The 72,089-nt window shown below is 37.0% G+C and overlaps 1 protein-coding gene across 1 annotated transcript; it reads right to left on the bottom strand.

Annotated features, from left to right (window-relative positions):
- Positions 1-20,588: 20,588 nt before the first annotated feature.
- Positions 20,589-62,527, bottom strand: LOC149783363 (uncharacterized). Its single transcript, XM_089931577.1, has 2 exons — positions 61,088-62,527; positions 20,589-22,674 (listed from the first exon to the last, which is right to left on the bottom strand). Exons 1-2 carry the CDS (start codon positions 61,869-61,871, stop codon positions 22,115-22,117), a joined length of 1,344 nt encoding a protein of 447 aa, XP_089787703.1. The 5' UTR covers positions 61,872-62,527; the 3' UTR covers positions 20,589-22,114.
- Positions 62,528-72,089: the final 9,562 nt, after the last annotated feature.

The following is a 72,089-nucleotide window of genomic DNA, read 5'->3' as shown; positions in this document are numbered from 1 at the left end:
GTCTAGGCCTTGTCAGTAGAACGTCATGGACCAGTTTGGTCTAGGGCCTTGTCAGAAACGAATTTACCACATATTAAAGCATTAAAGCTATACCTTACTTTGGAGCCGTTTGAATTGATTGAACAAAAAGCTAAGTCAAAAGGGTGCATTAAAAAAGCGCCTGATACAAAATAGAGTTCGAACATTGGATGGAAACAGGGATACATTCGACTAAATATCCAAGATGGAAGGCGATGAGGTGTATTGTATCCTTTGTGGTGTTGTAAGGTCTACAGTTCTGTGCTATTCACAAACAATAATCCGGTGTTTGAATTATTGAATTAATGAAATGTCTTTGTCCGAAAATTCTGTATGAGCACTCAAATTATTCCAGAAAAAATTATCCTTTAGAATCCAAACAATTCGAATGAACATTACAATATAATTCCCAAAATGGTCATAAACAAATGAGTACCTTGTAGTAACGTGTTTTAAGCCTAAAATGAGAAAAATCACTATAAACAAGGATTATACAGTTACTCGAGACGAAAAACAGATTCCCGGATGAGAGTCACGTGACCACATTCTAGAAAAATTTGGAAAATATCTACAAGTCTAATGGCAAGTAGCACAGTAAAGCCTCGATTTCACCAGCACCATTCACACACCAAAAATGAATAAAAAATGTTGTCTACTTGACCCTCAATCAAGGCCAGGAACTATGTCAAAATAGAAACAGTGTTTCTATTATTACGCGTCCTCGAAAAAGTCAGGTCAGGTCAAACTGAATTTTCTGGAAAATATAAAATTCCTAGTAAACAAAATTACATTACATTAACATGTAAATAAAATATAAAAATTAAAAACTTACAAACAATTATTTTAAATTAAATATTAGTTAAATCCAATATACGTAAGTAGTAAGGTGGGCCACCCTAGCCTCAATGGGAATTATCATTACAGAGACCCCTGGGCCACTCTAGCCTCAATGGAAAATTAACATGGAGAAAAATCGTGGGCCACTCTAGCCTCAAGGGGAATTTAACATGGGAAATAGTCTTGGGCTACTCTAGCCTCAAGGGGAATTGAACATGGAGAAAAAACCCTGGGCCACTCTAGCCTCAAGGGGAATTGAACATGGGATTTTTTTAATAATTTTTTTAAAATTTAAATTTAAATTTAAATTTAAAAAAGGGGTAGGCAATTGAATAAAGTCATTCTCTTTTCGAGAAATATGGCTGGCCCTGAAAAGGGCCTTTGGGTTTATGTTAATGTATTCATTAACATAAAGGGCACCGCATTGGTCTTCTTCTTGTCCTTAGGCTGCGTCTCACTGTTGGCCCGTAAATTAGCACTCTTTTCAGGCATCCTTGTCTTTCAACGTAGATCCTACGTATCCACAGGCTGGTGTTTGTCCTGTGGACAACGGTCCACTTGGACCGGACATACATGAGCATGTCCGTCCTAAACATCATGGAAGACACAAGGGTGGATGATTCAACTGTGGTCCACATCTTGAAGCGACGAGAAGAGGTGAATCAATGCAGTGAACTGCGCTTATTTATAGGTAGAGAAAGGATTGAAACGGATTGAGTTCATTTACCAATCGGAACACGCGTTACAAAATTCAGTCAGCCCACATCCAATCCGAAGAGAGCAGTCTGTGACGTCACGTGGTCTATATAGATTCGCTAGTGCTTGTGTACAGTCAATCTATGCGACAGTGATTCAACATGACGGAAATTCAGAAAACGATCCATTGGGGTCCACCAGCAGGGGAGACTGTCCAAGGGAACCCGGACTTACTTTCAGAAGAGGTGAATTGGGATTTTGTGGATTTTCTCTCCTCGCAAGAGTTTGTTCCGGAACCTTCGTTACCTTCTTCATTACCGCAAGTGGAGAATTTTAGACAGAGACAGAAAGAAGAATTGGAGAAATTTATACAACGACAAAAGGAAGCGGAACAAGCTTTTCTCCTACAGCAACAGCAGCAAGAAGAAGAGGTAAGAAAAAAAACAACAGCAACAACAGCAAGAAGAAGTAGCAGCAAAGAAACAAGAGGGTGAAAATCAAACGGTCACGGTACTGTTGGACATTTTAGCGGAGTTAAGAAGTCTGAAACAAATGTATCAGACTTCTTTATTACGACCGAAGAGAATACGACCTTCCCGAGCTAAACACGTTAACCTTGTGACTAAGCCTACCGTACCACCCTTAGTGATTTCAACCCAATCATCATCAACATTACGCAGTCCAGAAGTAGGCCTTGGCCGTGGCAAAGGCTTAAGGCAGTTAAGGTTGATTGCTTAAACTCACCCCTACATCAAAATAAAAAGGCCCTTTTCAGGGCCACCCACGTCTCTCGAAAAGAGATAGCCTTTCAATTTGCCAATAACTCAAAAAAAAAAAACCAAATAAAAAACCCATTTTACCCCTATAGTACGTTTCTTTGTATGAGTGCGTGAGTGTAGCTTCTTATTTTAAAATCAAAACTCAAAGACACTTACCTTATTTCATTAATTTATTCTTTTATCCATTGTTACAATCCAATTCACAATTCACAACACAACACTTTAATAAAAATTTCATTGACTTCTTCTTTCTCCTTGTTTAGTCTCTCTGTTTTTTGAATTTCTTCACCGTCACAGGCTTTTCCTCTTCTTCCTCCTCACTTTCTTCCCTTCTTCTTTTCTTCTCCTGTTTCTTTTTCTTCACCTGTCTGCTTTCTTCCTCTGAAGAATCCCTTTCTTATTCCGAAGAATCCCTCTCTTCTTCTGAAGAATCCTTCTTTTCTTCTGACTCCTCTTGTTTCTTTTTTGGGCAATCTGGAGACCAATGTCCTTTTTCTTTACAATAATAACAGGTATCTTGACTTTTGTCTTTTTTAGCCCCTGTTTTTGTTCTTTTTTGACGGTCTGGACACTCTGAAAACCAATGCCCTTTCTTCTGACAGATATAGCAAGTATCTTAAGTTTTATCTCGAAAGGAAGGAGAGTAGTCCGTCGGCTGGTCTGAAGAGAATTTTCTAATGACCCCTCGCAAAGCTCTGACGAAACGTTCGATTTGGTTAGTCTCTTCCATCGTTGTGCTCGGCTTGAGAGTGAAATGAATAGTGAAAGGACAAGACTCACACCCTTTTTATATACGCTGGTTTGCCATGACTATAAATTAGTCTAAGGTGTTTAAACTTGAGTCATTTGACGTTTTGCACTCAAGATGAAACAATCCTATTCATTCAAGAAGAAAGAAGAAGAAAGTAAGAGGCAGAAACGTGATCTATCGCCTCGTACCAGGGCTGAAATCTTGGCACAAATTCATGCCAGTGATTTTGAAGAGGACATGAGTGAACCAGAATCCGAACCCTCTAAACCAAGTTCACCACCCTTAGTCAACCCTGAAAAGTACTATTCCATTCGAGATACGGAAAAGCGCTCCTCTAGAAAATTTAGAACCACGGTTTACACCTACACAGTGAAGTTTAAAGATTTCAAGGCCGACGTACCATTGAAGAAAGCAGAAGGGTTTATCACCGAGATGTGGGATTCTTTGCTCACCGCACTCAAGCGACAATGTCAACCCAAAGAAGACGATCGCTTGACACTATCCATAGATCACGACGGTTTGAAATCCCCTGTTTGGATCGAGTTTAGCAGACCCGCATAACTAACCCCTTCCAAAGTCATGGACAAGATTCAACACGTACAACAATCTAATGACCAGTTTGACATCACCGATGGCAAAGTCACACTGAAAATGGCCCACGTCTCTCCTCCTCAAGGGACTGGACGCAAAAAGATGTTATTGGTGGACGACCTTCGCAACACCAAAACAAGTCTCGTCCGAATTAACAACCCTCAAGACCAGATGTGTTTAGCTCGAGCCATCGTGGTGGGACGAACCTATGCCAAGAAGAACGACACGACAGAATGGAAAAGAGCCTGGAAAACTATTCGACAATCGGACCGAGCCAAACAACGAAACGAAGCAGAACTCCTGTTGCAACAAGCTGGTCTGTCCAAAGACACACCCTGTGGCATTCCTGAGATGCAAAAATTGCAAGATGTCCTAGCTCCACGCTACACCTTGAAAGTGCACCCTCAAGAAATGCGCGGACCTCTGTTGTTTCGAGGCCAAGACTTTAAGGACGGAAAATACATTCATGTTTATTATCACGATGACCATTTCGATACCATTACCACTATCACCGGATTCCTGGGATACAGATATTACTGTGAGAAATGTGATTATGGTTATAACAATCGAGAGCAACACAAGCACTGTGGACGGAAATGCCCAGGATGTTTGGCCACTCCACCCTGTCTGAGCGAAGAACCAGTGCCTTGTTCGACTTCTCTGCGCACGTTTGTCTGCCTTACCTGTTACCAACAACATTTGAAAACACAAGGTTCACAGAAGAAATGTGCTTGTCAACTCCTGAGATTGTGCCCTACCTGTGGACAAGGCATACTTACCAATAATGCCAAGGCACACGTATGTCGAGGAAAGAAAAAATGTCACATTTGTCACCACATCGTGGACTTGGAACACCAATGCTACGTGCAAAAATACCAACCCCCACCAGAGAAAGAGGACGGTCACAAGAAGAAAGGCAATTTCATCTTTTTCGATTTCGAATGCATGCAAGAGACCGGCATTCACATTCCTAATTTCTGCGTGGCTCATCGAGCGTGCGAGAAGTGCATTCAAGAACCTATCTTCAGTCATTGCCCTCACTGCAGCAAAATTCCCGGAGGGCGTGAAAAAATCTTTCGAGGACCGAACACGTTAGCCGATTTTGCCCAATGGGTCCTAGATCCCATCGACAAGACGTGGAGCCAAGAGGACATCGAACGTTACGGAGATTGTCATCGTCATGCCACAGTGATGGCTCACAATTTCTCCGGATACGATGGACAGTTTCTTTTGAGATGCTATACGGAACAAGGCACCGAACGTCCTAAAGTCACTTTGAACGGAGCCAAAATCATTTTCATGCAAGTGGGACAAGTACAGTTTAAAGATTCGATGAGCTATTTGGCCATGCCTTTGAGCCGAATGCCTAAAACGTTTGGAATGACAGAAATGGCTAAAGGGTACTTTCCTCACTTTTTCAATACGGAAGCCAATCAACACGCCGTTCTACCCCATTTGCCTGAGGCTCACTATTACGACCCCGACAACATGCGTACCGAACAACGAGAAGCTTTCTACGCTTGGTACCAGGCTCACGCCTCGGACACTTTCGACTTTCAGGAAGAAATGCTAAAGTATTGTCGTTCCGACGTGGACATTTTAGGGCGTTGCTGTGGAAAATTTCGAGAACTGTTCATGGAACACGGAGGGGTCGATCCTTTGAAAAAGCTTGCACCATTGCCAAAGCGTGTTCCTTAGTGTATCGACAACGATTCATGCCTGAAAAGACCGTGGCTGTCATCAGTCCTCAAACGACCCACTATGTCAAACGTCAATACTCGGTCAAAGCCCTACGTTGGTTACATTACTTGTGCAACAAGGAAGACAAATGGATTCAGCATGTCCGCAACGGAGGAGGCGAAAAGACCATCGGAACGTATTCGGTCGATGGCTGGGACTTAGAAAACCCCAAGATCGTGTACGAGTTTAACGGTTGCTTATTTCACGGATGTCCCGTCTGTTACCCTGATCGTAGCACTAAAAATCAGTTTTTACAACGAACCATGGAAGACTTGTACCAGGACACTTGTCAGCGACGCCTAAAGTTAGAACAGCAAGGATACCAAGTGGTGGAAATGTGGGAACACGAGTACGATCACCGAATGAAAACCGATCCCGAGTTTAAACGCCTCGTGGAAAGTTACCAGTTCATGGACCCGTTGAACCCGAGGGATAGTTTGTACGGAGGAAGGACCAATGCCACCTGTTTGCTGTACCAAGCCGACGAAGAGAAAGGAGAAGAAATCAAATACTTGGACGTGTGTTCGCTGTATCCCTACGTGTGCAAATATTGTCGCTTTCCTGTATGGCACCCGCAATTGTTCACGGAACACATCGACCTGAAAAACATTCGACAATACGAAGGCTTGATCAAGTGTAAAGTTTTGCCTCCCACGAACCTATACCATCCCGTCTTACCTCACCATTGTCAAGGCAAATTGATGTTTCCCTTGTGTCGTACTTGTGCCGAAACGTGCAACCAAGACCAGCCTTGTCAGCACACCCAGGAAGAACGTGCCTTGACGGGAACCTGGGTCAGCGTAGAATTGTTCAAAGCTCTGGACATGGGATACGAACTGTTAGAAGTGTACGAAATTTGCCACTTTCCCAAGACACAACAGTACCACAAGGGTGACCCTACTCAGAAAGGCATTTTTGCCGACTACGTGGATGCCTTTTTGAAACTGAAACAAGAAGCCAGCGGCTATCCGTCCTGGTGTCACACTCCCGAAGACCAAATACAATTCAAAGAGAAATACTATGAACAAGAAGGCATCTCTTTAGACCACATCGAGAAAAACGAAGGCAGGCGATCGTTTGCCAAAGTGATGTTAAATTGCTTGTGGGGTAAAATGGCACAACGCCCGTGTTTACCCAAGACGGAATATTTGACAGAACCTTCCCGCTACTTCCAGATGATTCACGACAAAACCAAATACATGAAACACGTGGACGTCGTTCGAGAGGATTTGATCTTGGTCAGTTACGAAGAAGATCTGGACTTTGTACAAGACGACCCTTTTGGAAATGTCATCATTGCGGCTTACGTGACAGCCCATGCTCGCTTAAAATTGTACGAAGCTTTAGAACTGTTAGGGGAACGCGTCCTGTACTTTGACACGGACAGTTGCATTTACATCCATCACTCGATTCAACATCACCCTGACATCGAAGGAGACCGTTTAGGGGCCTGGACAGACGAGCATCCCGACGACAAGATTCTAAGTTTCGTCAGTGGTGGTCCCAAAAATTACGGCTACGAATACCGTGACAAACAAGGAGAAGTGCACACGACGTGCAAAGTGAAAGGACTGACTCTGAATCATCGTACCAGTCGAGTGGTCAACTTTGGGGTATTGAAAGAAGCCTTGCAATCGGGAGAGGATGGAAACTTTAAAGTGACCACCTATCAACCGAACAAGATTGTACGTTTACCCACTCACCACATCGTCAGTCGACCCTTGGAAAAAGTCTATCAAATCGTGTACCAGAAGCGAGTGAGACTTCCCAATCACTTTACGTTGCCGTACGGTCACGTCGGTATTGGTCTGTATATAAAAAGGAACCCTAAGGCAAGATCGATAGTTTATTGTGACTACCAAGACCGAGCGAACAAGATGAATACTTTCAGAGAAACACAGATCAAGTTGTTTAGAAAGGCACAATTCAGGTGTGAGGTTTCGGAAGTGGAATGCGATTGTGAGCCTTGCGATGGGTACGATGCTGTACGCTGTGACCTGAGCGATGCCGTAAAGCATCATGGGAACTTTAGTGTCACTACCCCTATCATGGAAAGGGATGCTGTGCGTGTCAAACCTGAGGGATGCGAAAGTGATGCCGCTTGTCCTCTTGGACATTTTACTGGGCTTCGTTTTAAAGGGGAATGTTCACCTTCACGTCTACCCCTCTACGGATGTCATCCAGCCCTGAGCAAACTCCTGCCCATGTCACTCAACCCTCATCGAAACGAATCTGTGAAAGACGAATATTCGTTTCCTGTGCGTTTGTCGGAATACTGCGATTTTGAAAATCGTCTTCAATCGTTCAAAGGAAAATGGCCTAAGTATCTGGGAGGACCGACCCCCGAAGAATTAGCCAGAGCCGGATTTTTCTACTTGGGCGATGGAGATAAAGTCAAGTGCTTCAGTTGCGGTGTGTCACTTCACCACTGGGAACCGCAAGATTCGGCCTACGTAGAACATGCTCGATGGTCACCGAATTGTAAATTACTTACCCTTAGTTTGACCGAGACATTGAAGTAACTTACCATGTCGTTGACGAAAAAGAAACCAGATTGGTTAGGAGTCAAATGTTGGACATCACCGAGACCAGTATTTAAACTTCATTTCAAAAACGATATTGAATCATTACCTAAAGAACTGCAAGAGAAGATTTACAAAGAAGTTTGGCAGGGGTTTGCCAGAGTGAAATCTCAATGGGTCACTGTAGAACTTTTGTGTCGAGAAATTCATAAGAGGAAAGTGAAAAAGGTCAACCAGTGTGTTAGATTTCTTTGGGTCAAGGGTGCATTCATCCTATTATATCGCTTTAGACCGTTTACATCAAAAGAGTTCAGCGACATTCTTGGACGTTACCCTGAATGGCAGTGGTCAGAAATTACTCACTCTGTGGATTACTTTTGCTCTCTATGAGAAGATTGTGAATTGTACGGACTGACTTATTCATGGATACTTTACAAGAGAACATTTTGGGCTTGCCTGAGGAGTTGAGAGAAAGGATTTACCGAGAGATGGTCAAAATACAAGTGAAACGTAAAGAACAATTGCATCCGTTACGTCACCAGATCTTTAACCACTGGTACCTGAATGGTATAAGAGGACTGATTCGTCAGAAATTTTTTCACTGGTCAGACCTTGTTGAACACTTTCAGTTTGGGGATGATGATGGACTAGACGTTCGTAATTTTGGTTACTTCGAGATTCACTTACTGCAACGTATTGAGGAAGACGAGTTAAAGGATTACCAACATTTGTTACATGGAATCTGCTTAGAAAAAGACGAAACATCTAGACAAACTCTGACGTTTCAGTTACAGTATGTAACATTTAAATTCCCTACTGGAGAACGAACATGTTTGGTTAGAAATTACCTTTATTGCTTCCGAAACAAAGACACTATAAAATCAAGTTGCCATGCCACGGATTATGTCACATATTATTGAACAGATTCCGTGGAAGGAACTCAATGACCATATTCAAACCGTGGATCATTACCATCGATTATTACAAGAGCTGTATCCATTCAATTTGGGACGACAAGTGGTGTGTGTCTTAGTGACTTGTTTTCTGGGATTTCGTTTACCAGCCGATTCTTTGTGGACTCTTTACGATCAGTACTTACCACCTCAATGGCCTTAAATGGTCACGAAAAACTCCTTTTGCTCAAAGCCTTGCGTTTTCATCTGGATACTTCTCGACCTCAACAGGAGAAAAAGATTCGTCAACTTTTAGCTACCCAAGACGTGTATGACGATGTGTGTGTAGCTTGTGACTTACATCCCCATTGGACAGATGTCCGTGCCTGGAAAGAATGGGGTTTTGAGGCTTGGACCCAAGAAGTGGCCCAGTATGCACGAGAGTTGTTCAAGGAAAAAAGTTACTTTTCAACCCGTGTTAGTGACGGTGCCAGAAGAACCCGTCACCCAGGACAGGACTGTCGTGGACAGGCCTGAAAGACCCTTTCGGGAGGACACTTGTGTGACCTTACCCCCTACTATAGAACTGGTTAGAACATTACCCAAAACATGTTGTTGTTGTACAGACACTTGTTTTTATTCCACGTTAATGGTTATCATGTGCCTTTTATCCTTGTACTTAAGCCTTTGGCTTTTATGTATTTTTGTCTTTCGTATTCATGTTTGAAAAAAAACATTTAATAAACGTGTTCTGAAAAAAGTATATAAACTCTTGTCTTGTTTGTTTTCGTGTCACAAGTGACATTTCTCACACAATGGCTACCTCTGCTGTCTCTGCTCCCTCTTCCTCTACTGTCAAAGTCATCGACGAACACTTAGATCGTGCCAGTTGGGAGGCTTTGTATCTTCGCCATCCCTTTAACATGCTCATTGCTGGACCTAGCGGTTCAGGCAAAACCGAATTCGTCAAACGTTTGATCGAACATAAACATCATTTGATCGATCGGCCACCTCAACGGATCGTGTGGTGTTACAAAGAGTGGCAATCGGCGTACAGCCTCTTGCGAGAAAGTCAAGGCGATTCCATCGTGTTTGTGGAAGGCATTCCTAAAGAAGACGACGGCATCGTCTCTGACTCCCGTCAAACCCATTTGGTCATTTTCGACGACATGTTAGGAGAAGACGAAGAAGAAATTAAATTGTGGTTCACGCGCAAAGGGCATCACCGTAATGCCAGTGTCGTTTACATCACCCAAAATTTGTTTCAACAAAGTAAAGCCCATCGCACCATCAGTCTCAATGCGCATTACGTGGTCTTGTTTAAAAGCCCTCGATATAAATCGCAAGTGTAAGTCTTAGCCAAACAGTTAGGAACGCCTTGGCTGACTCAGGCGTACGACGATGCCACTCAAACACCACACGCCTATTTACTCGTCGATTTGAAACCTACGACTCCCGAGGATTTGAGATTTCGTACCCACTTGTTTCACCACTGGTGCCAAGACGGAGGGCCTGTCCTGTACACGTCTCCGTCCTCGACTTCATTTCACTCCCCATGAAAAAAAATCTATAAAAACCTCAGACCCTTTTTCGTCTGTCTCACACAGTGTGAACATGACGTCCCTTCAGTCGCATCTTCCCGTCAAATTGATTCGTGCCTTGTATGGCATCAGTCGAGAAAAAGATCCACAAACACGAGCTCGTGTCTTAGAAGCTAGTCTCAAAGAAGTCTTACGATGGTTCACGGTGACGGCACGTCAAATACTCCAAGGAATCATTCAGATTCCTCATCAAACCAAACGCTGTTTGGATCGAAACAAAGTCGCTTTGGTCCAACTGGCCGATCCCCGCATCGACACTCAAACCAAAAAACAAAGCATTTTGAATCCTGGAGGGAGTGGTACTCCAGGAGGGGTCATCATTCGCTCTCTCTTAAGATGGGATCCTAATGCTCCCAAAGTTATACCCAAGACAAAAGTCCAACGAAGCCCCAAGAAGAAAAAGAAAAAGACCAGGTCCCCACGAAGAACTTCTCCCGTGGCGGGACCCTCCTCTGACCAGACACCACGCCGTAAAAAGAAAAGAAGCCCCCAGAAAAAGAAACAGAGAAAAAGTCCCCAGAAAAAGAAAAGCCCACAGAAGAAAACTAGTCGCAAGAGAGGCACTTCGGCCAGGACGCAACCTTACACTCGCAAACCACGACCTGCCACGGCAGTGAATGCGTCTCCGGCATCCTCACGTTCATCCACTTCTCCGTTGATGACACCAAGAACTGAAGAGTACTTGGAGACGTTGATCACACCAAGAACTTCTCCGGTGATGACCTCAAAAAGAACTTCCCCAGTGGCAGGACCCTCCAATTTAGTGGCAGTGGCTGCTGCTCACAAAGTACCTTCTCCCAAAATCAAAGTCCAAGAAAGATCGGGCATGTTACAAAGTTTACTGGATTTGTCCAAGCAAGAACTGGCTCGATTTAGTCCGTTACGTACCCCTGCACTACGTGTCATGCCTGTCCTCAAACTAATACGACGTAAAGACAATCAGTGGCGACGCGTTCCAGTATAAAAAAGGCCTGTGACCAAGTCGGGGGTATCAGTGTTTTTTGGTGCTCCTGAAGACTCAAAGATGTCACCCTCCAGAAAACCCCAAGGAAAGAAAAAGAAAGGACTGCCTCCTCGTTTAGTCAAACATGGGGACATGTTATCTGTCCTGTCCAAAGCTTCTCCACCTCTACGAAAAAAACTCATTCAATCGGCCTCCAAAGAGGTCATCGATACCGTGTGCGAATGTTGTTTGAACGCCTTGAAAGGCACGATCCCTTTGTCCAAACACCAGAAACAATGCTTAGGCAAACATCGTCACGTTCTTCGCCAAATGGTTCAAAAGAAAATTCCCATTCGTCAAAAGAAGAAGATGTTGGTCCAACGTGGAGGCATTTTGCCTCTCTTGTTAGGCCCCATACTGAAAGGAGTCTTGGGAACCATGTTGGGAGGACTGGTGGGAGCAAGATAAAAAGGCCCTCGGAAGTCCCAAGATCTCAGAATCGACCCCTGACAACCCCATGGAAGGACGAAAACTAGCTTTAGTGCCTTACAAACGATGGATGGAATACCATCGGTGGCAAGAACAACGTACCCCGCATTTACCTCCCAATCCCAATTTGAGCGAGATGTCCCAGTTACAACACGAATTGCAGTCCTTAATGGATCGCCAAGATTTGTCCGAAACAGAAAAATCGCAAAAGTACGGTCAACTCTTGCAACGACTGCAACTCTTTCACCAGAAAGCTTTAGACGAAACAGCACTACCCACTCTGAAAGATTTTAAGACCTTGATGAAAAGTCCAGCACCATCACCAGTACCAGTACCAGTACCAGTACCACCACTACCAGTGACCAAGACAGAAAAAGGAGAAGAAGAAGAAGGGTTTCAAACTCCACCAGAAAAAGTACGCAAGTTAACAACACCACCTACCTCCAGAATTGGATGGATTAAAAAGATGATGGCCACCCCTTCTTCATCACAAGAGAAAAAGAAAGTGAAGACAGAAGTGAAGACAGAAGTGAAACAAGAACCGATATCCCCCGCTCAGACATCCTCCTCTTCAACACCTATTGCCGGTCGCACACGCAAAGCATTGCAATCCAAGAAAATACCCCAAGAGAAAAAGAGTAGCATCCTCCAAGAGTGGGTGTCTTATTAACACACCAACCAACACAAAAAATGGAAAAAGTCTTAGCCAGCATTTACTACGATCCCTCGCATCCTGCAGGTTACGCAGGAGTTCAAAAATTGTATCGTGCTGCCAAAACTCGACTGAAAAGTCTCCGTTTACCTCAAGTGCAACGATGGTTACAAGAACAAGCTACCTACACTTTACACAAACCCATTCGACGCAAGTTTGCCAGAAGTCGCACCCGAGTGGAAGGTATCGATCATCAATGGCAAGCCGATTTAGCCGATGTCTCTCATTTGGCCAGCTACAATCGTGGCTACAAATATTTGTTTTGTGTCATCGACGTCTTTTCCAAATTTGCCTGGGTCGTGCCCTTGACTTCCAAATCGATCAGCGAGTTAGTGCGAGCCCTGCAACGGTTGTTGAAACAAAGCGGTCGTCACCCTCTTCGATGGCAAACGGACAAAGGCACCGAATTTCTGAACCAAGCTTTCCAAAAAGAATTAAAGAAACGTGACATTCATTTTTTTACCACCGAGAATCCCGAAACCAAAGCCAGCATCGTGGAACGTTTTCAACGCACATTGAAAGAACGCATGTGGAAATATTTTACGCATCACCACACTCTGAAGTACATCGACATCTTACCGCACCTGGTGCAAGCGTACAACCAATCTTACCATCGAAGCATCGGACGTGCCCCGCAAGACGTGACTCCCGACAACGAAGTGCTGGTGTTTGAGCGTCTGTTTGGTACGTCCCCGACGAGGGCTGTCCCCAAGAAAAGTGGAGAGTTGGCCGTAGGAGATTGGGTGCGCATTGGCAAAACCAAACGCACTTTTGACAAAGGTTACTTACCTAACTGGACGACCGAACTGTTTCGTGTCACTGGACGAGTGCATGGCCGTCATCCTGCCGTCTATAAATTGGAAGACATGAACGGAGAAGTGCTCAAAGGAACGTTTTATTTGCCCGAGTTACAACGTGTCACCAAAAAAGAAGACGACGTGTACGACATCGAAAGCATTCTCGAACGCAGAACCCGTAAAGTGGGCAAACGACGTGTCAAAGAAGTCAAAGTACGTTGGAAAGGATATCCACCCAGTTTTGATTCTTGGATCGACGCTTCGCAAGTCATCGACTATAAAAAGAAGTGACCATCATGCCCTTTCACACAGACGCAGCTACGTCGACCACTCCTCCTTCACCCAGTTCTTCTGTGCAAGATTTACAAAAAAAAAACCCTTGTGGGTGTGGTGTGGAGAACGTGTGCCTAAAACGCAAATCGTCTTTTTCTGCCAAATCTTCGTGGTGTATTGTGTCATCGGGGCAGCCATTGCCAATTTGAGTTTGCAACAAGGAGACAAACAATTGTGGACCATTTTATTGAGCAGTTGCATCGGTTACCTGCTTCCCAATCCCTCCCTGAAATTCTCCTCGAACGGGAACCACGGGAACCTTGTGTCCAGTGCCAGTGTCAGTCACCACTCCAACAACAACAACCAGAACCCCATTTTGGGTGGAGACACGCCTCTGACGTCCAGTAACCCCTCGGACAGCCACAGAACTCTGGAATTATGAGTCACCAAAACCAATTTTACTTAACCTTACCCAGTGACAGTTCCATGGAGGTGTTTCCCCACAACACGTTGTGCTGTTTCACGACCAAATTACCTCAGGCCATCCCCTTAGATCACGAAGCCCATTGGGAAGTGGCTTTAGTAGAAATCATTCACCCGACCCAAGTCCTCAATATCCTTCCCAATCAAAATTTTTTTGATGTGGAAGTTCATGAGGAACAATTGCAACAGTGGATGGATAGCAATGTCAAATATGACAAGAAAACCCGTACACAAAATCAAAAGTACACCACCTATCACTTGTTCATTCCCCCAGGCTATTATTTTAGTGGTCAACATTTGGTCAGTACCATAGCCTCCAGGTTTAATGTCGTGTTTCTGAAAGCTTTGGAGCATGTCAACAAAAGTGTCACCATGGAGTACCACAAAGCAGCTCGTCGCTTCTCGATGAAATTTGAACGGAGTAAATCATGCCCATTTTATTTTGTCCTGAATTGTTTGACATGTTGGGCGGAGACATGGACATGGGAATGGCCATGATGAAGAAAAACGAATTACCCATCGTTTACGACAACGAGTCTTTTAGCAAGTTATTTCGTATCCCGGTAGAACTGAACCAAGGACTGAATTTGATGTTTGTGTACTCCGATGTGGTGGAGTACAACGTGGTGGGACACACCTCCGTGCCGTTACTGCGTGTCATTCCTTTCAAAGTGGATTCTGCCACGAACGCTGACGAGGAAGGTGGAAACACTTACCACGTTCACCGCGAATTTGTCGATCCTCACTATTTGCCTGTCAGTAAGTCGTATTTGGACACGGTCAACATTGCTATAAAAGGAGATCTGGGACAAAATATTCCATTCACCAAAGGAAAAGTCACGGTGAAACTCCATTTTCGAAAACGGTTCTCGCACGACTCGTAAGTCATGTATCCAGTGTACCAAGGGGTTGCTCGACAGCGAGGACACGGTTTAGGAGATATGCTGAAATCGGCCTTTCGTTCGGTGGCCCCGGTGTTGAAACCGATGGTGACACGCGGATTGCACGCCTTGAAAGATGCGGCACTGACGCAAGGCAAAGAATTTCTCCAAAATGTCATCATCGACAAACAAAACCCTAAAGAAGCCTTCATGAGGGCAGGCAAAAATGTCTTGCTGCAAACGGGCAAAGACATTTTGGGTCGCCGAGACACACCTATAAATGCCCTGCACGCTACCGAGTCAGGCATTCAGCAAGGACAAGGCAGAAAGAGACGACGAAGAAAACACCCTTTCACCAGACTTCAAGCTAGAAAGGCCAAGAAAAGAAGAACCGTTCGAGACTTAGACGTTTTCGATTATTGAGAAAGAACAAAAAAAAAATGATGCACCGAGAGTCTTGCGCTTGTTCCAAGTCGGAACTGGATCTATTTGCCATGCCCCCCACCATGATGACCATGCAAGAATCACAGTGGGTGGAATTTCACCCCGTCTCCTCTTTGACGGATTCCGCTCCCATCGAGTTTGAAATCAAAGGACAGCCCGAAGATTACATCGATCTGAATAGCAGTTACTTGTACCTGAAAGTCAAAATTCTAGATAAGACTGGAGGTGCTATAGACGATGAAGCAGTAGCTCCCGTCAACAATTTCATGCATTCCTTGTTCAGTGGAGTGGACTTGTACTTGAATAACAAACTGGTCAGTAGCAGCATGGATACTTACCCTTATCGTGCCTACCTGGAAAATCTCTTGACGTACGGAATAGATGCCAAGAACACTCATCTCAATGCCTGTGTGGTATGGGAAGCTGACGAACCTACCAAGTTTGAAATATTGGAAACTGATGAAAAGAAGGACAACAATGGTGGATTTGTAGAACAAAGAAAGAGAATCACGGGAGTCGACACAAGTTTAGAACTGATGGATCGTTTGCATTTGGACATGTGGTTGCAAGAAAAGTATTTGCTGAACGGGGTGGATGTCCGCCTGAGACTGAATCGTAGCAGTACCGCTTTCCATTTATTGGCTGATAGTTACGATTACAAAACCAAAATCCAAGAAGCCAGACTCTACGTACGCCGTGTGGAAGTGTTACCTAAAGTGGGAAACGACATCAGTCAGACGTTGAGCAGAACGACCGCCAAGTATCCCATACGACGCGTGGAAGTGAAAACCTTCACCATTCCCAAGGGACAGCGATCCATGATCGAAGATCATCTGTTCCAAGGACAGTTACCCAAACGTTTGATCGTTGGTATCGTCGAGAATACAGCCTTCAACGGAGCTGCCGAAAAAATCCTTTCTACTTTCAACACTTTGGCGTGTCAAAAATCGAAGTCAGTCGCGATGGCAAAACCTTGTGTACCCGACCGTTTGAACCTGACTTTACCAAGAAGAATTACTTGAGATCGTACTTGTCCCTGTACGAAGCCACCGGACAGTTAGGAACCAATACCAGTCACGGTATTACGTACGAGGATTATGCAGGAGGCTACGCTTTGTGGGCTTTTGATTTCACTCCAGACCAAGGCAGCGACGAGAGACATTTCCACCCTATAAAATCCGGCCAGATTCGTGTGGAAATTCAGTTTAAAGACCGAGACCCTGATGAAACGGTGAACGTCATCCTGTATGCAGAATTCGATAATACCATAGAAATCAACAGTTTGAGAGAAGTCATCCTAGATTACTAGAAACCATGGAAGACTGTTGTCCCTCTTTACCTAGTGGAGAAACTTTGGACATGAAATGTGAGGAGACTGTGGAAGAAGAAGTGATCATGATGAAGTCAAGATGGCCAGAACAAGAAGCCCATTTAGTCTGCTATTTTGCCAAACACTTGGTCGAAAAAATGACGGAATTGATCAAGAAAAATTGCTATGGATGTCAAAACGATCATCCCAGTCAAATTCAACACGATAAATGCCTGATGTTGAGTCAAGAAGAAAAATTGGACGAGTATCTGGACGAAGCTTGGAGTCTCATCTCGGACAAAGACGTGTTGCACCAGTGGTATAAAGACTTGCGTAAACATTCTTGTCCACCATTAACCACTCAAGAGATCCATCGTATCGAAGCTCTCCTGAATCAGAGTGAGGAGACGAAACGAAGAAACGGTTACTTGTCAGACATTTTCAAGCAAGAAGTCAGGATCGAATTGACGACTTATTATTACCTGTGAAGAAGAAAAAAAACACACAAATGGATACCTGGGAACTTTATTACCTTTTGAACCACAGTTCGTATACGTCTTCTTGGAATCCTGTCGTCTGTGCTAAAGATGAACTCCCTCATCGCAAACCTAAAGACCATCAAGCTTACGTGATCAACACGGACGACAGTCATCTCCCAGGAACCCACTGGGTAGTCGTTTACTTTCCTCAAGAAGGATGTGTGGAATATTTCGATTCGTACGGATTGCCCCCTTTGGAAGACGATATCATCGACTTTATGAGAAGAAATGCTCAGACCACCCGATTCAATAACGTGAAATTACAAGGCACAGATTCCTTGGTGTGTGGACAATATTGTGTGTATTTTCTGCATCATCGCAGCCTGGGCTATTCCTTAGAACATTTAGTGACTCATTTTGATCCTCGTTCTTCTTCTAGAAACGATGTGAAAGTAGATCGATGGTTTTGTGACCATTATGCTTATCTTTTGTCTCAAGCTAGGAAACGTAGTGTCCATCAATGGCCTAATGATTTCCAACATTGGAAATCACAATTTCATTCACAACGTTGTCAGCCCTGTTTAAAGTAGATTGTCAATTGAGAAAAAAATGTTTGTGATTTGAAACAATTGTTTGATGTTATATTGTTGGATTATTGTTAAAAATGTTAGAGTTGTTGTTTAGTGTTAAGTGATTTTTGAATAAAAAATGTTGTGTTTTGAAAAAAATGCCTTTGTGGTTTGTTTAGCTATAAGACTGTTGGATTGATGCTCTTTCATTTCTTACTATCCCTCTCATGACACTCACTGAACGTTGCGACTCGAAAACCGTGTGGGATGTTTTCCTTCACGTCTGCGCTTTGACTTTAAGAACCGGGGTTGTTTCCAGTCTAACCATCCATTGTCGACTCATCCTCCTACGAAGATGTGCTCCAAACTAGCTAAGCTCAACGAAGCCTACGTGAATTTGCATAGGGTCAGACACAGTCTGATACCGAAGCCAGAAGAAGTAGAGAATGTGAGAATGCTAAAAATCACTGAAGACCTGATAGAAGAGCTCTTCAGAGAAGAAGTGAACAGGGAAAAAGAAGAATGGACAGAGAAGTACAGACTTCAGAGACAGCAGCAACAACAGCAGCAACAGCAGCAACAACAACAACAGCAGCAGCAGCAACCTGAAGCTGACAGAGGCTTTGTCGATTGTCGTATCGACACCAAAGAGTTCTTCTTCTCTTTCCGAAGAAGCAGACCTATCGCCAGAAAGTCTATCCTCAGAGGACATCGCATTCTTAGAAACTAAAAAAGATTGCCATAGCAAACAAAAAAAACCAGCCCTTTTCAGGGCTACCCCAATACTCTAGAAAAGAAATAACCATCAATTTGCCAATGTGTATAGGTAGAGTAGTGTGAAAATAAACACTAACTCTTTTTTAAAAAAATGTGAAGGTATGTGTTGGTGTATAAGATTGTGTGTTTGTAAGTGCTCGCGTACGTAGGTGTGGATAGTAGATTAAAATGATGTCTTTTTTTTTGGTGTTTGAGGTGTGGGGAGAGTAGATTTGGGGATTGGATTGGATTGCTTTGCGTATGTGGATAGTCTATTGAAGTGATTAATGAAAAAAATTTTAGAATAGGAATGGGTAGCATAAAAAAAGTGAGTGAGTGTTTCTTTTAGGTCCGCGCGTTGTTTCTTTGGTCATGATCTAGGTAAGATCAATTTTATGTTTTTAGGGGATGTTTTCCTTCACGTCCGCGCTTTCACTATAAATTGAAACTCGCTGGGCAGTCTAGCTACCCTTGTTGATATATCAACACAAGAATGAATAGCAGAATAAGAAAACTTCTTGAACTCCAGATACATCTGGAATATGTCAGGCGCCTGTTAAATGAACTGGCCGCGGAGGCTATAGTAGAAGAGGAAAGAATAAAGAAGGAAGAGGAGGAGAGAAGACAGAGGGAAGAGGAGGAAAAGAAAATAGGAGAGAGGATGTCGTACAATATTCCCGAGACAAAGGATTGGGGTGCTGAAGCGAATCATCCTCCCTCTGCGCTCCCCAGAAGAAAGGTGAAAGGAGACTGGGGAAGAAGATGCGTGTGTGGCGCCAGGCCAGGAAGGTGCCATCATTAGATAGGTGCATCTGGAGTTAAAAAAAACCCAGCCCTTTTAAGGGCTACCCAATACTCAAGAAAAGAAATAACCATCAATTTGCCAATGTGTGTAGGTAGAGTAGTGTGAATATAAACACTAACTCTTTTTTCATAGTGTGAGTGTATGTGTGTTTGTGTTTGTGTTTGTGTTTGTAACTGCTCACGTAAGTTTGTGTGAATAGTAGATTATGGGTTAGTTTATTGTTTCTTAGCGTATGTGAAGAGTATAGTTTGGGTTTTATTATATGAAATGAGAAAGTAGGGGATGTTTTCCTTCACGTCCGCGCGTTGTTTGGTCATGATCTGGGTAAGATCAATTTTATGTTTTTAGGGGGATGTTTTCCTTCACGTCCGCGCTTTTCGTATAAGAACCCACAGTATTCGTCGTTCAAACCATTCTACAAAGAAGATGGCTTCGAACCAACTGGACAAAATGGAAAAATTACAAGAGGTTTTAGACAATTTAGGAATGATGGAGCAGATGTTAGTAAGACTGAATGAAGACCACTATTCCTATAGTCCCCATCGTGTAAAGATGGAAATTAATAACGTAAGAAAAGTAAAGGACATAATAAGTGGTGTCATGAAAGAGATAAAGGAGGAGAAGGAGGATGAAGAGGAAAGGATAAGAATAAGAAAATGGAATGAAAAAATTGAAAAAGAAGAAGAAAATGAGAAGAGGAAGAAAGAAGAGGAGCAAGAGAAGAAGAAAGAAGAGGAGGAGAAAAAAAAGAAGGAAAAGAAGAGAAAGAGTGTAGGAGAGAAAATAAGAAGTTGGTTGAGAAAAAGAAGAAATTAGAAGCAGAAGAAGAAGAAGAAAAACCAAAGGCCCTTTTCAGGGCCAGCCATATTTCTCGAAAAGAGAATGACTTTATTCAATTGCCTACCCCTTTTTTAAATTTAAATTTAAATTTAAATTTTAAAAAAATTAAAAAAAAAATCCCATGTTCAATTCCCCTTGAGGCTAGAGTGGCCCAGGGTTTTTTCTCCATGTTCAATTCCCCTTGAGGCTAGAGTAGCCCAAGACTATTTCCCATGTTAAATTCCCCTTGAGGCTAGAGTGGCCCACGATTTTTCTCCATGTTAATTTTCCATTGAGGCTAGAGTGGCCCAGGGGTCTCTGTAATGATAATTCCCATTGAGGCTAGGGTGGCCCACCTTACTACTTACGTAACAACCCCCACAAATCAAAAGAAACGAGTATTCACAAATTATACGAAGACATTTGTCACATTTGTATTTTAATACAGACTGCATTATTACACCAGGTCAATATTATAACTTAATATTGTATTTAATATTGTGTTAGGACTCTTTGATCTTAAACTGAGTAACAGAAAAGAGCGGTAGTTAACACGCTATGCTAATTCAATAAATAATGTATTTCTCTTGAGTACAAGGGGAAAATTTCAAAAAAAATTCTGTATAGAGAATTAAGTCCTAAATAGTCCTTAAATGTTTATCACAAGTCCAAATCTATGAAGTTCCGATTGTATTCCGGTGATATTTCTAATAAATTCCGGTACTGAATGCTTTGATGTGCCAGTAGTCTCGAATGTGCTAATGTGCAAATGGCCTGGATTGTGGTGATGTATTAATAGTATTTTGATGTCTCACAATACTATTATAATCCATGTCTGAATTTACTATAATTCCAGAGTAATGGTTTACTTCAAGAATAGTTTTATGCCCTTTGTAGTTCCATTAATAATAATTTGAAATAAATAAATTAACCCAGTTTAAAAACTGAACACAACAATAAGATTTTAAGGCAACAAATGAGTAATGTTTCAAGTAAAGAACAACATTGTAAAAAGCTATGACACAACAATAGAGTCAGGATGTGGGACAGTCTCCTCTCAAAATCATTAAAAGGTTTCAACACGTTCAAGATCCTCCAAATGGAAAACTGATGTCCTAGTCTCACGGTCAAATAAACATGTTTACCTCCATTATTAGTGAATGAATATTTAATCTACAATCTTAAGATATATTTTCTATGTATTATGTTCATAAAAAAATAAATGTCACCAACTTAATTTTGGACAAAGGTCAATTACAAAATATAGATATACATATTATATAATCATTATTGAACGCCAACAAACATTATAAGTTTAATATACATAACAATTGTTTGTTCCTACCATTTCAACTCTTGCCTTAAATTAATGATCACTATATCCGAACAATGTTTCATTATCTATTGACACAATAACTTACACCGTCGTTATGTACAACATCAATGAATGCTTCTAAGTATAAGCATTTTATGACGTTTCGCCTATAAGAAGTTGTACAGCAATAGCTCCACTTCTGCAAGATTTCCTGTTTTTGCTGCACAATCCCCAGTGTCTAATCGGTTTTCGTAACGATCATAGGTCAAGGCTTTAAAGCCTGTCAAGATAAGTCAAGTTTAGCTATTGTGAGATATCTTTATTCTGCCTTTCTTGTTCTAAAGTGCCATTAAACACCAAACGAACAAACAATTTCATTTATGCATCGTCACTGCCAGGTTTTTAATCACAGTTTTCCTACGAAGTCTATGCTTGAAAGACCAGATGCCTTTTGAAAGAACACAGCATTGCTCTGATCTTCATTGCTGTTTATTACAATGGAGTTATCTTCTTGAACGTTTGTCACGTTCACTTTCAAACTCCAAATAGATTTTCATCTCTAGAACTGTACGATTCTGAAAGATCAACGGAATCTGTGTGATAGTTGAAGTGTTATCCAGCAGATGTTGACTGACTGATGTTTAATTTTAGTCGACTCCTACAATATATATACTTTATTTCTTCTCTGAATTTCTTGTCATAAAAGCCGTATATAAATGAATTGGCAACGCTGTTGACGAAGAAGGACCAAACAAACGTATTATAAGCGACTGACTCAGAGAAATTTAGATTTAACAAGAAGTCCTCTTTCATAAAAGCGACAAGTTTTAATGCCAGATGTGGAAGGAAGCTGATAAAATATACCAACGTTACTATAAACAGAATAAATGTTATCCTTCTGGTGTTTTCTTTTTCTGCCTTCAAGGGGTCATTGCTAGATTTACGCTTATCTGCTGCGATTGTGTTCAAGTCGATGGTAATTGCTTCGATGGTAACGGTTCTTGAGTCGGATTCTTCCGTTGTGGGTGTGACACAGTTGTGGTTGTACGCTGCCGCTCTGAGGCAGGAGGTCTCATTTTTGTCGGTATTTCCAGGGGAAGCATGATGTGCATTGCGTAATACACTTCGTTTTTCCAGTATCGAGCAAGCTCCTTCCCGCAAAGAATACATGTCTGCAAAATTGAAATAAAATTTTAAATAGCAAGCAAATGAATAACCAGAAATACATCTCAGGAATCCTAGGTACATTGTGTTTATTAACGAGCAATTTCAAAAGAGAAAAAAGCAAAAATGTTATCTAATTGAAAAGCGGTCCTCAAATAAGAATAATTTACGGAGAACAATGAGAAACGAGCGCATGTATTATTTAATTATTTTATGTATTTCCCATTTCCACGCTGAATTTAAACAGTGTGCGACTTGTAAACGATTAAGTCTGAATTCATCTTCCCTTAGGGTTGGTAACTATGGAGTGGGAAAAGGAAAGTTACTGTTGGATCATGAATGTTCGTTTATGAAATGTTAAAATATTTCATACTGTCATAAAATGATATTTTGGAATAGCAAAGCTTCCATACAATCAGAAACAAATATATATTTTCTTCTGCTACTTATACGTAAATATCTATTCCGAATCCGGTAATTGCGTAGAAAGGTAGGACAAAAAGTAGTCTGCTCCCAAAGGCAATTATGACAAGAGCTGAATAAGTTTATGTTTTATTAAAAAAGTAATCCGATTAGCTTAAACCGATTCTACTACCATACATTTTGACTAAAGAGTTCTGGCTAAAAGTTCTCATAACTTAGAATAAACCCTTTCCACACAATGAATTAGAAATTTAAATGGCTACTGGCACTTGAATATAAGATAAGGATAGAAAGAAAAAGATTATATAAATAAATGAAATGAATTAACAACATCATATGTTGGCCAAGAGAACATACAATAAAATATAATACACAAAACAACAATTACCAAAAAGTGAAGAATGTTTGTAAGTGTGGCATCAGTTAATTGAACAGAGAAATTAATTTGAATAGTGCTGAATTATATAAAGTATTTCGTATCTTTAGTATTGGTTTGGAATAAGTTTGAAAACTTAATATTAAGATTCGTAGTAAATTCAGGTGATCCATTTAACAAACAATTAGTAGTTACTATTATATAAAGATGATTTAGAATCTGAACCAATTTCCTATCCAGTTTAATATGGCATCATTGGTCCAAATCGCGGGCGAAAATTCGGCTATGCTATCGTTTGGCGTTTTGCTGATTTTCTCACGTGGCTTACGACGATGATAGAACAGTTGCAAATGAATGGCATGCATTTTTCATATCTTCATCACATGTACATCATAGGCATGGATAGTATATAAATCATAATGGAAATCAATAGTTTTGTTTCTAGCATTATGGTCATAACCTCAGTTTCACTTCTGAATATAGTTATTTTCACCTTTCGTTCAGTCAGGTGGTATATATGTGATTCGAAGAGAATAAATACGATTTTATATTTATCTTAAGTTTAACTTATTTAGAGGAAAGTAAAGGGTGTTTTTTCACATTGTTATCAATATTTCCCCAGTTCATGTTCCTACGACTGGAGTTGGGGGTCATTGTCATTGATGCAGAATTAATCAAAAGAATAAAACAATGGTCTGTGGTTGGAAAGCATATTGCTGTGTCGTCATCAATAACTGTTGTATGGTATTGCTGTATCTAGTTTACATCTGCTAATAACAATATTGTTTAGCAACAAAATATACAATGTGATTGCCTTTGATATAAAGCGGCGTAACATCTATATTATACGTATCATTCCATGGAATAGTGATACCCACGCACCATCAATACCACATTGTAATCTCATTGGTAACAGTTGGGTGTCTTCATCAGCTATAGCAGGCAATGCAAAATTAGGATATTATTATTTATAAATGTCATGTTTACCCCGACCCAGAGTAGCCCAGTTTGAAACATGTATAATCAAGGTAATTCTGACGGGTCATTGTTTGATGTCGAACATTGCCGAAGGCTAGCACTAATCCGTTACGTAAGACTGTTGTGGCTAGAATCGAAAAACCGGACATCGGAGTTGCGAGGCGCCCGATAGCCAGTTATCACCTAGGTGTCGAAATGTTCCCAGATCAAAAGAAATTGCATGAAGAAGTGGGAGTGTCCTAACTTCTTTCCCCTGCAAACAGACAGACAGGTTGAACTGGCCGCTAAGACGATTGGACAGGGGCACAGCGCCACCCAATCAGAATCGAAATAGGGGGAGACCTTGATTTGGGTAGAATGATATCCCTGCGTTTTCCGGCAAAAGTTAGTTCGCTGAGAGAAATTACCCAGAGAAGAGGTTAGCGTAACTCCAAATAGCCATTCGTTATTGGCGGGAAAATCTTAGAGCGGAAAGGTCTAAGTACAGAAAGCTTCAAACGGTCAGTAGATATTTGTTCGGTCTTTGTGGAATGCGACTGCATTTTAATTGTAGGTCGTATGTATACTTTATTATTACTAGAATCGTAGTACGAAGAATTACTTTGTTTTGTTAATATGTTTGCATATTTTGAAGAAATGAGTTGATATTTGTAAAGAATTATATAGCTTGCCAGCCGTCGTAAGAGTTAATATTGTAATTTACTATGTGGGTATTTTATAGTAGACTAACACATATGTTCATATGATTATAGATTCTGCCATTGTTGAATATTTGTAATGTACAGACATGCGTCTGATTTTGTCAGATTGTAGTACGATGAGATTAAATATATATGTTTATATACTGACGTGACGCAATCTATTGATGTCTGTATAACAATTCGCTGATACTGTGTTATTACGCCATTGTTTACCCTGCAAGAAGTGTGTGGGAATTTCGATGTGTATGCATGCGTGGCCGAAACAGTGACAGCTATCTGATGGTTAATTGTCGTTATAGTGTGAGGTGAGGTTCGATAAAACATTTGTTAACGCCTTGTGGTTTTTCACAGGAAGCTTTGAGGGACAGACCAGTTAAAGTTTGGTCCCGTAGTCTCGGATAGAGAGACGGAGGAAAGGAGAAGAAATGAGAGAAGAAAGGTGAAGTGAAGTCTGGAGCGAAGTTGGAGGAGGAGATAGTAGAGAGGGAAACAGACAAAGGAGGAGTTAGAGGAACGGAAAGAAGGAAGGAATCAGCGGGAAGAAATAGATGAGTAGATGCAAGGTCAGGGGGAAAATCGAACTCACACTGTAAATCACGGGATGAATTAGGCTGTCACTTGGTCGAGGGAAAGACGAGTGATTGGAAGTTATCGTTTTAAATTATCACATTTATTAAATTGTTATTGATTGAATTTCATCTTCGTGTTCTCTATAATTTAACCGTCGGCATTGCTGACTGGGGGCTCAGAGCTGTAAATCTACATCATCACTAATTTAACTTTCTAACCTAACGAGCCAGGGTGGAACTTTCAATTTAATTTAATTAAATTATATTGGGAGAACCCCACCCCAATACGACAGAACGCCACAATAAACCAGACTTAGAGAAAGAGCCAGTGCTCAGAGATTCCACATATATCAGTTTTGCTGTTTTTATTCAGCATTTCACTGTGGAAAAATGGGTTCGAGAATATACTTTTAACATTCCACCACACAACGTTAAGCTCATACTTACGCCTGTGGTTTTGACAAGATGGCATAATACCACAATATAAATAATAGTCAACATCGTCGTTTCTATCCGAGTGGTTGAACTGATTATTGTTTCTTCATGACCTGCTTGATACCCACAATCGGTAAAAATTAATACTATGCTAGAAAGCTTTTTCGGATAATTTCCACGAATCAGAGGAGTGTATAACAGTCACTCGTATTGAAATTCTAAAAAAATTCCTGCAGAACCTTTATGCGCCAAAATCCAAACAAGTATTAACGTAGGACTACTGTTGGCCTCGGTATCCTCGTGGCAGCTGTAGGAATCCGATGAATCCGATACATATATTGGACGTACGTGTCTCCAGCTGTAGCACTAAAATGAATCTGATACAGATACTGGAGCTGTATGAATCAAGATTAAATCGGATACAGATATCCGAGCTGTAGGAATCAAGATGAAATCGGATACAGATATCGGAGCTGTAGGAATCAAGATTAAATCGGATACAGATATCGGAGCTGTATGAATCAAGATTAAATCGGATACAGATATCGGAGCTGTATGAATCAAGATTAAATCGGATACAGATATCCGAGCTGTAGGAATCAAGATTAAATCGGATACAGATATCGGAGCTCAATATCTCCAGATAATATAAGAACACATATCAACAATACACAAAACTGAGCTTGAAACCATTACATTTACAACACTTCACTCCTTAGATTCGCCGTATCATGTCTATTATTACCACTAGCCTGTAACACAAACTCTGATATTTTAACATTTCAACATGGGAACGGTACAATTATACATTATATTTTGCAACATAGGAACAGTTCAATCAGACATTATTCTCAGTGTTTCTTTACCTACAGCAATGCGGAGAATGATAAATACAATAGAGTCAATATTTTGTTACTATGCAGACTACAAGCCATCTTGAGGAAAGGTCCAATCTGCCGGGTGAAACTCATAAATTCCCATTATCAAGTATACTAAGAAATGGGTATATTGGTGAGTAATTCATTTCAATATGAAACAATTATTACATAGGCTATCGGAAGTGAAAAGAAGCACCAAATAACAAAGCAAACGAAAAAAGAACCCCAAACAAGACAAACAAAACAAAACAACAAACAAACAAATAGATAAACAAACCAAAAACCAGCATAAGACACGCACAGCTGATTAATGGCACGCCCTAAATCTGTAAAATTTCCAAAGGCCATGCATACGTTTACTTGACTTGATTATTTTTTTCCACATGACAGTTATTATGATTATTAAAATTTGCATATGCATTTTCCAAGTCATTATTTGAAACTATCCAAATGTGGCAAATGTCTCATTTCACGTGCAGTATACTCCAGTGATCATATTCCTACATATTTAGTTATGTCACATCACTGACGACATAATGTAATGTAATGGTGAAGCCACTCATGACAATATAAAATATTTTCATGTCATAAGCCAAACATGTTCTTATATCTACTCAAAGAAGCGTAGATTTTTTTTTTCAATAAATAAATGAAAAGACAAAACCTTAGATTTGCATCGATTTGTTTCTTCATTCCATGTCAATGTGCTACATCGATAAAGTGTAATTATAAAGCACATTTATTGTTAGGAGAGCGACATTTTGGAAAATTTAGATTGTAAATAAAATGCTTCAATTGTGTGTTTAGTCAAATTAACGAATGTTTTCATTTGAAAATGAAGAGATTGTCATAGTTATTAAGACATTTTTTTTTGCGCAGATTGATTCAGTGAACATTGTTGGGTTTGAGGTACAATAACAACATAACAGAACGCCCCCAAAAGACTTCAGAGGGTGCGTTACGTAAATAAACAGCAGATTTGAATTACTGCAAGTTTATTTGCATGGATTTTGACCGGTATTTATTGTTTATATTTGCATTCAAACGTGAATTTTGAGCTTTGGCATGCTTGGAGTCTATTTTGGTAACTGGCGTTGTACCAAGCCTCCATCATCACTTAGTTTTGGTCAACACTAATCAAGGCGTGATTTCTCTGCCATTATCAGCATTTTTATTGCAGCATGTACTTAAGAGTTTTGTTATTAAATCGCGTAATATTTGTGTGTTAGTGTATCAGTCAATGTCAATTTGCATGATTGATATGGGGAAAAAATACAAAAGGTTATTACTTGAAGTCTGCTTTTGGGTTTTTGGGTTAATTTTTATGAATGTTTGTCTTAGCCATTTCATATACATTGTAACATCTATTCGTCCTGAGAGAGAGAGAGAGAGAGAGAGAGAGAGAGAGAGAGAAATAATGCCGGTCTGATGTGCACCTCTAAATGGATAAAGAGAGTAGTTCCAGATAATAGAACTATTACTACTGTGGCGATACGATTTTTGTTCCACGGATATATTAAAATGTCTCATAATCAAATATATTATAAGTCTTGATTTTGATTACACTTGATCAGAACAACACACATTGCAATATTATTGTGCATTGTTTCATCATAGTAAGTTCCCATACGCCTTTATTTATTTATTTATTTATTTATTTATTTATTTATTCGAATTAACAAAGACTTTTTTATAACGATAATGCTTTCAACTTAAAATGCAATGACTAGAGCAATGCTAAACTACAGAGGGTCATTTATATCTGCTTATGAAATGATTCAGGGACAGGGCATGGATTATGGATTTCTCTTATCAAATAGCGTAAACATGTTTATATTTTATTCTTATCAGTGACGAGATTTGCCGCCTATGAAAGCGGACATGGTTTCGACCGAGCATTGTCTGTTATGTTGGCTGTAACCTGCTATTTGTTAACTCTGTTGCATTCATATTTCTGTCAACTTATGTACACTTAAAACAAGTTTGTCATTAAGTGTGTATGCACAGAACATATGGATAAACTATGGCTGTGTGTGTGATTTGTATGTATGCGTATATTTATCACAGAGAGAGAGAGAGAGATTACTGTAATTGCACTTGGAGTCATTCTAATTTTCAATGATTAATTTGAGAAGACAGGCAGTAAAAAGAGCATACCATTTTGCGTTCGGTGTCACAACAAACAGGAAGGCCTTTCTGTGAATATGACAACTAAAATTCAGACCCATTTCCGATCTTAAGACAGCTTATGTATTAGAGTGTAGGGCTATGCATGCCATGATACATGTCAGGATTGAAAGAAAAGCGAACGCCACATATCGTCTGCTAATAAACAGGTAATGTGTGCTATACGGTGTGACGCTTTACATCTTGTGATTGCCAACGGATACAATATACCGATAATACTTATGTGGATGACTGTCATTGAGTTCTAGTTAATAAGCAATACAGCTGACAATATGTTTGCTATATCGCTGACATACCACGAGTTGTGTCAAATTTGTATCATAAGGGAACAAGTCCACTCATCATACGATGTTTTCTAAAGTAAATTAAATCAGATAATTTTGTTTACTAGGTGTATAATACTGTGTGCTTGGTCAACAACACTGTGCACCAGGTGAACAATATTGTATAGTAGGTGTACAACGTTGAATACTCGGTGAACACTACTGTATCATAGTTGAACAATATTGTATAATTGGTAAACACAATTTTATAATATGTGTACGATATTGTATATTAAGTGTACAATATTGTATACTGTTCTAGGAATACAATACTGCATACTGTATTGGGTGTGCACTATTGTAAATTAAGTGTACAATACTGTATACTGTACTAGTTGAACTATATTGTATATTATACTAGATGATCACTATTAATATACACTCCTACATAATTGTTTGCGTGCCAATTTGAGATTCTGTTAATCAATCAATCATTATATATATATATATATATATATATATATATATATATATATATATATATATATATATATTCTTTATTTTCATGTGTATTACCTTCTTTATGTCAATCTAACCAAGCAATTTCTTTTCCTTTTCTATTTCATTTGTTCTTGTTTGCCTACATTCTTTCTTTATTTCTGTGCAATACATCTCGCTTAATATCAACCGATGATGTTTCATCGTTTATACATGTAAATATGATTACCTCACAACTAGTGTAGAGACTGGTTGCCATGGTTATTCACTCTACAAAATGTCGTTTAATGAAATAAACACTTTACCTTGACATGTTGATGAATTCACTTCAAGATAAACATTCTCATACTCACACACACACGTTTTAAATCGTAAACACTCTTTCCATTTCTCTGTTTGTCTCTCTTTCTCTCTCTACAACAAATAAAACCTTTTGATTCATTGTGCTATTCAGTCTTAATGAAATAAGATTTAATACCAAAGTTACCAATAAAACTGGGTAAACTATGCTTACGATAAATTTTAAAAGACTTAGTTTTAAACACATGTGCATAGGTAAACAGCGGCGAATACCAACAGTTCGAATGATAAATCCAAATAAGTAGATAATAAATCAGTCAATACTTGAAATGTAAGAAGAATTCCGTATCACTTGACCTTGATAAATTTTAAAGCCAAGGTGGAGAAAAAGGTGGATTTTAATTTTTTTCTTCTTCTTAAAAATGCCTTTAATTGAAATCTCTGTACTAGTTAGAACATTTCTGGTTACGATCACAATGTATTTTAGAGTTACTTTTTCCTTTCTGTTCTATTCTGGAACACTATCCTTACCCGTTTATTTTGGATCACATCTGTTTCCAAGGATTACTACTATTTAAATAATTCTATTGGAGTAATATCGTAGTCCCTCCTTGGGAAAGCGTACACTCAAGAAGAAAAAACAAAACACAGTAGTGACTCGAGTGCATGACATAAAAGTTAAAGTCGAGCCTTGACATTCTTAAATAGTCACAAAATTTCTTAGATAATATATCTGCTACATATGTAAAAGAAAACCCAAATAAGCAGATACTAGACATGCTCAGTGTTGATCATCTGTTCTGAATTGACTGAGAAAAGAAGTCTTCATAGCCATTTTTTGCAATCTATCTATCTATCTATCTATCTATCTATCTATCTCTGATAGACAGGTTCCCAAGGATAAGCTGGAAGAGCAAAGCTACGGGATGAGTATGCAACATGTTTCATGTGTTGTTGGGGTCGTACACTCTACAAGACACCTTTTCACATCCATAAACTTTTTGAATTTTTTGTGCAGGAAGGAGGTCTATGGGGTGAAACAACGAGTTACCGCACTAGATGACACTAACGGAATATTAATTATAAATAGATAATGTGAAATCTGTCATTAAAATCAGCAATAACCTATATAAATAATTATCACGGTTTTATTGGCGCATAAATTACATTTAAGAAATAACATACATGTACACTTATAAATGTTTATGCGTCATATCTGTAATATTGTATTCGTTTTGGAATTACAAAGTAGTGTATTTATCAAAATATATTGACGATACATATGTTGCTAATAGTATATCATTGACAATGAACATCTGAGCTACAAGTGGATTTTAGAGCCAGTTGGTTGATATTTCAGTACTCTGTAATGTGGATTTGAGAGCCAGTTGGTTGATACTACAGTACGCTGTAAAGTGGATTTGAGAGTCAGTTGGTTGTAAAGTGCACCGGTTTCTTGAGATGTTTGGAATCAATCTAGTGCTGAAAGCAGTTAGAGACACAGATAATCTCATTTAAAAGAAGTGATACAACAATACTAATTGCATAGGCATAGAGAGATCAACAGACAGAAAACAAATATATAGGTGACTTTAATTTTAAGAAGTTGTTGACGGGCATATTCTTTGTCATGTATTCGTATACACTAGAAACAAAAACAAATATAATTGTAAGTTTTTGTTGTTGCTGTTATATATATATATATATATATATATATATATATATATATATATATATATATATATATATATATATATAAGTCGCTTTGTAGTTTAACTTTGCATCAGTGAAACCTCTCGATCCGGAGTAAAATATTATCCCAGGTCCAATGATTTTGACCGAGTCTTCTGCAGTGATTCAATATAACTGTTCTTGTGATAATGATCTGGTATTTTTTATACATCCATAAAATCTGCGGAATACTTTTGGTTGCAATTTTATAGGTCATGTTTTTTTAATCTTTTTCTATCATAGTGCCTTAGGACACGAAAATAAAAGAGGCCCTCTCATCTTCTGGGCGTATGGCCAATCAGTCTGAAAACCCCTGATTAAATTCGCCAAATAGAGAGAGGTTAAAGCAATGTAATTGTACAGTCTTTCCATCACCAAAACACTCACCCCTGTAGACAAAAAAGCATATGCATGCGTTACAAGCCATTCTACATTCATAGTTATTGTTGTATATTGCTTTGACATACATCCCACCGGTTGTTGTTAAAGGTCAAGGTTATATGACGACTAGACAATCTCATTAAGATTAGACACGAATTTGACCTTGAAAGATCAAAATGCGAAGAAAGCCAGAACAACAAAGTCTAAAACATCACGTACCATAAGCAAATGTAATGTTGAAAAACAACTGTCTGGTCTTAGGAACATGGTTTACTTTGTGAGTGATTGCGTTAGAATTTACACCTCGATAATATCCAACTGCAACAATTTAATCCGAGCCGCCAATAAAAGTGAAACTGAAGAAAATTAAATAATTCTCGTAAAAATACATATTGCGTATTGTAATTTCAAATCTCTCTCTCTCTCTCTCTCTCTCTCTCTCTCTCTCTCTCTATATATATATATATATATATATATATATATATATATATATATATATGTGGCTTTTAAAGTGTTGGTAGAAAGCAATTTGATATATAAATGCTGCTGGTATGTCAATTTGTGATCCGTCCATTGCGCATTAATATGCATATATAAACAGATTTTTTACAGTAAGCCATTGCTTCGATAGATCAATGACGAATTAACACTGGGTACTTTTTAGCAACGAAAGAAAATAATGAGAACAATAATAATAATCCAAGTTGGTTTTTAAATGAATTAAATATGGTACACAATTTCATAGAAATCATTTCTGTTTTCCTGTTTCCCTTCATCCGCTCTCTCATGCATAAGGGACGAAATAATCGGCACTAAGTGGAGTGAGAGAAAATAAGAATGTGGGCTTGACGAAATCCTTGAAACTGACCCTAAATAACCTTCAAGAGCCTGGGTCATCGTAACAATATCTGTTCACTTTCCTAGGGATTTATCTAATGTTCGCAATATCAGTGATACAAAGGTGAAATAGACTGACGATGCTATATTGCATATTTCTTGGCCAGGAGACACACGTACTGCAATCTACTTAATGCTTGTTTCCTCTTTTTTTTCTTAAACATATAAAAAAGTTTTAAAGAATAACATATCAGACGGCCGCTCCACCTTCTCTTTTTCCGTGACTGTGTTGACTGGTCAGGCAGTAGATTAACTGACCAACAAAGAAACATAGGGATGAATGATTAGAAAAAACACTCATGGTAATTATTACAAACTCACACAATAGCTCTCTGTCTGTACGTCTCTCTCATCGTAGCACGATACGGGCACAAATTCTGCGAATATATGAGCAACTGTGATTTCGCTTGTGTCATTCGACAATGTCTATGGACCTACGAATAATTGAAAAATTACGGTCAAAAGGACTAACGGAAAGGGGAAAGAGAAAAGTGTAGTATAAAAACAAAACAATTTTAAGGTCGGTAGCAGTGTTAATTAAATCATAATAATGACTTACATCAACTGCTAATACAGTTAAATGTTTGAATTACATCTTGTTAGGTCGTCATTTTGCTTATTTTCCACGCTCGTTTCAAGGATGCGCATTCAGTTTTCAAGTAGCTAACCTGGTGTGTCTGTAGTGGCCTAATATCTTATTTAAAACCATCTTTCATATTTAAATGACACGTGTCTTATATGCGCTTCACCACTGTGAATGAAAATTCAATATTAGATAACTGTTAGGATTATGATTTTAACCTGAGCAAAAGTCACTTGAATTTCATCAGATAGCTAGATCTTGTGTACGTGATTTTTGTCACATGCTTTATTGTAATAGACCTAATTGTTCTAGAAGAATGAACTTTTGACCCTCATCCCGATTTTCTCTTTATGTCTAAAATTTTGTTTTATATATAAATCTTATTTACTGGCAAATTAGTCATTCGTGCGATAACATACGAGGTGAACAAAGATTATTATTGCTGTGCAGTATTTTAATTTGGATGGAAATATAATGTGCTCTATGTTATTTTTGGAAAGAGACATTAACTGGTAACTATGGTGAATTCAAACAAGGAAACTTTGAATTATAATACTGTGATTTAACAAAAGACTGTTGGGACATCACTACAATTCAGCTCATGGGTACATTAGTACGTTACAGACTACCAGCCACTCCATACACATTAACACCTGCAGCGTTGGAAAGTATTTGGAATACCACTAAAGGTTATTTAGAACTTAATTCATGTGGATTAGTAATTTTAGGATTATTTGAGATTTAATTCGCACTAGAGTAAGTATGCATTTTACATTTGTTTTCTGGGGAATGAATTATTTGTTGAATCTGACAAAACATTTTGGTTTTCGCTCTTTTCTGATACTTTGTTAATGACCATAGAGTGGTAACAAGATATAACTGCGTGTTATCAAAGAGAATGGAATCTTAACATCCCTTTTCAATACACAATGTGGTTCTGCATCTAATGCAGACATTCATAATTCTTCTACAATTACTGTATTTGCTTTTATATTTAGCTTCCATTTTCATTCATAAAAAAGCTGTTTAGGATTTAAACATGATATTAGGTTGATATGAAGAAAGCAGCACCACAAACATTTCATGGCTAGCGACCCAAACTGCGAAAGCGTATTCATACAATAACGGGTGAATACATCGAAACGAGTGGGGACTAGTTTAAGCGAACTGAGGAACCAGCATGAGAAATTCAAACACGTAATGCTATTATTTACAGTTGATCAAAGTCATGATTATGCCTTGCGTTTCCTTTCTGCTAACTATATAATTGCTTTAATCCCCACTAGCTTTTTTTTTTTTGCTGAGCGTTTTTATTGACAGCTTTAGCATCATAGGCCCAGAGGCACTGTCGCATGACACGGTCAGAAATTCGTTCCACTCCTTTCTCACGGGGGCGGGGGAGAACTGGATCCATTGGGTTACAACTGCTACGCTATATGACCAACCAACACATATAGTGGGAGATAGTGGTCGATTGACTAAAGATTGTTTATATCGTCCGTCTCTAAGGATCTCTGTGGTTGATTATCCTGTAAGTTGTAAGTTGTATCATCACAGATAGAGAGGGACTAGATGAACTGAAGTAAGACGGACGCGCTGACACACTCATGTTAAGAAGAAAATCGAAATTCCCAAGCGAATGGCATGTTCGCATGAACTCGGTCCAAACCGGATCGTCATACGAACCTGGAATATGGTAGAAGCTCGAACCTAAATCAAACACTAAATCGACAGGTAAACCTCCACCTCAACTGGTAAAACTTTGCCCAGCAGAAGATTTTCACAACCAATAAAACAAAAAGAAGCGAAAGACGACAAATAAAACAGCAACAAAGGCGTACAAAAACTCATTTTCTGATGGTGATTGCAATATGATATAACTTAATGGATAAACTAACGTGTCAAACGTTGTCGACAGCGTTTGATCTCAAAATAAGAAAGGCTATAACTTCTGCATTAATATAAGCAATAAAATAGAAGTCCTGTAAAAAAAATAATCCTTTCTGAGCCCTACTTGCATGTAATATAAGGAGAATCAGGTATCATTCAATTTAGATTGAATTATAAATAGCAAGATGTTTCTAAAGACCTTACAAATTGATGAAAGGATTGGTTAGGATTATCGGAATCACATTTATTATGTTACCGCCGTTAAATAAGGTATAGTACTGCATCTTTCTTGGTCCTTGTTGGGATGTACTCAGAATGAAAAACAAAGTGTATTGAAGCAGACATTACATCTGGTCCAATCGTTAAAGCCCCGAATGCTAGGTATTCATAAGCAAAATGTTTATATCCCCCTTTCTGTCATATGGTCAACGTTTAAGAGTGCCGCTGAAGCTTCTGCTGTAACGTAGGTTACCGTCTCAATTACACAAGATTTTCTTTGTCAATTAACGTTGTAAAATAAGCATAAAGTGTTTCATTATTCATGCCATCATGGGAGAAGGAATAAAAAGTAATTGCCCAATTGCTCTCAAAGACTGGATGTCGATATAGATTAGATCTCGATATAGATTCGATGTCGATATAGAGTGGATCTCGATAAGAAATGCTATTGAAAGTTATTTCTAAGGTGGACTGTTACTAAGGAGTCGAGAGTTAATAGAGTTTCAGTAGGGAGTTGAATTTATGCATATTTATGAACATTATAATGTTTTGTTGCAAATGTTCTAATACACCTTTTGATGATGCATGTGGAGGAAGTCTTTGCTTTCTTGTAATGATGTATGATCTATATTGACCATCCCTCAGTTTAACATATTGAATCAAGATATGTCTAAATTATACATAGATATACGCAACTCTTGTAGTTCGTCATTACAGTAAGGTTTTTCCATCGCTTTATACTTTGTGACGGGAAAATCCTTGTTGCTACAACAAGTCATAGTTTAAATGTCGTTAGTAAATACTTTCTTTGCTTGCAGGAGTAAATCCTCGTAGGAAAATCAAATTATGAATCAAATAAATGGTGTGTTTTCTCATTGCTATCAATATTTCCCCAGTTCATATTCCTACGACTGGAGTTGGGGGTCATTGTCATTGATGCAGAATTAATCAAAAGAATAAAACAATGGTCTGTGGTTGGAAAGCATATTGCTGTGTCATCATCAATAATTTTGGTATGGTATTGCTCTATCTAGTTTACATCTGCTAATAACAATATTGTTTATCAACAAAATATACAATGTGATTGCCTTCGATATAGAGCGGCGTAACATCTTCATTATACGTATCATTCTATGGAATAGCGATACCCACCCACCATCAATACCACATTGTAATCTCATTGGTGACATTTGGGTGTCTTCGTCAGCTATAGCATGCAATGCAAAATTAGGATCATTATTATTTATAAACCAGACTAAGAGAACGAGCCAGAGCTCAGAGATTCCACATATATCCGTTTTTGCTGTTTTTATTCAGCATTTCACTGTGGAAGAATGTATAGAGAATATACTTGTAACATTCCACAGCACAACGTAAAGCCCATACTTACACCTGTGGTTTTGACAAGATGGCATACTACCACAATATAAATAATAGTCAACATCGTCGTTTCTATCCGAGTGGTTGAACTCATTATTGTTTCTTCATAACCTGCTTGATACCCATAATCGGTAAAAATTAATACTATGATAGAACGCTTATTCGGATAATTTCCACGAATCAGAGGAGTGTATAACAGTCACTCGTGTTGAAATTCTAAAATAAAGTCCTGCATAACCTTTATGCGCCAAAATCCTAACAAGTATTAACGTAGGACTACTGTTGGCCTCGGTATCCTCGTGGCAGCTGTAGGAATCCGATGAATCCGATACATATATTGGACGTCCGTGTCTCCAGCTGTAGCAGTAAAACGAATCTGATACATATATCGGAGCTGTAGGAGTCAAGATGAATCGGATACAGATATCCGAGCTGTAGGAATCAAGATTAAATCGGATACAGATATCGGAGCTCAATATCTCCAGATAATATAAGAACACATATCGACAATAAACAAACCTGAGCTTAAGACCATTACATTTACAAACACTGCACTCCTTAGATTCACCGTATCATGTCTATTAATACCACTAGCCTGTAACACAAACTCTGATATTTTAACATTTCAACATGGGAACGGTACAATTATACATTATTGTTTTCAACATGGGAACAGTTCAATCAGACATTATTTTCAGTGCGTCTTTACCTTCAGCAATACGGAAAATGATAAATACAATAGAGTCAATATTTTGTTACTAGGCAGATTACAAGCTATCTTAAAGAAAGGTCGAATCTGCCGGGCGAAAATCATTAACTCCCATTATCAACTATACTAAGAAATGGGTATATTGGTGAGTGACTTATTTCAGTATGAAACAATTATTATGAAAACAAGCACCGAAAAGACAAACAAAAAGACCCCAAACAAAACAAAACAAACAAACAAAGCAAACAAAAAGAAAATCACAGAAATGAACACGCGCCGCTGATCGGTAAAACGTTTAGTTGACCTTGATTATTGTTTCCACATGACTGTTATTATGATCATTCAAATTTTCAAATGGATTTTTCAAGTCATTATTTGAAACTATCCAGAAGTGGCAAATGTCTCATTTCACGTGCAGTATCTTCCAGTGGTCATAGTCCTATATATTTATTTATATCACTGACGTCATAGTGTAATGTAATAGTGAAGTCACTCATGACAATACAAAATGTTTTATGTTACAAGCCAAACATGTCCTTATATCTACACAAAGATTTTCTTTTCAAACAAAAACAACAACAAAAAAAAAAACCGATAAAAACCTTAGATTTGCATCGATTTGTTTCTCCATTCCGTGTAAATTTTAAATCGCGTAATATTTGTGTTTTAGTGTATCAGTCAATTTGCATGATTCAAATTTGCGTTCGGCTTCACAACAAACAGGAAGGCTTTTCTGTGAATATGACAGCTAAACATTCAGACCCATTTCCGATCTTAAGACAGCTTATGTATTAGAGTGTAGGGCTGTGCATGCCATGAGATATGTCAGGATTGAAAGAAAAGCGAACGCCACATATCGTCTGCTAATAAACAGGTAATGTGTGCCATACAGTGTGACGCTTTACATCTTGTGATTGCCAACGGGTACAATACACCGATAATACTTTTGTGGATGACTGTCACTGAGTTCTAGTTAAATAAGCAATACAGCTGACAATATGTTTGCTATATCTCTGATATACCACGGGTTGTGTCAGATTTGTATAATACGAGAACAAGTCAACTCATCATACGATGTTTCCTAAATTAAATCAGATAATTTTGTTTACTAAGGGTACAATACTGATTACTTTGTCAACAACACCATGTACCAGTTGAACAATATTTTATAATAGGTGTACAAATTTGAATACTCAGTGAACACTATTGTATACTAGTTGAACGATATTATTAAACACAATTTTATAATTGGTGTACACTATTGTATATTAGGTGAACAATATTGTATACTGTTCTAGGAGTTCAGTACTGTATACTGAAATAGGTGTACACTATACTATATTAAGTGTACAATATTGTATACTGTACTAGGTGAACTATATTGTGTATTAGGTGTACACTATTGTATACTAGATGTATAATATTAATATACACTCCTACATAACTGTTTGAGTGCCAATTTGAGATTCTAACAAATTAATCAATATATATATATATATATATATATATATATATATATATATATATATATATATATATATATATTCTTTATTTTCATGTGTATTTCTTTCTTTATGTCAATCTAACCAGGCATTTTCTTTCCCTTCACTGGTTCTAGTTTGCCTACATTCTTCCTTTATTTTCTGTGCAACACATCTCGCTTTATATCAACCGATGATGTTTCATCGTTTATACGTGTAAATATGATTACCTCACAACGAGTGTAGAGATTGGTTGCCCGTGGTTATTCACTCTATAAAATGTCGTTTAATGAAAAAAAAAAACACTTTACCTTGACATGTTGATGAATTCACTTCAAGATAAATATTCTCATACTCTCACACACACGTTTTAAATCGTAATCACTCTTTCCATTTCTCTGTTTGTCTCTCTTTCTCTCCAAAACAAATAAAACCTTTTGATTCATTGTGCTATTCAGTCTTAATGAAATAAGATTTAATATCAAAGTTATCAATAAAACTGGTTAAACTATGCTTACAATATATTTTAAAAGACTTTTTTTAAACATGTACGCAGCGGCGAATACCAACAGTTCGAGTGATAAATCCAAAGAAGTTGATAATAGATCTTTACCGAGCCAGTCAATACTTGAAACGTAAGAAGATTTCCTTATCACTTGACCTTGGTAAAAGTTAAAGTCAAGGCGGAGAAAAAGGTGGATTTTAATTTTTTTCTCCTAAAAATGACTTTCTGGAACTGAGAGGTCTGTACTAGTTATAACCTTTCACGTTAGGATCACAATGTATTTTAGAGTTCTGTATTTACTGACCTTCTGTAACGATTAGGGACATTCTCATGGTAGATAACACCCGCTGTCGCCGATAGTTCTGTGTCAAATTTTACTTCTACATTTACGATCACTATGTGTTTGACAGTTACTTTTTCCTTTATATTCTATTCTTGAACACTATCCGTACCCGTTTATTTTTGATCATATCTGTTTCCAAGGATTACTACTATTTAAATAATTCTGTTGAAGTAATAGCGTAGTCACTCCTTGGGAAAGCGTACACTCAAGAAAAGAAAAAACAAGAAACAGTAGTGACTCGAGTGCATGACATAAAATTTAACATATGTTTAACAGTCACAAAATTTCTTAGATAACATATCTGCTACATATGTAAAAGAAAACCCAAATAAGCAGATACTAGACATGCTCAATGTTGATCATCTGTTCTGAATTGACTGAGAAAAGAAGTCTTCATAGCCATTTTTTGCAATCTATCTATCTATCTATCTATCTATCTTTACATAAGGGTCCAAACACCCAAGGTACCTGTTTGAAGTCTTTAAAGAAATTAATTCCTTTTCTATTGTAAGAACAAAGTATGGGATGAGTATACGACATGTCTCATGTTTGGTTGGGTTCGTGCACTCTACAAGACACATTGATATTTTTGCAAGCGACAGTTTGTAGTATTTCTAGCAATTACCGCATGTTTGTTTTAGGTATTTATGTTTCTCTTACTTTTTCCTTGCTCCCAATAATGAGAGGACACACCTTGTGATGGAATCAGTGGCGTCACTAGGGGGGTGCGGGGGTGCAGACCGCACTTGGTGACACCATCAGAGGGGGTGACACCAAAATGACTGTCTATACCATTTTTGAATTTTTGTGCAGGAAGGAGGTCCATTGGGTGAAACAACAAGTTGCCGCTCTGGGTGACACCATCCCTAGTGACGCCACTGGATGGAATATTAATTATAAATAGATAATGTGAAATCTGTCACCCTGAAGACAAGAATCTGATTAAAATCAGCAATAACTTATATCAACGATGCTAAGAACGTCCCTATAATCAACACAATTATCACGGTTTTATTGGCGCATAAATTACATTTAAGAAATAACAGACAGGGTCACATATAAGTCTTTATGTATCATAGCAGTAATATTTTATTCGTTTTAGAATTACACAGTAGTGTATTTATCAAAGTATTGACGATACGTAAGTTACCAATATTATATGATTGAGAATGAACATCTGAGCTTCAGGTGGATTTGAGAGCCAGTTGGTTGATATGTCAGTACGCTGTAAAGTGGATTTGAGAGCCAATTGGTTGATATGACAGTACGCTGTAAAGTGCATTTAAGAGCCACTTGGTTGATATTTCAGTACGCTGTAAAGTGGATTTGAGAGCCAGTTGGTTGATAGTACAGTACATTGTAAAGTGGATTTGAGAGCCAGTTGGATGATATTACAGTACGCAGTAAAGTGGGTTTGAGAGCCAGTTGGTTGATATTTCAGTACGCTGTAAATTGTATCGGTTTCTTGAGATGATTGGAATCAGTATAGTGCTGAAAGAAGTTAGAGACATAGAGAACCTCATTTAAAAGAAGTGATACAACAATACTAATTGTATGGGCATAGAGAGATCAACAGACAGAAAACAAGTATATAGGTGACTTTATTTTAAGAAGGCATTGTCGGACATATTCTTCATCAGGTAGACGAACACACTAGATACAAAACAAATATACTTGTAAGTTTTGTTGTTGTTTTTTTTAATTTTTTTTTTTTTACATAAGACGCTTTGTAGTTTAAGTTTGCATCAGCGAAACCTTTCAATCCGGAGTAAAATAAAATTTAATAATTCCAGGTCCAATGATTTTGACCGAGGTTTTTGCAGTCATATTCGATATAACCGTTCTTGTGATATTGATCTGGTATTTTTTGCACATCCATAAATTCTGGGAAATACTTTTTGTTGCCAGTTTATAGGTCATGTTATTTGAATCTTTATCTATATCAATGCCTTCCACTAAAATAAAAGAAAGCCCCTTCCCCCTCCCGGCCGTATGTCCAATCACAGTCAGTAAAACCCTGATTAAAATCGCCAATTAGAGAGAGGTGAAAGTAATGTAACCGTACAGTCCTTCTAACAACACAACACTCACCCCTTTAGCCTAAACAAAGCATATGGCATGCGTTACAAGCCACTCTACATTCATAGTTATTGTTGAATATTGCTTTGACATACATCCCACCGGCTTTTAATAAAGGTCAGGGTTATATGACGACTAGACTATCTCACTGAGATTAGACACGAATTTGACCTTGAAAGATCTAAATGCGTAGAAAGCCAGAACAACAAATTCTAAAACATCACGTATCATAAGATAATTAAATGTTGATAAGCAATTGTCTGGTCCTTCGGACATTGTTTACTTTGTGATTAAGTTAGAATTTACACCTCGATAATATCCAACCGCAACAATTTAATCCGAGCCGCCAATGAAAGGGAAATTGATGAAAATTAAATAAATTAAATTAATCTCGTACAAATACATATTTCATTTTGTTATTTCAACTACACACACACACACACACACACACATATAAAGTGTTGGTAAAAAGTAATTTGATATACAAATACTATTAGTATGTCAATTTGCGATCCGTCCATGGCGCATTAATATGCATATATAAACATTTTTTTTACAGTAAGCCATTGCTTCAATAGATCAATGACGAATTAACACTGAGTACTTTTTAGCAACGAAAGAAAATAATGAGAACAATAATAATAATCCAAGTTGGTTTTTAAATGAATTAAATATGGTACACAATTTCATAGAAATCATTTCTATTTCCTGTTTCCCTTCATCCGCTCTCTCATGCATAAGGGACGAAATAATCGGCACTAAGTGGAGTGAGAGAAAATGTGAATGTGGGCTTGACGAAACCCTTGAAACTGACCCTAAATAACCTTCAAGAGCCTGGGTCATCGTAACAATATCTGTTCACTTTCCTAGGGATTTATCTAGTGTTCGCAATATCAAGGATACAAAGTTGAAATAGACTGACGATGCTACAATGCAAATTTCTTGGCAGGAGACACACGTACTGTAATCTACTTAATGTTTGTTTCCTCTTTTATTTTCTTAAATATGTAAAAAAAAAAAAAGTTTTAAAGAATAACATATCAGACGGCCGCTCCACCTTCTCTTTTTCCGTGACTGTGTTGGTTGGTGAGGCACTAGATTAACTGACCAACAAAGAAACATAGGGATGAATGATTAGAAAAAGCACTCATGGCAATTATTCCAAACCCAAACAATAGCTCTCTGTCTGTCTGTTTTTATGTCTCTCTCATCGTAGCACGATACGGGCACAAATTCTGCGAATATATGAGCAACTGTGATTTCGCTTGTGTCATTCGACGATGTCTATGGACCTACGAATAACTGAAAAATTACAGTCAAAACGACTAACGGAAAGGGGAAAGAGAGAAGTGTAGTATAAAACAAAACAATGTTAAGGTCGGTAGCAGTGTTAATTAAATCATAATAATGACTAGATCAACTGCAAATACAGTTAAATGTTTGAATTACATCTTGTTAGGTCGTCATTTTGCTTATTTTCCACGCTCGTTTCAAGGATCCGCATTCAGTTTTCAAGTAGCTAACCTGGTGTGTCTGTAGTGGCCTAATATCTTATTTAAAACCATCTTTCATATTCAAATGACACGTGTCTTATATGCGCTTCACCACTGTGAATGAAAATTCAATATTGGATAGCTGTTAGGATTATGATTTTAACCTGAGCAAAAGTCACTTGAATTTCATCAGATAGCTAGATCTTGTGTACGTGATTTTTGTTACATGCTTTATTGTAATCGATCAAATCGTTCTAAAACAATGAAATTGTTACCGTCATCCCGATTTTCTTTTATGTCTAAATTTTTTTATTATATATAAATCTTGTTTACTGGCAAATTAGTCATTCGTGCGATAACATGCGAGCTGAAAAAAAGATTATTATTGTTGTGCATTATTTTGATTTGGATGGAAATACAATGTGCTTTATACTGTTCTTGCGTATCATTAAAGGGAGTGGACTCTTAACATCCCTTTTCACTGCACACTGTTGTTCTGCATCTAATTTAGCCATTCATAATTCTTTTACAACAACTGTATTTGCTTTATTATTTAGCTTCCATTTTCATTCATGAAAAAGCTGTTTAGGATTTATTCCTGACAGTAGGTTCAGTTGAAGAAAGCAGTGTACCACATGGGTAGAGACCCAAACTGCGAAAGCGTATTCATACAATAAGGGGTGAATACGTCGAAACGAGTGGGGAATAGTTTATGCGAATTGAGCAACCAGCATGAGTAATTGAAACATGTAAAGCTATTTACAGTTGATGAAAGTCATGATTATGCCTTGCGTTTCCTTTCTGCTAACTATAGAATTGCTTTTATCCTCACTTACGTTCTTTTCTTTTTTTTGCTGAGCGGTTTTATTGACAACTTTACCATCATAGGCCCAGAGGCACTGTCGCATAACACTGTCAGAAATTTTTCGTTCCACTCCTTTCTCACGGGGGCGGGGGAGAACTGGATCCATTGGGTTACAACTGCTATGCTATATGACCAACCAACAAATAGAGTGGGAGACAGTGGTCGATTGACTAAAGATTGTTTATATCGTCTGTCTCTAAGGATCTCTGTTGGTTGATTATCCTGTAAGTTGTAAGTTGTATCATCACATATAGAGAGGGACTAGATGAACTGAGGTAAGACCGACGCGCTGACACACTCATGTTAAGAAGAAAATCGAAATTCCCAAGCGGATGGCATGTTCGCATGAACTCGGTGCAAACCGGATCGTCATACGAACCTGGAATATTGTAGAAGCTCGAACCTAAATCCAACACTAAATCGTCACAGAAATCTCCATCTCAAGTGGTAATATTTTCTCCACCAAAGAAAACAAGTTGAAGCACAGAAAGCGAAAGACGACAACAAAAAAAAGAAAACATGAACAAGGCGTACAAAAAATCAGTAGATGAAAATCTACCCGAAAATTACAGTCTATCGTGAGTCGACATTCCACCTGAATCAACATTTGAAAGTCCACCTGAGACCTAACCGCATCGTGAATGAATGCCGGCACTCTGAATCATGGGGAAAGAAAAAACATGCCAGGCTGTGGAAGGACCTTAGAAGTTCTCGGCAGCAACCGCCTATAGGAGAAGGATCGATGAAGTTGATTATTTACGCAGGCGTTCCCAGGGTAGCGGAGCTGGACGAATATTACTGTTGTATTCAATGCAGAAGTTGCGAACCCTAAAATGCTGAAGGATTGCATACATTTGTGGAAAGCAAAGCTCGTCGGCTGCTTGTTGATTTTGCATTGTCACTTAGAAACCTGAGATATATACGAAATATCCGTTGAGATTTACGGACGCTCGAGCGTAACAAACCACCGCTGATTCGGCTATTAACCTGTTTTTAATCAAAGCCGATCTGTCCGAACTGAGCAACCGGGTTGTTGTTGGTGTTAACCCAAACGTGCACATGTTGTTCAAGACCAAACCTGAAAACTACAAACGTCTAACGCAGACATCAAAAGTTATTGCTTACAAGCCGCTAGGATTCGTGGAGAAAATTCCGCTGAAATCATCGAGAACCAGAGAATCAGAGACGCTGGTGTGCCGGCTGACTTTATGAAAAGCTGGAGTTTTAATGAAACAATATGCTGATATACATGCCACCCAGGTGCTATCAGCCCTACCATCATCACAACGCGTAGCATTTATAGAGCGTAGTCAAAGAAATATTATCCACCAAAAAAGAGGAAAACAAAACTTGTTGCGTAGAAAATGGTTGGCTTGTTTGCATTACCAAAGTTTAATATACGGAAGCTTTAGATCCTAAAGGTTTAAAAGTATGGGTCGTGCATGCTAATCTTAACCAGAAATAGCCATTGGTTGGATTCAATAACAATATTTTTAAAGTGAAGGAGTCAACCTCTATTCGGACGAATACTTAAGCGTCTTTGGTGCTTTTGTTTAAGATGTATCATTACATACGCTTGATGGAGCCTGAATTGCCTCTCGATTGGTATGTTCTGAAATTTACTGACGGGGTATTGGATCAGCTTAAATAGGTTGCTAATATGGACCGCTTTTTGATCAATATTTGCTTCAGAGTGGTGTTATCAGACCCTCGCAACATATATTGGAATATAATCTACGCGAGTGTCAGATGCAAAGCGAACGCTGGGACCACTCTGTTGTGTAAATGTCATGCCAATACCTGCTTAGAACATCGCGTTAACACTCGGAACCACCCGGTCGCAGACACAACGCCTTTGTTGAAAATACTCGCAGACTGATTTTATAACAATAGAGTGTAATTCACAGACAAACCAACGTAGGTTAATTATATTGAACCAACATTGACTGGGACAGGAAAATAAATGCATCAAAAGATATTCCTGAAAACCCCATTTGTCCGCGTAACAGTTCTTGGACAAATACAATTGTTGGAGAAATTACGTGCGTAACCGATATTGTTTTAGATTAACACGGTGCCAAGTCACCAAAATGCACAAACACCGGAAACATGAAGACATTTTCTAAGATTGCATGAAAGTAGTACCAGTGAAGAGAAATGACTGGCTAGTAGTACTTCACTCCCCGACGATACTATGAAGAGAAGAACTACACTCAAAGCAACCAATACAAAATAATACTTATAGAGGAACAGCAGCTGCTAGGTGAAATTAACAATATAAAGCACTTTTCTTTCGCGAAAAACAACGCGCGTGTGTTGTTGAGGATGCTATTTGTGGACTGCCCGCAACAACAACCGTTGGCCTTGTTGTGGCGGGAATTGCGATTACAGCAACCATAATAGGCATAATAATGAGATAAGTTGTCGGAGCCATATCTATAGCAACCGGTATGGCTAGTGGTATCGGAGAAATTATTTCTCTATGGTTACGTTTGCGAATATGCATAGATTCGGAAACTCTCTCAGAGGCGCAAAGTTGTCACAGCACAATTACAAAGCTGTACTCGGCGGCCATAGAAGTGGAAACAATTACAATGGCCGAGATCGTAACGATGCTTGTTGAATTCGAAAATTACCAACTACTCTTCGTACAGACAAGGAAGGAACCGGGCCGTTAGCGACCAAAAACTAGTAACTGATTTACAGGCAGCAAACATCGAGCGAACAGTTGCAAGCGTATATCAGTCTGTCTGAAACCTCACCGCATTGCATCTCCCCTACCAATGCCGCGGGCTTCCACCTGGACTCAGGGGAGCTACAGTCATAAATGCACACGTGTTCAAAAACAGACATTGTTCCGTCGGTCTTTAATCCCCATTATTACATTACTGCTTTGCTACTGTTGGCTTTGCACCCTTTTACGTATTTGTCAACTATTCTGTACCTATGATGACTTGTAGTAAACATTTGATACATTATATGGAAGTGCAGAAAATCTATAGGGTTTGTGCCCGTTAGTTGTCCAGATTGCCTGATAAATAACACATGGGGATAAGGGTACAGATCTGCATAGAAATATATACGAATAAAAACGAAGGCTTTAAAAAGATCATTTACATGCGTTGAAACTAGGACCTTAAACCCGGGATTAAGAGACAAAACAATATATGAATTCATCTCTTATTAAAGCGTGTCTTTCAAACGTTTCTGGAAAGGTTATGTGCGTGATGTTCTACAGCACGCACTCAATAAGTTTGAACCACAAGGTGCCAGAAAACAGGACATAAAAAAACTATACTTTACCACAGCTTTACCGCAGCAATCAGATACAAATGTACTTGACGATATTTGTAACATCTTCCGACCCACTGAGGGGCGATTTTAGTTTGCACCAGAATACCCCCGCACACATGTGCAAGCTGGAAATGCAGAAATAATACAAACTTGGCATTGAAATCACAAATCACCCACCATACATACCAGAGGTTGCTGCTTGCGACTTTTGCAGTTGTCAAAATATTTGAAAGATTCGATACAGGAAAACTGCAGCAGCGAAGAATTTAGGATTGCACGTGTTCAGGAACTGGGAAAAGAACATTATATTCAAAGGAAGTTACTTTGGTAAGAACTAATAAAATTATTGCAAACAGTTGAGTAACGTTTTCTATAGATCTTTTGAAGCTTAACTTCATGATCAAAATAACGTATTTAAACTTGCACCATGTCATAAAGCAGGTTTACTGTAGTAATGAATAGGGTCTACGTTGTAAATTTTCTCACAGATTCGATCTTCACATATTAGTCATGAAGATCTGTAAGCGTATTCAGGATGAAGTATTGAATGACATCATGTTCATGCTGTCATGTTTGAATGATTTAGATGGAAATAAAATATTATATTGTTAGTATATCTGTTTTAAACGGATGTAAATTCGTATTGGTAAAATCTTTCATGAAATATTTAGGCCTCAAAATTCTGACTTATTTCAGCTTTCTATACATTTTTTGTCAACATCTATATTTTGTCCTATAAATCAGAAGCTACCTAGAAACCCGATTGTTCTTTTCACCTTGGTTTCTTTTTCATATTTCAAGGAGTTATCGTCTAAAACGTTTTCACGCAATAAAATGTATTCTTCGCTGTTGTTCCGTACGATGTCTTCATCGTCATCTGGACTATTTTTTCCAAAGTCTTCATGAACGTTATTTCTGGACAAATTATGATATTTGTGCCTGCTAAGTAAGTATGGCAACTCAACTTTCGTGTAGGTGCTTTGCCTTCGCCAAATTTATTTTTAAGCTAGTGTACCTCAAGCTGTAATTGAATGGTGGATCAATCGTCTTCATAGATTATATCAATCACGCAATGTGTGTTCAATAAAATTTCTTATGTTCTACTAATTGTTGTGTTGCACTTACAGAACTTGAAGCATTTTTTTCTTATATATATTGTATTGTCTGTGATGGTTACTTATATTTTACACACACACACACACACACACACACACACACACACACACACACATATATATATATATATATATATATATATATATATATATATATATATATATATATATATATATATATATATATATATATTGAAAAAATATTTCATTGTTCCATCTCTGTGGGCATGAAGGCCACCACATTAAAATGTTGTTAACATGTTGAAATATATTTCTATCTCTATTATTTTTGTTATTTGAACTGGTTGGATGTTATTCGTTAAAATTGTCATTTTACTTGGTTGGATGTTACATGTTAAAATTGTTATTTTAACTTGTTAGATGATAATCTTAAAATGGTTATTTTAATTGGTTAGATGGTGCTTTTCAAAATTTGTATTTTACTTGGTCGGAAGATACATGTTAAAATGATTATTTTAACTGGTTAGATGGTACTTGTTTAAACTTTTGTTTTAGTTGGTTGGATGGTACATGCTAAAAGAATTTCATATCATTTAAAGATATCTCAAACTCAGACAGCAATTTACTCTTGGTTACTGGAAATGTTCAAACTATTGATTTTTCATATATTTATCTAGAACATATTTTGATCGTAGATCAGAATCATTACCACTTGGTGTATATAAAACTGATTACAATTTCAATTAAACATCTACAACTTTTACCTTCAAATTTTTAGACAACCCTTTTTAGTTTTAACAATTCAGGTAAATATATTGCCAAGTTTTATCGAGTATGTCCTATCTATTCATAATATTAAAATGTTCAATCCTGTCAATGTGGGTATGCAAGAAAGCTACAAGTAGCTTCCCGTAGGTTCTTACGGGGAGGGGCGGGTCTTCTTACGGGGAGGAGGAGGAGGAGGAGGAGGTCTCGGTTATAATGCCCGCTATATCGAGCCTATCTTGTGCTAAGAATGGCGTTAAACCTCAAAACATCGAAACAAACATTATTCATCTCTTACCTCGTACTTTTGCATATATACAGTCCAAATCTGTTATGTTAAATGTCAAATAAACGCTGAATGACATACATTGTACATCCGTTAAATATATTTAGAGGCCTTGTTCTATAAGTTTTTGTATTCTGCTCGTCTCTTTAATGACTGTTTCAATTTTTTAATTTTGTTCTTCTAATGTTGATCTTAATTAGATATATTACAAAGTTTATATAAAACTTTGTTGTTTCTGATCATTAGGTACGAGAAATATAACACTTGATGTTATCTTTGTTTATTATCTTACACTAGAATCATAAACATCAGTTTCGCATCCAGCTACCAGTGTCAGCAGTATCACCAGTGTCAGCAGCTTGATAGACAGGTTAATCCGCGACACAGCTTCCTGTACCAGCCGAAGTCATTGTCCACAAAGGAAGTTAGGTTGTACATCCTTAATGCTGGCCAGTTCTTGAGAATCCGAATCCTGGCCAACTTTCCTGAGCACTAAGCATTCCCTTAATCATCTGTATATGAAAGGCACTACGAGAAAAGGTACTTTCAATAACTTATGGTATCAGATTAACCTCACGATATTTCACTGTTCGACTGCATCAATTTGGGCTTGACTCACACGAATGCTTTTGTTTGTTTTGTTTGTTTGCTTGTTTGTCTGCTTCTTTTTTTTTTCCTTTGGCAGTATTTAACAATTTACTCGAAATCACTTGTAGCTTTTATAATTCCAGTTCTTAAAAGTCTTTTTCTAATGGAGACACGGCAATTTAGTTGGTAGAAAGTCTGACTTTCATCCAAGCGTCACTAGGTGGGTGCGGACCGCACCGGGTGACACCATCAGAGGGGATGACACCAAAAAGACAGTCGATACAATATTTGAACTTTTGTGCAGGAAGGAGGTCTATGGAGGTGACACCATGAGTTACTGCACATGACTGTCGATACAATTTTTGAATTTTTCTGCAGGAAGGGGTCCATGGGGATGAGATCCTGAGTTACCGCACTGGGTGACACCAACCCTAGTGACGCCACTAACAGTAACGGTATCTAAAGTTAAAAGTGGTCCGTTTCTTTAGAAATAAAGACAAAAATTGCCTTCTAAAATTGAAATAAAGACACACTTTGCCTACCAAATTTGAACTGAAATAAAGACACACTCTGCCTACTAAACTTGAATAGAAATAAAGACACACTTTGCCTACTAAACTTGAATTGAAATAAAGACACACTTTGCCTACTAAACTTGAACTGAAATAAAGACAAGCATTGCCTAACACACTAAACTTATATAGAAATAAAGACACACATTACCTACCATGCTAAACTTGAATTTAAATAAAGACACACTTTGCCTACCATATTAAATTTGAATTGAAATAAAGACACACTTTGCCTACCATACTAAACTTGAAAACTAACAAAACAATCTCGCTATTATTTAGTTTCAAACCAAATATAAAGATAAAGAATTGCAAGACCCCCACTTCAACCCCAAACCCTCAATGATTATCAAGCCGCAAGACAATACTTCATAGAGTGGGAAGAAGCAGGGGTGCGAGTGGTGTAAAAATTGTAATTAGATCGTATTTTCTCAAAGCTATGTTTGTATATATATATATATATATATATATATATATATATATATATATATATATATATATATATATATGTGTGTGTGTGTGTGTGTGTGTGTGTGTGTGTGTGTGTGAAGAGAGGCAGAGAAAGAGAGAGTGTTCTGTTAAATTAGAGTACAACATCTAATTTCCAGACCAGTTACAGTCTGTAAGATAATGTACAATTTCATGATAAAATCAGTTAATAATGTTCGATTTTCTATCCACGAGTTTAATTTAAATAATGGTAATTGCCCAGAGTTACGGCATGTCTGCAAGAAAATGAAGGTAAGTTCCTAGAGTGAAAATAAGGGTAATTGACTCGAGTACAAATGAAGGTAATGGACGTGAGTTATATAGGGGACAAGTACTGTGAAAGCCATTTATAAACACAATAAATCTTGACATAACCTGTCAAATTTCTTCAGTATGATGAATAATGAAGAGAATAAAATGAAATATTGTCATTTGTATTCGGTTGTCAAATTAAATTCATAAAGACAGTCAACACAATTGTCAAATTAAATACATAAAGACAGTCAACACAATTGTCAAATTTAATACATAAAGACAGTCAATACAATTGTCAAATTAAATACATAAAGACAGTCTACACATTGTAGCATAATATAATACTAGACAATTGAATTTGCAAACGATTTATTCACGAGACAGCATTTCACGTTTTTATTAATCAATAGTTTATCACTATAATTTTCTGCCGTGATTATTTAAAAAATTTCAAAATAAATGACAACACAAAAATCGATATGGTGTATAGTATTTAAACACATACGAAATCTATGGATCTTAGAGATAATCTCACAGTCCGATTTATGGTACTTCGAGATGATCTCACAATCCGAATTATGGTACTTCGAGATGATCTCACAATCCGAATTATGTTAAGCCGCGATTATTTTACCATCTGCATTAAACTGCATCTTGTTTATTTCAAGCCATGATGTTTCTAAACATAAAGTTACAGCCAATAAAACATTACATGATTTAGTATATACATGAAACTAATGAAATCATTTCATTTATTCTGTTTTTTTCTGTTTGCGATTTGGCAGTTTATTTGTAGTTATTTATTAAATTAAGCAATTATTATTATTGTTGTTTTTATAATAATAATAATAATAATAATAATAATAATAACTGCTTGATAATAATAATAATAATAATAATAATAATAACTGCTTAATAATAATAATAATAAATATCAAATAATAATAATTGCTTAATAATAATAATAATAATAAATATCAAATAATAATAATTGCTTAATAATAATAATAATAATAATAATAATAATAATTGCTTAATAATAATAATAATAATAATAATAATAATAAATATCAAATAATAATAATTGCTTAATAATAATAATAATAATAAAACTACACATAATGATGCAGCAGAACGAAATAGTATGCAAAGTTTACCATGCACTGAAACCGATGCATGTAAGAAAATAACATGTTCGGTTATTTAATAGCATGTATAGAATTTCATATTGCCAAGCTATTACATCCATACAAAGATATAACTATTATATAACTGTTTGCAGACAATAATGACCATTAAAAGTAATACCGATATTGATGCTAATTATTTTTTCTCATATCTCCAGTAAAATTTTAATATGCCTACATAGAAACAACAAACATTGATTTCAAAAAGTGTTTTTACATAATTTCGTATCAAGAGTGTTCCCACTGCACTTGGCATATCTAGGGTATTTTTTAAAGTCAAAATGTATAATTTACACTCCTTTCGAAAATGCAGAGGACTGGCTAATCTTACACACACACACACACACACACACACACACAAAAGAAGTAAAAATACTTTATTGTTGTGTGTCAAATTAGACAACTAGACAACTAGAAAACAGTTTACATTTACTTTGAATCCAAATCAGTAAATACGAAGAAAGGCATTATTATTATTATTATTATTATTTCATGCGAACATAGTCATAACGTTTTTATTGGCGGAGGCATTTAAGGAATTAATAAATCATAGTCTCCTACCCATGTTAAATCAACAGTATTTTGGAAGAAAGGTGTATTTCTTTATTTTCTTAGGTAGACAAAACGCCATTGAGAATAACTCTATGACGAACCGCTCCGGTGGCCTAGTGGTTATAGCGTCCGTCCCGGATGCGGATGGGTTCGAACCCCATCTGAATCATACCAAAGACTTCTAAAAGTGATACTAACATCTGCCTCGCTAAGCGCTCAGCATTAAGAGGTTAGTGGTAGGTCTGGTCGGCCTATTGTCAGGATAATGTGACTGGATGGGACATAATGCTACATGTCTGCGGCATGATGCCCCAGTGCTAGACATCACTTTAAATTGACACACTGCAGACATCGTAGCGATATGACCGAAACATTGTTAAAACTAAGTTAAAAATCTACATCACTCACTCACACACACACACACTCTCTCTCTCTCTCTCTCTCTCTCTCTCTCTCTCTCTCTCTCTCATTTATTGGATCATATTTTCAACCATCAATGAATGGGTTGCTTATATGTTTTCGATTCTGCTGGATTTGTAATAGCATTGTGCACCCATTGTACACTCACGTTAATTATATTACACTGCGTATACATAGATCATAAGTGGACATTTAGTTCCCTTTCTGCAAGACTAAATACACTCCGCATTATTTAACAGGAAATTAAGACGTGTAGTTATTAAAATTCTGTATTTGGTATTTGTATCCTTGTTGATTTGAGATGATAGTGACAATAATAAATAGAAGAAAAACATACGAAATGAAAATGTAAAATATGGGTCTTTTTTGAAGGTGACAAAATAAATGGTTTCACGAAACATGATGCATTTATTGCCTCTTCAGATTTCATTGAGTACATGTAACTTACAAGCATAAATTAGTCTGACTTTGCCCGATAAAACTCAAACGTACTTATCATTTTGCTTCAGGTGTTTAATAGAAATGTTAAGATAAATGAAACAGTGTGCAGCAGATGATTGTAATAATAATAATAATAATAATAATAATATTAATAATAATAAATACATAACAGATTGATAAATATTACTTTGGAGAAAAACAATTCTGCATGTATCCATATCCTTCAAACACTTTGTGTACTTCAAATAAATGCAAAAGGTGTACATGTGTCTTCTTAGACAAGTTAATCCCTGTGATCTTTTCAAAATCTCACACTGTCATTGAAAGTAATATATTGTGCTCTTTCTGAAATAATTAAGGAAAACACAAAAGAAAATGGAGGTCGGTATCTTGATATCTATATTTTTATGATTTTTAAAGAGGGGTGGAGGAGCATCCATGCAAACGGTTTGGTGAGTATGTGGCTTTTGGAGAGACACACAGAAAAAAAAAACGACATAACTATAGACATATTAGAATCATTCAGTAAATAATTTGAAAATTGCAATATTGGGAATACAATGTAGGCATAAGAAACGACAAAATTATTCACTTGCTTTCCATACTGATCATTATATATTTTAATTTACAAGGATCTAGATTCAGTCAATTTCTACGATTAGTCATCGTCACGTTTTTACATATATTATAACGACAATGATTAATCTTGCTTCCACACTGTAACACGTGAGTCAATCAATCATTTTTAATTGGTTTTATTTGCTCAAATTCCACACAGGGGCGGAGGATGGCCGAGTGGTCAAAAGCTCGCCATCTCACCTCTGTCCGCGTGGGTTCAAATCTCGGTTTCGGCCAACACAGGTATGTGGAAAAGCTTGCCACTATTTTCCCCGGTAGTCGGTGATTCTTACCAGGTGTTTCCCGGGTTCTTCCTCCACCAGTTATACTTTCCGCAATGTAAACTCTATCTTGAGCAGAAAATGGTCTTGAACCAAACAACAGCAGCAGCAGCAGCAACAACAACAACACAATGTACAAATCTTCTGTTTATTTATACTGAATAAGTCACCCTTTATCTCCTGGACACCCTGCATATATTTCAACTGTCTGAGATAGTATCGCCAACAGGAATAACAGAGATTTGTGACGTGTACGAAATGTTATGTACGATTATGTCCAATTCGAGCGAAAATGGACGACCATAATGTCATTCCGAAATTGCGTTTTTTACCTTTTCTTATATCGGATTCTCTGTAACAAAGGGTTCTTTTTGTTTTAACACAAAATATATCCCAATGACATTGGCACAAATGGCAAATGTAATATTTTGTCGGAACAATAATTATGTTGATTTTAAATCAGTATACATGAAATTTATTTAAAAAATACTAAAGAAAAATGTAAATTATTATAATATATTGAAATACATTATATCAGTAGTATTTTTACTGAATCATATTTCCCCCAGAAAATACACAGGTATTTAAAGTTCATTATTTTCTTTGCTAAAATGCACTGCGTTAAGAAATAAGAAATGAGGAAATTAAATTATGTGTGCTAAAACAAGAAGTAAAATTACTTTGTTGCTTGGTGTGACATATTAATATTTTAAGGATGTATTTTAAGACCAAAAACCAAACAAAACACGATACGTTACAACACCATTCTAAATAGCAACTTTGATTCTAGATTAAAGATACAATCGCAAAATTGATAGATAAAAAATAATATAAATACTACAAAAAAATGTATTGCGCATAATTGGTAGATGGCGCTGATCGGATATGTAGCTTACATAAAAAAAATATTTAAAGCGTACTAACAAGGGTTATGTTTGGCCCGAATCATTTGTTTTGCCATTATGTTATGTGCCAACATTTGCTTCAATCCCGATCCACGTGAGAAATGTCAAAATTATTTGATTTGATCCACAACCACGAGTGATATGTCAAAAATATTTTATTCAATCCAGCACCTAGAGTGATGCGTCATTATCTGATTCAATCCAGAACCACGAGTGTTATGTATACAGGTAATTGAATGCAAAAATAAGGCGATATGTTGACACGAGTTTCAATCCAGAACCAATGTGATTCAGTCCAGAAGCAAGCTAAACTTTTAACAGTTTTTTTTCAATCCAGAGCTAAAACGATATGACAACATTATTGATTCAATCAAGAACCACGTTATGTTAACATGTGATGCTATCAAGAACGATGGTGAAATGCTAACCTGTAACAGAATCGGGGAAAGATGATTCTATTGGAAATGATGTTGACATGTTAGCCAAGAACTAATGGGCAAGGTGATATTTTACCATGTTATTTACAAGTGATTCGATCCAGAATCAAGTTACGTTCACATGTGATTCAATCAGAAGCGATGTGATATCTTAGTATGTGATTCAACAGAGAATCAAGGAAATATATTCACATGTAATTCAATAGAGATCCCAGGTGATGTGTAGCACGGGATTAAATCACAGGCAAAGTGATATGTTCACTTTGTGATTCTATGGAGGGTCAAGATAATATGTCATTCAATTGAGAGCCAATGTAATGCGTTCACATGTGATTCAATCGAGAGCCAATGTAATGCGTTCACATGTGATTCAATCGAGAGCCAATGTAATGCGTTCACATGTGATTCAATCGAGAGTCAAGGTAATGCGTTCACATGTGATTCAATCTAGAGCCAACGTAATGTACTCACAAGTGATTCAATCGGTAATCAAATTGATACGTTAGCAAATGCGTCAACAGAGAAGCATGTTAGCATGTAATACAATCAATAATTAAGGTGATACGTTCCAGTGATTCAATTAAGAGAGCAAAGTCTTATGTTCACATGTGATTCAATTGAGAAGCAAGTTTTGTTTAAATGTTATCATGTTATTCAATCGAGAAGCAAGATGCTGTTAAGATGTTTTGAGATCGAGATCCAAGGTGATACGTTCACAAATTATTCAATAGAAATCCTTGGTGATATGATGTGCTGTTTGCAAATTTCTCCATGAGCCTTTTTCAGGCAGTCTGTAGGAGAGAGAGAGAGAGAGAGAGAGAGAGAGAGAGAGAGAGAGAGAGAGAATATAATGGCCAAGGTTATGCCGTCTCATAATAATCATTACAAAGTTTATTATTTAAGGTCAATTGATTTGATTGCCTAATAACTAAATCCATATAAAAGTTTGCAGATATTACTTCTTAATTTGTTTTCAGCTTTGATATAATCTGTGCAAGACCATTTATTTTTATAATTTAAAAGAACACTAAGCTATGTTGAAAATACAGACGTTGAATTAACAAATACAAGAGATAATTTTTAATAGTTTTAATACATAAGTTCGCAATCTTTGATACTAATATGGTACCATTCACAAATTCCTAATCACTTACTCAGCATCAATACAGAAGCAGTGGAGTACTTATAACGGAAGAGATCATTACTTTTTTGCAAACTCATATCTAACCATATTCATATGAGATTAAATAATAATGCAACGCATTAATGGTGGTGTTGAGAGAGAGAGAGAGAGAGAGAGAGAGAGAGAGAGAGATTCACTGATTGATTGAAATCTTTATTTAATCTACATTGCGAATCCAGATACAATAATAACCAACGGGAATCTTGGCGGCTACTTAAGAAATGAAACTATGAAGTATAAAAAAGCAACAAAAAAACAATTGTTGACAAGATTATGTGAACGCTGCTCATCCAGCACATTTGTAAGCGAGAACATTTCTGGCGTATAGGCAAATATGGCAAGGTGTTTCCTTATAGGCAAATATGGAAAGGTGTTTCCTGATAGGCAAATATGGTAAGGTGTTTCCTGATGGGCAAATATGGTAAGGTGTTTCCTTATTTTACGCCATGAAAATGCAAAATGAGCTGGAACAGGAGTACACAGGCTAACATATTGTCATTGGGCATATTTGGGTAGAGTACACATACATTGACTATCATGATAGTACCCTGTCAAACGTTTCTTGTGTACCTTTCCACAGATGAAAACAAGTTTAATGACTGGAATCGACCTTGAATTATAAACGACAAGAGAGAGAGAGAGAGAGAGAGAGAGAGAGAGAGAGAGAGAGAGAGAGAATTGAATGAAATGGTAAGAGATACAGCTATTTTGAGTTTTCACGATGACAGAATGATTTATATATTGAATTTATAAATTTACAAAGTCGGATGTGTTTAACAATTGTGTTATTTAACAATTCACAAGATTTGCGGGTATTAATATTTCTGTGAGCATTCTCACTTCTATATTGACTTTTTATTTCAGCCAAATAATGGCATTGAAAACGATAGTGAAATTCATCACTTGTATTGTGTGAGGCACACAAGTAATACTTTCTTTCTGATACATATAAACTTTGTCACCTTGTAGCAGTTACAGCAGCAATCCTTTGACTCGTTGTACAGAGCTTTCTTAAAGTTATTCTATACTTTTGTGACATATGTGTGAGAAGGGTTCCAAATGAAAATACGTTTTAAAATATCGGACAATTTCGACTCCTTGAGGAATCAAAACACTGTTATGCCAAGTTTGTGTACACATTTATGCATCTTTCAGCTAACCAACAGGAGGGGAATAATTGAGATAAGCATCAAAGACTTGAGTGTGATAAAGGAAAGACATTTTAAATTGCATATTCCCGTAGCCCAAATATAACAACAGCTCTAAGATTGATACAAAGTCTGATAGGAACGTTCTTTTCTCTGAAACTACAGAGTAAGAAAATACCAACATTGTACGAACGATTGTTGCAAGCATCAGGATTAAATATCAACCATTTCATCTCTTGTATGCACTCGTGTTAATGTCAACCTTTTCATCTCTGGTGCTAGACGCACTAGTGTTAAAGTCCGACCTTTTCAACTATTGCTTTGGACGACTCAAGTTTAGATGTATGATGTTAAGATTCCAAATTGCTCAAATCTGGATGTTAGACCCTCGCAGTACGATGAGCAGATTCAAAAGAAAAAGTCGTCTCCTCTTGTCAAAGTATCAAATTTACGCGTGATATGCCAAGAAAGCTTAAGCAGTTAACTGAACACGAACAGTCGTTTTAAGAATCTGCTTTAAAGGTATATCAATCAATAGCATAATTTCTTTATACGCTTCTGCGTTACGAAGGGATTGAAGAACGTAGATGTTACGTTTCTTGGTAGGTTATCCTTTGTTATGATTTCGACATTTAAGATACAAAGAATCCCAATCTTAGAATCCCATATACTCTTAGCACCAGCGTTAAAATCTCAAACTAATGAGGTTCACGTTTATGGCTAGGGTATTTTCAATTATTCCAAAATATGAGTGCTGGTGCTGGATTTAAAGTGTAGATTTGTACATAACATATTCTTTTCATTCCCGATGAACAGGTTTTGTTTTGTATTTCGAAAGATAAATAAATAAATAAATAAATAAATAAATAAATAATAATAATAATAATAATAATAATAGTAATAATAATAATAGTAATTATAATAATGAACATAAAGCAAACATGTTTATAGAGGACGCGATTAAAGTACAGAATGAGAGATACAGTAGATGAAATTTCCTATTTGTAACGATTTTAATATATCCAGGATTAGTACCTGTACATGTCGAACGTTGTTATGCGAGTCATATATGTTACATCATGTTGTGCAATATATCTCGAGTACATATATTGAAAATATGTAACAAGACGGATATAAAAAGTGTCATTCCAAATTAAACAAGAAATAAGTTAACTATCCCAAATTATACAAGTGCGAAATATGCGAAACATGTATGATTTACTTGTACTGTAATAAATTATAAAACTTTTTTAAAGTAGAACACTTATAAACAGAAAATATGATTTGCATACATTTATAACATATTATAAACATACGTGTAATAAATTTCATCCTCGTGAAATAACAATCATTTGGGTGAAATAGATGGTGTTACTTTACCGGTGAAATATATTCAAATAAAAGGCTTTATCTTTCATGGTAAGTATATTGCAGTAATAGGTGCTAGCATTCCCGTGTAATATATTGAAAATCAGGTGATAGCTTTCCTGCGTAATATATTGCAATATTACATTTCCTGTGTAATATATTGAAATAAATGGCGTTACCTTTACTGTGTAATAAATTTAATAGACGGTTGTTACTTTCCTTGTGTAATATAATTAAATATATGGCGTTTCTTTTCCTTGTAATATATTGAAATAGATCGTGCTTCTTTGCATGTTAAAATATATTGAAATAGTAGACAAAACAATCTGGCAAGATCCAGTTCTTTCATAGAGGAAAGGTAATAAACGCATGCATCTTCATACAGAACTTACTTGTTATATTTTCTTCCACCAGATGTGAGATAGACTGAACTGCGCTTCCGTTGGAGATACTGCCATTCTTACGGAAAGATTTCTTCGACCGGAACCGTGTTCTAAAATTGGCTCTAAAACGTCTGTGTTCAAACAGAGTTCTACCCATGAGTAAATAAAGTATTACCATCACAACTAACATGAAAATAATTAAAGCAACCAGGAAAAAATTGAAATAGGTTTGATAGGAAGTCATTTTATATTTGTCGTCGGTATAGCACTGAACTCCAGTTATATTTTTGTTCTCCGTTGCCACTGTAGTATGCCCATATAAAACAAGTGCCGGCCATGATACACAGACTGAGAAAAGCAACACGGAAACGCAAGCAATCTTTGACATTCGCAATGTCAGTTGTCTGCCTAGAGGGATACATATTTTCCTGTATCTTTCGGTAGCTATCAAAATCAGCGTGGATGCCGAAGAAAAGGACATAATATAATCAAAAAAGCGAAGAGCCTTGCAAACGTTGGTGGCAAAGAAAAGTAAAGGATGCGTAAGGTCATATATGATAAATGGCATCCCCACCAAACATATGAGCAAATCAATGGTTCCCAGCCAGAGAATGAAAGTACGAATATTACTTGACTTGAATTTAAAGGCATATACGTATAGTACGTGAACATTACCAATCACTCCAATGACCATCAACACTGATACAAAAATTATGCCTCCTAAATTCTTTCTGGCAACATCATGATTCAGTTCCTCCAGTGATATTCTCGTCGTGTTGAATGGTTCATCCATGCTTCACAGTAATCTTCCAAATTCAACTCTGTGTATAATATCCTCTAAATTCCAAATCCGTTTCACTCGTACCTATAATTTATGCTAAGAAGAAATGCTCTTATCGTCTCATTGTCAGATATCAATATTTCGTCTACTATCCTGATTTCAATAAATGCTTTCAATAATTAGAATTATTTTAAAACCGAATTTAACTTCAAAAATGGGTTATTAAACGCAACAGAGACATTTCTGTCAAAGAGTACAGTTTTGATCAATGCTTTTATTGTATCTCTAATTGATTAACACCAAAGTTTCTTTCTTGTAAGAATTCTTTAACATTGGATTAGACTAAAACAAACACATCCCATCATATGTGTCAATAGTTTCCATTAGAGTCATACCAATCCGGGCATATATATTTTATCACGTCGTGGATTAATGTATGTTCTCTGGTACATTAGAATAGAGATCACTATTTTTTAATTTCATGGAACATGTGCGAAAATGCCTGTGCTCAGAGAATATCTTTTGCAAACAATACAACGAAATGGCTGGCTTTAGTGATCGTTGAGAGCAATCCCAGGTGGAAGTTTATAACAGAATTATCATTGCTACAACCGATTGCTCCTGTTCAAGTGTTGAAAAAGAGCGTAATTTAAATTTCGCAAATTCGGTTGGCCCCATCATTGATAACCTCCTCAAAGAAATGATATTTCACAGTAAATCCTATATTATATTTTGTTTGTTGTTTTGATTGAGAGGTGTTTCCAAAACTATGTAAGATTCTAGAAAACAGACATAGAAGCAAAGTTAGCAAATAATCACTATAACGTTAGGACTGTTATCTCCACAGCAAGTATTCCTTTATTCCTTTATTTCATGAAGCAATGCACCCTTCTTCGAAACTGACGTGTTAATCACATCATTTGTTGATACTTGTCCTCGCCTCCGAACGTTCTATCTAACTTTAACACTAACAAAGATAAAAGGTTTGCTTAAATCCATTTTTAAACATATTATTGTGCAAGAAATCAATTTCTTTATAAACATCCGTCGAGAAATCCAATCAGAGCTGAATCAGAAACGCAAACAAAGTAAATGATACATTTGCCAGACAAGATTATATCGCACCAACACGCTTTGATCAATAACTACACGTGCTATATCCTGCTTCCCATTCGTTTAATAATTGCTCTGCTCAAGGGCTCAAAGAGCTTTTAGCCGTTGACGCGTAGGTTTTTAACAATGAAGGATTTTTTTTCTTCTAAAACATGATTTACTGTAGTGTTAATTGTTATCTGATGACATTTTATACTGACATTAGTTGTATAAAATAATTGGCACTGTATATGGACGATTGGATATTGTACTGGAAACAATATTATTGGATTAGGAAATTCAAGCAAAGGATTTCATATTGCAACGGTATCAGCGCCTGGGCCCTAAGAGATTTGTCAACTACAGGAACCCCTACACATTAATTAAAAATGTGATGAATATAATTTGGATCTTGCATTGTGTGTATTGTATCAGCCAGTAACCTACTGATGCAACCGTCATCATAATTTTTCAGTCTCAACAGAAATCCTCAGCAGTCAATAGGAACGTACATTATTACATCTTTGAAAAATAACTCTGCGTATATTATTATAGAAAATCAACGACTTTAATGACAATTTTTACGCCTACTAGGTTCAACCATAAAGTTACGGAAGCACTTTTTTGCTACAAATAATTATTCACTCAAAATGTAATGGCCAACTTTGTTACTTTGAAGACGGCGCAGTATCCATTAGGTATTCTAAAAGTCTTTTCCTGTAGAAAATTTGATATTGCATTTGAAATAAACTAAAACGTTTAAATGTCAAAATCAATAAATGTTAATGTACTTTCTTTCACTTGAAAATGTGATTAAAACAAACATTTGTTTTCACGGAAAATTATTCTCCGGCTGTTAAATGAATGGAAGCTTAAATCAACGAGGTACACCTACGCGTATTAGAACATAGGCTAACAGGCATTACCAAATGCGCAACATAATCTCCATTCCAATAATTGCATTCCGTTTGGATCGCACTAAATAAGTGATACTGTCTGTGAGTCAGACAAAATATGAAAGATATCCTATAGAATTTATTCGTCTGAAGTAGAAGTGTCCTTTTTGTACACACTTCATCGTTTTACTTGCTGTTGCCATGATGACAATCATATTTGCCACTGACATAACATGTATTTAGTGTCGGCGCAAAACAAATACCGAAAATTTCGTACATCCAAATAACATTGACTTCATATGAACATCTAGAATCCTCTATCATCCATCACAAGCGGGATGTGTCGCCATATGTGTCTGGTATAAAACTCGTATTTGTGTATTGTACTGTTCACGTGTGTATATTATAATTCTCACAGTGTCTATTACAAAACTAGTGCACGTATATGTCTGTTGTAATACTCTGGTGTCTGTTGCAATACTGGTATGTGTCTATTGTGATTCATATGTGTCTACTCTAATATCCGCATATGTCTATTGTAATAATCGTATGTCTGTATAACCTCATCTGAACAAGCTCAACAAATGTCATTCAGATAAATGGAACCTTTGAACGATAAGTTTCGGAATGTATCGCACGTGTGTCATCACCATTATTACAAGAGCTATACTAGAGGAATAGATCAATAGATTGGTCTGATGATTATTTAAGGACCTTTCATTAAATAAGGACAATTCACTGGGCAGTAATTTGTTGCCACCATTGCGAAATTGAATAAAGTGAGAAATGCCGCTGTAGTTTCTTTTATACAAAGTGCAATTTTTAGATCATAGCGATCAGTAAAGCGCTGAATTATATACCCGGTCCCTGTATTCCTATGTAAATTATATACCCGGTCCCTGTCTTCCTATGTAAATTATATACCTGGTCCCTGTATTCCTATGTAAATTATATACCCGGTCCCTGTCTTCCTATGTAAATTATATACCCGGTCCCTGTATTCCTATGTAAATTATATACCCGGTCCCTGTATTCCTATGTAAATTATATACCCGGTCCCTGTATTCCTATGTAAATTATATACCCGGTCCCTGTCTTCCTATGTAAATTATATACCTGGTCCCTGTCTTCCTATGTAAATTATATACCCGGTCCCTGTATTCCTATGTAAATTATATACCCGGCCCCTGTATTCCTATGTAAATTATATACCCGGTCCCTGTCTTCCTATGTAAATTATATACCCGGTCCCTGTATTCCTATGTAAATTATATACCCGGTCCCTGTCTTCCTATGTAAATTATATACCCGGTCCCTGTGTTCCTATGTAAATTATATACCCGGTCCCTGTATTCCTATGTAAATTATATACCCGGCCCCTGTCTTCCTATGTAAATTATATACCCGGTCCCTGTATTCCTATGTAAATTATATACCCGGTCCCTGTATTCCTATATAAATTATATACCCGGTCCCTGTATTCCTATGTAAATTATATACCCGGCCCCTGTCTTCCTATGTAAATTATATACCCGGTCCCTGTGTTCCTATGTAAATTATATACCCGGTCCCTGTATTCCTATGTAAATTATATACCCGGTCCCTGTCTTCCTATGTAAATTATATACCCGGCCCCTGTCTTCCTATGTAAATTATATACCCGGTCCCTGTATTCCTATGTAAATTATATACCCGGTCCCTGTCTTCCTATGTAAATTATATACCCGGTCCCTGTCTTCCTATGTAAATTATATACCCGGTCCCTGTATTCCTATGTAAATTATATACCCGGTCCCTGTATTCCTATGTAAATTATATACCCGGCCCCTGTCTTACTATGTAAATTATATACATGGCCCCTATCTTCCTATGTAAATTTTATACATGGCCCCTGTCTTCCTATGTAAATTTTATGCATGGATGTAAATTTTATGCATGGCCCCTGTCTTCCTATGTAAATCGATTCTGCGGAATGATCCTATAAATTCTCCATGCAATGGAAGTTGTTAATGACGTATTGGTAACTGATAAACACACGTGGACCCACTTCTTTTGTTCTGATGTAACACGATATATACGGTACACTTTGCATGGTCCTATTGTGTGGTACGTCGGTATATTAATTACCAGTCAAAATACTAAAATACTGTAGCGTAAGACTGAACATTCCTGTCAGTTAACAATCTCTCGACATTATTTAGTAAAGGTACGTTAGCTAACTGACGCTTTGAAAGTTGATTTAGCGGCGATAGCAACTACAAGGAAATAGTACATACGGAATCCTATCGACAGGCTTCCAAATCCGTTCAGATAAGAATATATATTTTCAACTTCCCTGGCAAACAGAGCGTATTTTTCAGAGCCACTTCTTTTCGTGAAAAACTCACAACTATCCTTTGGATATTAGCATATTTTATAGGTCACATTCTGAAGGCGGAAAGAAACAAACTACCATGCACAATTAAACATTTCACATATTGCATAGTTTCAGGCAAAGTTACAACAGTAATAAACTTTCAAAAAGAAAACAAGAGAAAGAAAAATGATAGGAACACTGTACATGCTTAGGAAAATAACGATGTAAAGATTATTTAAATTGTATGCAACCAATGGTTTATCGTTGTTCTTCTCTATTATAAGTAGAGAAACTGCCACCAAACTGATATACACTATTTCTCATGCATGTGTTTGCTGACCTTTTCCTTTGTTTGAATATAATATCTTGTTTGGATCTCGATCGGACGAAAATACATAACAATGCTTTTAGTGATACCATTTAACGTTTGTTCTAAATTATTTAACAAGATAAAACTAGAACAGTTCCTTCCACTAACCTATGTTTATTTCTATCAAGCCACCTGCTCTTCCTGCAAAAGTTAAAATCCTTAAACATGAAGAATATCTTTCGACATAAACTCAAACAAAATGTCTTACTTTTTTATAGTTGGCGATGGCTGACTCAGTCTCATCTAGGCTACAGTCACATCCGCCTCCAAGTGGGTGTTGAGTACGTTAATCTAAATAATGGGGAAGAAACTCTAAAATCCATGATGAAACAAAAGTCAGAATTGTCATGACGGGGAAAAGATTCAATATTGGCATATTGCAAAGTTGGGAATGAAAGATGTGACTTCAGAATAAGCGACTGGATTGGGGTATAACAGAAAAAGATAGGGACTGTGGCGTTTTGTGCTTGGTTATAGCAGCAAACCTCTAAATCGGCCCGTGGTTGTATTACGTGCCAGATTGTTGTTGTTTCTTTACCTGTTCAATGCTATCTATTCAGGCCTGATCTAACAACTGTGAAAATGAAATCAGTTGGGTTGGTGTCCCGGTCTTCAAAAATTAGTTTAAGTAAACAGGCAGTTCAACTCTTTATTAGAAAAAATCTGGCCATCTCTGAAGACATTTTGTACAATGGTATAGTTGAATTTTACTAGCATGGTACAGGTTTATATTCGCAAAACGGTTTCTCATTTTTACGCCTTCTTTTATGGAATGGAGCTAAAAGATGACCGGATGAGATGGTTAATTATATTTACCTTTGAACAAGTTTATGAATAATTATTAAAATTTACAGTTATGAACAAAACTTAAGCATACTGCTAGGGCGGTGGTTGCTTGGTTATGATTATGTAGTGGATGATCGCCCACGGTGTTACTGCCCTAATCGAGCAAATATAAAATAAAAATGAAAATTAATATATGGAAGAACAAAAGTGTGAACAGAGATATGGAATTGAAAAACACGAGTCCCATATGTATTTAATCAATTATACAAAGCGAAATAAAATTGAACATAACAATCGAAAGTTACACTTTCCCTTAGAAATAGAATTACCGAATTCATATTTTAAAAAACCGATTAGCCGTTCTGTTTCTACCGGTAAGACAAACTTTGCCATGAAATCGAATGAGTGATCAAACCCAATTGCCCTGCAAGCATGCATAACCTGGTTACTCGCCAGTCTTTCCAAATTCAACTTTGCTGACAGATTAGAATTGCCGTATTCCTCTTCATTCTCTATATACAGCATCCTTCAGGTCATCAACAGCAATTTGTTTGTCTGCTCTCTTTTCCGAATATATGGCGCATACGTGGAGCTATATTCCGCTTGTGCTTTACGATGCTAGCTGGTTTCTGTGTAGCAGAATCTCTCTGTACCTTTAAGGTTCCGTGTCCTTCATTTCCAGATACCCGTCCCGTGGACAATTAATAACGAGAGAATACTCGCTATTCTCCCGAAGCTAAATACTTGCCATCCCGCAGAAACCTAGACTGACTAAAACTTTCGAGGAAGCATACTTGAAACATTTGAATTTCGTCTGGAAGATTAACACACACCTATCCAGATTCAAAGAAGACCTCATATTTCCCCATTTTGTTACTAAATGGTTCTTGGAAAAGTTTATTTTATGACATTTATTTCAAATGGCATATAAATATCTGAGGATTATTTAAATCTTTTACATTTTCCACTTCTTAAACCCCAAATCACCCTGCCTCTCCATCTGTTGGACGGTTATCCCAATGGACTCTAATTAAAAACCAATCATGCACTAAACCAGGTAGTTAAAACCATTGCAGTTTAGTGATGCATTACGCTACCTAGCCCATTAATCAATTTAATTTGTTTTGTGTCACACAGAAAGAGTCATAAAGTTATGTGTTGCCATAACATATTACAAAATGCTCACTGTTACACATATTACGGACACAATCATGTACCAAGAGTTCGATATATATATATATATATATATATATATATATATATATATATATATATATATATATATATATATGTAGCACCACAAGCCACCCCACCACACATATTTACATACATACACAACAGCTTCAATCGATTCGTTCTTTCACAAGGTTATATACAAATTAAGTGCAAATTTATGTGCCAAGGTGCACTTTTATTACTTTGTGGTACAACACTCTGATAATTTCTCCGTAGTACAATAGTACAATATACTCCAAAATTTAGTTCCCCTATATAATAATCTGATAATTGCTCAATAGTACATTATTACAGACATAACTCATTGTGGAATAATGTGTTGGTTCAAGAAATTTTCGCTTAGGAATTAAATACGAGAGTTAAATGTGTTGTTGAATCGATTCCTGATATTACAACTTTAGTATAATTACTGACATTTGATTAGTAACTGATACTTGTCCAGTAAGGAGATCTGATCGTCGGGAAATATGTAAAGTACTAATAAGACTGCATTATTTTTTTATTATTGTTATTATGGTTTCAACGCCTTTTTCAGTACACGATAGGCTAAAATGTCTGCAGGTTTTTTTGTGTTGGCAGAAGAACGTGAGAAATGCCTTGGAAGAACAAACGAACGACTGGAAACTATTTGCCAGCTTTCTCACTTACTGGTATCGGATAAGCCCGAGATTCGAACCTACTCTGACAGGGGTAAGATATTTGAATGTAATACCTGCCATTATGTTTCCTCATTCAATCACTTAGTCTGCGAGATGATATATATTGGTCCATATGTCCGCACTTACTATGATTTTCTTTTGTACTTTATGGTAACATTCGATGCAGTGTTTACTGGTCGTTTATTCTAGTACTTACCGCAGTTTTCATTGGTTAAGTACTTTCTAGAAAGTGACTAAGTCCCAAGGATCACATCATCTAACTATACCCAACAGATGAAAAGATCGTATCAAAGATATGACCCCGAGAGTAATCAATGTAAAGAATTCCAAAACAATGCTGCTGTGTAGAACTAATAATAGTATTGGTAATGGTAGCATTACTAGAAGTAGAAGTGGTACAATTAGTAGCAGTAAAATAAACAATAGTAGTAGTGATATTGATTATAGCAGTAGTAAGCATAATAGTAGCAATTGCAGTAGTATTAGTATGTTATGAGTTTAAGGTCTTAAAATTAGTAACAGAAAAGAGAAAAGACAACAAGCTTTATAAAATTTAACAAATAATTTATTTCCCTAGACTACAAAGTAAAAAAAGAAAAAAGAACTTACGGTATTGCGAATTAAATCCAAATTGTACTCAATGGAGAAAAACACAAATCCTATCAATGAAAAGTTCTAAGTGAATCACAGTTGAAATCTCGATGAATTTCTAAGATGGAATGTGATGACGTATGTAATAGTCAGCACTGTACTAATGTCAGATGTTAAAGCTCTACTAATATAATTCTTATCATAACAGCAGTTATAAGACTATCTAAAACGCAAAACAGATTCCTGGATGGTTATCAAAAGTTCATCCTTCTAGAAATAAAGGAGTTTGTTACATGATAATTATCACGTAGTCCAGGTATAACCTTGACTTAACTTAATGATTCTTACACTGAGAAAGATAATACATTTGTTTTACAAGGTTGTTTACCAAAACTGTCACTGACTTTGAAGGTCAGCAACTAGTTACAATGTTTCAATTTTGGACAATGTCAAATCCAGTAAAATTTACAATAGCATGTAATAGAATAAAATATTTAAAACTAACAGACAAACAGTCAAATTAAATATGCATAACAAGTATCAACGGAGGTAATAATAATAATAACAATAACAGCAGCAGCAATAGTAGTAAATGTAGTATTAATACAAGTAGAAATATTAATAATAACAATAGTAATAGCTGCTGTATTTGCATTAGTAATAATAATAATAGTAGTAGTACTATGATCACAAGGAACACCAGTAGTAATTGTAACAGTAATAGTAATAATAGTAATAGTAATAATAGTAATAGTAATAATAGTAGTAATAAAATAGGAGCAACAGCAATAGTAATAAAATTGTTGTGGTATAGTAGCAAGAATAGTATCAACAGAAATGGTAGCATTAGCATTAGTAGCAGTATTTAAAATAGTAGTAGTAATAGTATTAGTAGTATTTGTAGCAGAAGTAGCAGCAGCAATAGTAGTAATAGTAGTCATTATGGTAGTAATGGTAGCAGTAGTATTAATAGTACTATTTCCAGTAATAATAGGAGCAACCGTAACATAATTAATTAGTAGCAGTGTTTCTGATATTCAAAATACTATATAAATAAATATCAAGAGACTGGCTATAAGCATCAAATAAAGATTTTACGTATGTTATCGTTATCTGTTATCATATATATCTTTTTACATAATTTTAGCATTTTTACTTTGGTATTTTATCTTACTGATCTTTAATTTTCAAAGTTTTAGAAGAGTTTTGTTTTTCAAGGCGTTGTGCAAATCTTCATTTTTTATTTATTTGTAATATGGATACAATACAGATAAGCAGATCAGTGTACTCTACCTGACAATGGGATGATAACATCAACGGTTTGACTGTGGATGCAGCTTCCACAGTTTGTTTCGAGTTAACTACTTTTGTCATAGGATTTTAAATGAACATTTTTGTATTTCCTTCAGCATAATATAACTTTTTCTAATTTGATATATAATTTAGAAGATGAGGACAAACTTATGATATCTACGCATCCTGTGATTAGTCATCCATTACAGGCAACAACAGAATTGAATCTAAATTATGCATCCCCCCCGTGACTACATTTTGAAAATAAACGGTGAAAGCGGGTGTTATTCTATAATCAAATATGAACACAGTCTACAGTGAATATACATGCCTCGTTTCTTCTCGTTATCCCACTATTTTTATGGCATGTTTGAAATTGCTCCAGGAATGTAAAATGTCTGTCATCAAAGTGCAATCATATTTTCTGTATTAGCATAAAACGATAGCGTAAATGCTTGGCTAATTTAAAAGGGGATATCATGGGCGTCGTAGAAAAGTTGGGTTAAAATAATAGAAAACAGAAACAAATACATTTAAAACACATCAGTTTGGGATATTTCTGCCCTAGGAGATATACATTCACATCAACTGGCTAGAAAGAAACTTTAACCACGGCATGGACAAAAGCACCGAGTACACATCTACCACTGTCAACGTCTTCGTGCGATATGCGACTGCAAGTTTCATTAGTTACCTGAGCACGAATAGCAATTTTATTAATATAATTAAATGGGAACAAGCAAAACGTCCATGACGTCTTCATACGTGTACGATATATCTGCTAAGTGTCTTGGTAGTTTGTCTTATTTTTTTGATTTCATGGTATCAGAAATTTCAATATGTAAGCATTCTGTAGTCTTGAAAACACTTCGCACCAGAGTAACGAGTTCAACTTAAAGAGGTTAGGGTTTGATGGCCAGAGTGTCTTTAGTTATTCACAAATATGAGTGC

This window comes from Sinohyriopsis cumingii, chromosome 14, assembly GCF_028554795.1.
Source record: "Sinohyriopsis cumingii isolate HCF-2022 chromosome 14, ASM2855479v2, whole genome shotgun sequence".
Classification (NCBI taxonomy): domain Eukaryota; kingdom Metazoa; phylum Mollusca; class Bivalvia; order Unionida; family Unionidae; genus Sinohyriopsis; species Sinohyriopsis cumingii.
This window is presented reverse-complemented; position numbering and strand designations above follow the sequence as displayed.

Excerpts from the sequence above, each read along its gene's own strand:
- LOC149783363 (XM_089931577.1), bottom strand. The coding sequence starts at position 61,871 with ATGGATGAACCATTCAACACGACGAGAATATCACTGGAGGAACTGAAT. Across the intron at positions 22,675-61,087 it reads GGTGGAAGAAAATATAACAA|ACATGTATTCTTTGCGGGAA; the intron begins GTAAGTTCTGTA and ends TCAATTTTGCAG.